The sequence below is a fragment of the Lolium perenne genome, chromosome 1 (genome assembly GCF_019359855.2).
Source record: "Lolium perenne isolate Kyuss_39 chromosome 1, Kyuss_2.0, whole genome shotgun sequence".
Lineage (NCBI taxonomy): Eukaryota > Viridiplantae > Streptophyta > Magnoliopsida > Poales > Poaceae > Lolium > Lolium perenne.
In genome coordinates this window covers 207,357,923-207,429,438 of record NC_067244.2, presented here as the reverse complement: position 1 = coordinate 207,429,438, position 71,516 = coordinate 207,357,923, and the positions used below count along the sequence as shown (strand labels likewise).

The 71,516-nt window shown below is 43.2% G+C and overlaps 4 protein-coding genes and 1 non-coding gene across 7 annotated transcripts; 2 read left to right on the top strand and 3 right to left on the bottom strand.

The window, feature by feature from the left end:
- Positions 1–3,432: 3,432 nt before the first annotated feature.
- On the top strand, positions 3,433–3,506 carry TRNAV-AAC (transfer RNA valine (anticodon AAC)). Its single transcript has one exon. It is a non-coding gene; the product is annotated as a tRNA-Val (tRNA).
- A 33,295-nt stretch (positions 3,507–36,801) lies between these two features.
- On the top strand, positions 36,802–37,474 carry LOC127321790 (histone H2B.11). The gene has a single exon (XM_051350762.2). It carries the CDS (start codon positions 36,912–36,914, stop codon positions 37,350–37,352), a length of 441 nt encoding a protein of 146 aa, XP_051206722.2. The 5' UTR covers positions 36,802–36,911; the 3' UTR covers positions 37,353–37,474.
- A 7-nt stretch (positions 37,475–37,481) lies between these two features.
- On the bottom strand, positions 37,482–40,982 carry LOC127321774 (probable monofunctional riboflavin biosynthesis protein RIBA 3, chloroplastic). 2 transcript variants are annotated; one of them, XM_051350747.2, is made up of 7 exons: positions 40,828–40,982; positions 40,410–40,713; positions 39,740–39,961; positions 39,293–39,618; positions 38,996–39,125; positions 37,918–38,214; positions 37,482–37,821 (listed from the first exon to the last, which is right to left on the bottom strand). In XM_051350747.2, the coding sequence occupies exons 1-7, from the start codon at positions 40,881–40,883 to the stop codon at positions 37,576–37,578; spliced, it is 1,581 nt and encodes a 526-aa protein (XP_051206707.1). In that variant the 5' UTR covers positions 40,884–40,982; the 3' UTR covers positions 37,482–37,575. The 2 variants fall into 2 exon arrangements, with proteins under 2 accessions (XP_051206707.1, XP_051206713.1); XM_051350753.2 differs by lacking the exon at positions 40,828–40,982 and having other exon boundaries at positions 39,740–39,945; positions 40,410–40,548.
- Positions 40,983–44,210: 3,228 nt separating this feature from the next.
- Positions 44,211–47,232, bottom strand: LOC127321767 (uncharacterized). Its single transcript, XM_051350740.2, has 6 exons — positions 47,074–47,232; positions 46,907–46,961; positions 46,733–46,783; positions 45,401–45,492; positions 45,211–45,288; positions 44,211–44,794 (listed from the first exon to the last, which is right to left on the bottom strand). Exons 1-6 carry the CDS (start codon positions 47,127–47,129, stop codon positions 44,641–44,643), a joined length of 486 nt encoding a protein of 161 aa, XP_051206700.1. The 5' UTR covers positions 47,130–47,232; the 3' UTR covers positions 44,211–44,640.
- A 234-nt stretch (positions 47,233–47,466) lies between these two features.
- On the bottom strand, positions 47,467–50,267 carry LOC127321744 (uncharacterized). Of its 2 annotated transcripts, none has more exons than XM_051350727.2 (9): positions 50,018–50,267; positions 49,816–49,901; positions 49,657–49,704; positions 49,471–49,559; positions 49,264–49,317; positions 48,649–48,716; positions 48,249–48,298; positions 48,046–48,108; positions 47,467–47,904 (listed from the first exon to the last, which is right to left on the bottom strand). In XM_051350727.2, exons 1-9 carry the CDS (start codon positions 50,074–50,076, stop codon positions 47,726–47,728), a joined length of 696 nt encoding a protein of 231 aa, XP_051206687.1. In that variant the 5' UTR covers positions 50,077–50,267; the 3' UTR covers positions 47,467–47,725. The 2 variants fall into 2 exon arrangements, with proteins under 2 accessions (XP_051206687.1, XP_051206689.1); XM_051350729.2 differs by having other exon boundaries at positions 48,046–48,143; positions 50,018–50,260.
- Positions 50,268–71,516: the final 21,249 nt, after the last annotated feature.

The window sequence follows — 71,516 nt, the reverse complement described above, 5'->3', positions numbered from 1 at the left end:
TGGCTCCGAGTGCGAGCGGCGGTATGTCGGGATGGCGGTCCCGGAAGGTGGTGTTGGTGGTCTCTGCGCCGGGCGTGGTGGGTTAGTTGGATGTCGGGGCGGCGGCCCCGAGAGCTTGACAGTGTTGAGGACATCGACCTTGTGTCGCGAGGGCGACAAGGTCGTTTTGACGCAGTTCTATGAGAGGTTCGTCTTCTTCAGTTATGTTGGAGTGTCCCGTGTTTGCTCTCCGGCTTGGTTGGAAGACAATTTTATCTTGGCGAGTGTGTCGTCCGCTTGTATCAGTGGTGGGTTTGAGTAGGCTTGTCCTTGTGACGTGGGGAGTGTGGGCTTGACCCCGTGGTGTCTTGTATAGTTTCCGCCCGGTTTTTTCCTAAAAACTGTGCACTTTCTGCTTAATTAATGGATAAGGTAAAGCTTTTGCCTCTGTTTAAAAAAAAAGCTCTCTCTCATCTGTGTGAAAATAGCTATTGCTGGCAATGCGTGTTGATGAAATCGGCTAGTGAGTTTCCATAACCCAAAATTTTAACGAAACGAACTAACTGGTAAGTTGTTTTCCATGACACACAAAAGATGCTACTATTTTTAGAGCATCTCCAACACGCACGTCATATAGGCCGCGCGCTATATAAACTGCTGACATACAACATCGTTGGAGACGGAAAACGCTCCTCTAGCGAGCGTTCTATACGGCGTGATGCTGTAAAAAAAATTGACGCGGGCCGTTTTGCCCTATCCTAGGCCCTATAGTTTGGGCTCCGGCTTTAGCGCGCGGCATCGTGCGACGCACGCGCGAAGAAAACCCGCTCTGAAACTTCCCCCCGCGCGTCGCTGCCCCACCGCCCAATCCGCGCCTCCGAGCGGTCGCCGGCGCAATTCCGGCGATGGACGCTACCTCCGGCACCCCTCCGACCCCTCCCTACTCCGTTCCACCTACCGCCGCCGCCTCCGTCGTGGCGCCGCCCCATGCACCAAACCCTAGCGGTGGCGCCGACGTCGGGAACACCGCGGCCCGTGCTCTCTTCGTCCCGCCACGCCCGATGCTGCACACAAGTGCCGCCGCCACGTAGGCCCCGGCAAGGCGCGGCCGCCACCCAAGAGGAAGGTGCCCGCGACCAAACTCCCGTCGCCCGCGGCGGGTGCCGACAAGCCGCCGCCGAAGAAAGGGAAGGTGACCGCAACTCAGCGCGTGCAGCCTTTGCCGCCACCTCCATCGATGAATCATCCGCTGTCCGCCGGCCCATCCCGGCGCGCATATGGTGTTCGAGGAAGTGCCGGAGAGGTAAAAATCATTTCTTTTTATCGATATCTCCGGTGAAACATGAACTTTATTGCAATGTAGAGTCGATGATGTGGCTTTCATGGAGGCAATGACTGTTGGATCTTCGTTTGTGAATGATGACATTGTTGAAGAGGAGGAGTATGAGGATGTCAATGAGGAAGGAGAAGGGTTGATTGAACCGGTCAGTCGGCAAACTACACCATAGCGGAGGACAAATTGCTTTGCAAGACATGGTTGACAATTGAAATGGATCCAACAACTGGCTCCGGTCAAACAAGAGAGACCTATTGGATGAGGATGAAGGAGTACTTCGATGCCAACAACACAAGTGGGAATGAGCGGAGCGTGCGTTCTCTTCGGTCTCGTTGGTCGGGCATCAACACCGATTGTCAAAAGTGGGCGGGCGTGCAAGCCAATGTTGATGTCATTAACCCAAGTGGCACAAATGATATCGATAGGGTAAGCAATTCTACTACTTTGTTGATCATCTCTATGGACGATTGTTGTTCTATATGGCTCATCTATTTTCTTTTGTTTGCTTTGTAGAACTCTATGGCTAAGGCTTGTGTTTAGAGATGTGGGAAAGAAGAACAAGAAAGGCAACAAGATTCTTGGCAAGCCATTCACGATGCATCATTGCTATGAAGTGCTAGGGAACGAAGAAAAGTGGAAGACCCGCGGGAAATTGGATGCGGCAACCATGGCCGTCAATGCGACCGGTGAAACAACAATCATCGATGATGATGATTCAAGTGACGAAGGCAAGAAGAGAAGCTCCACTCCTCACTTAGTTACCAATGCAAGGAGGAATGTGCTTGGTAGGAAGGCCGCCAAAGATATGAAGGGAAAGAAGGCCGGAGATGATGACATAGCCATTGCTATGGAAAGGATTGCAAATGCAAAGTTGCAAGCAAATGAAGATAGGAAGGTGGCAAGAAACTTGGAGAAAGAGGCTATGGAGGCTCGAAGAACCGCTTTGGAGCCTCCAACGAGGAGAGGAAGTTGGCTTTGGAGGAGAAGAAGCAAGCCAATGAGGAGCATCTATGCCTAGTGGAGGAAGAGAGGAAGCTCTTCTTGATGGACACTTCCAACTTGGATGAAAGGCAAAAGGAGTACATCAACCTTGCTCGCGACGAAGTGTTGGCCAAAAAGAAATTGTTGATAGCCAACATGAACACACCCACTACCGACATGTTTGAAGGAGGCATGCCCATGTTTGGAGGAGGCATGGAGGCATGCCCGCCATGGGAGGCATGACCGGCATGGGAGGACCAAGCTATGGAGGAGTCGTCGGAGGGACTATGGGAGCATCGGTGAGTAGTGTGTATGGAGCCATGGGAGCACCACCGGGAGGATTTGTGGCCTCTATGGATCCTACTCTTCCTCCTTCAAGCCAAGGTATTGATGAAGAAAAATCAAAAGATGGCGATGACTTGGAAAATGCGGAAGTGTGAGATTCTATCTTGCATTTGTGTGTTGCACTTTGTGTCCATTTGAACTATATGTTGTGTGTGTTATTGAACTACGTCATGTTGTGTGTGGTTTTTAAACTATGTGTTATGTGTGTTGCACTTTGGGTCCATTTAAATTATGGTAGATCATTTGTTTGATGATTTATGTGAGTATTTGATCTTCTTGAATGCATAATGGTGTATCAAAGTTGTTTTCCGCCGACGCGCGCGTTGTATTTTGGAGCGCCCGGCGGAGGATCTATTTTACGCCGCGCTGTAATTTAGCGTCTCCGGTGGAGGAAAACTTGACGCAGCACGGACGCAGCGACTTATACAACGCTGAAATATGGCGCGCCTGTTGAAGATGCTCATTTACTCGTGAGTCATACCCTGCAATTAAGAAGAGAAACCTGAGGCGTAGAGCTTGTTGCAGGAGTGGGTTCGGGAGATGCAAGTTACTCGTTTTGTTCAGCAATAGAGGACCTTGTCATGGTTCCAAACCAGCATGGAAGTTCGTGTGAGGATGTAGCCATGCAGGGTCTGCTCGCAATTGATTTCGAAATCCAGTAGTGTAACTGGAGAACTTCAACAGAAGGGTTATACGGCCCGATGATATCGTCTTCGCGTAGGCATCGTTTCCCTTGGTGGGAAGGAAAGTTTCTTAATTTGTAAAAGTATATGGAACAGTTAAACATAAGTGGTTTCGTGGTGTAGTTGGTTATCACGTCAGTCTAACACACTGAAGGTCTCCGGTTCGAACCCGGGCGAAGCCAAACTTTATTATTTTGCCTCCAGAGTCAGCTTTTTATGCTTACGTGCATCTGTTTTTGTAAACGGACATCAGTCTTACTCACTGTATTAAAAATATCTTGATGCCTCTCGTAGGGCTTAAACCAAATGAATTTTGCATTTCATGCGACAATATCATGTTTTTCTTTGCACTAACACAAGGATACTACCAAGATTAAGATTGCATTTCACGGACGTACATGAAAATATATACACTAGGGGCTCCATGGTGCATCAAATAGTTACCGTAACTGTATCTTTCACAGGAAAAGAAGATGTAGCCTGGATTGACCATGCAGCAAAATATCTGTCGTGAGGGGGCTTACGGTTACATTTTGGAGACTACATCTTTTTTTAGAGCTTTACTGAACACGGAATAATGTTTTTCTTAGATGAACACGGAATAATGTTGTTACAATCATTGATCATAGCTGACACACAGGTAATCATGTAAAATACCACTAGACTCATGCTTACCCAACCGAGCTAGCACATCAGCTACGCCATTACTTTCTCAATCTACTTTGTGGACTCTAACGTTAAGATATTGTGTCAACAGCTCCTCAATTTCATTGTATATGCTCTAAAACACCGACCAGTCTGGTCTATTTGAGTTTATAGCCTTCACTATCCGATGGTACCTCGAGAGTGCTAGAGGTTTATGACATGTCGAAGACCGTCCGGGCAAGCTAAAAGCTCGACTTCTTCAACACTTGAACATGATGGAATGAATTTCCATTCGGTCAGCACCACTTTGCATGTGGCATCGCGGATAATCACATGTACCATCTTTTTTCAGAGTGGGCGTCCCATTTGCATCAACATTGACCATGAGCCATCCCAACTCATGTGGGTGCCATGGCAGAGTCACCTTTGCAACAACAACGTTAGCCACCATGCAATGATCGATCAGCGCCCTACCCTTCGTATCCCCTCGAGGAGTCAAAATTATTGGGTAGCCTCCTCATATGGGATGTGAGAAGATGGCCTATTGAAACCTTTCAAGAATCCCAAACAGATGCAAGAGCCACTACCCATTAGGTTATAAGCGAGGGTTATTTTGGACACTGCACATGAGGGAAGAAAGAGGATAAACATCATATCCAACCACCACTAGGTGGACTGATGAAAATCCAGGTTAGACTCAATTGGAGAAGAAATCCAAGAGAGAAGGAGAGAGAAGACATTGAAGGAAGAAACTAAATCAAGCGTCGGGCCTTGTCCAGATGATTGTGAAGACTAGATCAACAACCTTGTCTCCTTCAAGCTGTATGTTGTTCCACCATCTTTGGTGAGATTGCTTGAATCTCAACTCTTGTACCTCAAATCTTGTTGCTGGTGGATCCAGTATCTGAGTGTATCTTGATGTATGATATTCTCTATTGCTCTCTATAGAAGAGCATTTTTTTATCCCTGCTTAATAATAGTGGAATAATTTTTTGGTGGCTTTCGGCCCGTGTGATATTCCTTTTCAATAAAAAATAACGTGGAAAAATTCCGAGATTGATTGACCTCTAGAAGGTCTTTGAAAGTCCAAAATATGAAAACAGGGTTTTCTGTTTTCTATAGTTAAATACCAAAATAAGTAGATTTCGTGAGTAATCCTGTAAATCATTAAAATTAGTGGTGGTAACTCCTGAACTATTGAAAATAAGTTGGATATTAACATAATAAACTTGAAAAATATATAGACATGTTTTTGGCATATCAAAAATTCATCTATCGGTGAGTCAAGGCAATACCTCAACCAACAACACAAACGTGACTAGTAAGTGCAGATGACCTTGAATGCGGTGACCAACCGCACCACTACATGTTATAGTTCGCGAGTCGTTGACATAACCACTCATGAAACATCGTTTAGTAAAATATTATATCCCTCAGAGTGGTACAACATAAATATCGTGGGTCCAACACTCTTTTATTTCATGATACATTACAAAGAGTACAAAAATCGAAGATCTTTTTGGTCAAAAATGATTTGCAAATAAGTCCAAATTCAAATTTCCTATCACTAAGATATAATATACTTTGAGAAATGTAGTACCATATAGGCTCCTCGACTAATCTAGCCTATCTAACTTTAGTTTCCATCAACTAGTCTTCCGCTCCATCGATCCTATAGTCCTCCCATGCAGTTGTTTCCTTCATCTTCAAGTCATACGGAAGGCTCCTATATGTATTCTTATAATATGAGCAAGGGATTAAGAAGGTATAGCGTACTCAATAAGTTTTAATAGGTGGGTATTTGATGCACTATCTACAGTTGTGGATCGGTGTTCCTAGGCGTATGCAAGTTTTCAAAAATAGCTTCTTAGAAAATGTAAGTTTTAGTTTAAAAAAACTATGTCCGTCATCCTTTACGGGTTGTGATGATTTCATGGATTCCCTTTTCGGTTGCAATTGTAGTTCTTTCCCATAAAAGGATTATCATGACACGTTTTATACAAGATGCTCTACTTTTTTCCACAAACGTCCTTGGTCTCGTTGCCTATTTCACACTTCCAAGGTATGAGGCCCACACCAAGTTTACCGAGTCATGCCGAGTCCCTCTCCGCAACCCCATATTCCACCCTTGTAATGAGTATCAGTCACTAGACACATGAAAGTACATAGAGCCCACGTGTGTGGTTCTGTTAATTGATGACAACCTATGTTGACTAATGTTTGTATTGATTTATACTTGTAAGATTTATCCATAATCCATGCTTTTTCGATAAAGGAAATATATTAATATCGATAGATATTAATTACATCCAGCCTCTATATACGTTGACTTCAGGGTCAAAAGAAAAAGAAGGTGAAGAAGATCAAGTTTTAACCAAGCACTAGTAGGGAAAGCCTCATCATTGGCGCACAAAAAATGATTCTGTGGCGCACGGGCGGTTGATACGTCTCCGACGTATCGATAATTTCTTATGTTCCATGCCACATTATTGATGATATCTACATGTTTTATGCACACTTTATGTCATATTCGTGCATTTTCTGGAACTAACCTATTAACAAGATGCCGAAGTGCCGATTCTTTGTTTCATTGTTTTTGGTTTCAGAAATCCTAGTAAGGAAATATTCTCGGAATTGGATGAAATCAACGCCCAGGGTCCTATTTTGCCACGAAGCTTCCAGAAGACCGAAGAGGAGACGAAGTGGGGCCACGAGGTGGCCAAACCACAGGGCGGCGCGGCCCAAGCCCTGGCCGCGCCGACCTATGGTGTGGGCCCCTCGTGACGCCCCTTGACCTGCCCTTCCGCCTACAAATAGCCTTCGTCACGAAACCCCCAGTACCGAGAGCCACGATACGGAAAACCTTCCAGAGACGCCGCCGCCGCCAATCCCATCTCGGGGGATTCAGGAGATCGCCTCCGGCACCCTGCCGGAGAGGGGAATCATCTCCCGGAGGACTCTACGCCGCCATGGTCGCCTCCGGAGTGATGTGTGAGTAGTCTACCCCTGGACTATGGGTCCATAGCAGTAGCTAGATGGTTGTCTTCTCCCCATTGTGCTTAATTGTCGGGTCTTGTGAGCTGCCGAACATGATCAAGATCATCTATCTGTAATTCTATATGTTGTGTTTGTTGGGATCCGATGAATAGAGAATACCATGTTATGTTGATTATCAATTTATATCTATGTGTTGTTTATGATCTTGCATGCTCTCCGTTATTAGTAGATGCTCTGGCCAAGTTGATGCTAGTAACTCCAAGAGGGAGTATTTATGCTCGATAGTGGGTTCATGTCTCCGTGAATCTGGGGGAGTGAGAGAAACCTCTAAGATTATGGATGTGCTGTTGCCACTAGGGATAAAACATTGGTGCTATGTTCGAGGATGTAGTTACTGATTACATTACGCGCAATACTTAATGCAATTGTCTGTTGTTAGCAACTTAATACTGGAGGGGGTTCGGATGATAACCTGAAGGTGGACTTTTTAGGCATAGATGCATGTTGGATATCGGTCTATGTACTTTGTCATAATGCCCAATTAAATCTCACTATACTCATCATAATATGTATGTGCATGGTCATGCCCTCTTTATTTGTCAATTGCCCAACTGTAATTTGTTCACCCAACATGCTGTTTATCTTATGGGAGAGACACCTCTAGTGAACTGTGGACCCCGGTCCAATTCTCTATACTGAAATACAATCTACTGCAATATTGTTCTACTGTTTTCTGCAAACAATCATCATCCACACTATACATCTAATCCTTTGTTACAGCAAGCCGGTGAGATTGACAACCTCGCTGTTTCGTTGGGGCAAAGTACTTGGTTTGTGTTGTGCAGGTTCCACGTTGGCGCCGGAATTCCTGGTGTTGCGCCGCACTACATCTCGCCGCCATCAACCTTCAACGTGCTTCTTGGCTCCTACTGGTTCGATAAACCTTGGTTTCATACTGAGGTAAAACTTGCCGCTGTACGCATCACACCTTCCTCTTGGGGTTCCCAACGGACGCGTGCTGTACGCGTATCAAGCACTTTTTCTGGCGTCGTTGCCGGGGAGATCAAGACACGCTGCAAGGGGAGTCTCCACATCCCAATCTCTTTACTTTGTTTTTGTCTTGCTTGGTTTTATTTACTAGTTTGCTGCACTAAATCAAAATACAAAAAAATTAGTTGCTAGTTTTACTTTATTTGCTGTCTTGTTTGCTATATCAAAAACACAAAAAAATTAGTTACTTGCATTTACTTTATCTAGTTTGCTTTATTTACTGTTGCTAAAATGGGTACTCCTGAAAATACTAAGTTGTGTGACTTCACAACCACAAATAATAATGATTTCTTATGCACACCTATTGCTCCACCTGCTACTACAGCAAATGCCATCCAAGTTAGAATTAATGAGAATATAAGATTGATGGCCGAATTGCGTGCTAGGTGGGAAAGAGAAGAAAATGAAAAAGAAGATAATATAGCTAAAGTTTGGACTATTACCACCACTAGTAATGCTAATGCTACACATGTTGCTGCACCTCCTACTATTACTAATAAAAGAATTGGTGTTAGCAATGTTTACACTTCTAATGCAAAGTGCAAGAAACTGCCCGAAATTGCTAAAACTGCTGAAACTGCCTGTGATAAAACTGCTGAAATTTTTTCCAACATTGGGGATGATGATCCCATTGCTTTAGATTATAATGGTTTGAATTTTGATGATTGCAACATCTCTGAAGTTATAAAGTTCTTGCAAAAACTTGCTAAAAGTCCTAATGCTAGTGCTATAAATTTGGCTTTCACGAAACATATTACAAATGCTCTCATAAAAGCGAGAGAAGAGAAACTAGAACGCGAAGCCTCTATTCCTAGAAAGCTAGAGGATGGTTGGGAACCCATCATTAAGATGAAGGTCAAAGATTTTGATTGTAATGCTTTATGTGATCTTGGTGCAAGTATTTCTGTTATGCCTAAGAAAATTTATAATATGCTTAACTTGCCACCGCTGAAAAATTGTTATTTGGATGTTAATCTTGCTGATCATTCTACAAAGAAACCTTTGGGGAAAGTTGATAATGTTCGCATTACCGTTAACAATAACCTTGTCCCCGTTGATTTTGTTGTCTTGGATATTGAATGCAATGCATCTTGTCCCATTATATTGGGAAGACCTTTTCTTCGAACCGTTGGTGCTATCATTGATATGAAGGAAGGTAATATTAAATATCAATTTCCTCTCAAGAAAGGTATGGAACACTTCCCTAGAAAGAGAATGAAGTTACCTTTTGATTCTATTATTAGAACAAATTATGATGTTGACACTTCATCTCTTGATAATACTTGATACACACTTTCTGCGCCTAGCTGAAAGGCGTTAAAGAAAAGCGCTTATGGGAGACAACCCATGTTTTTACTACAATACTATGTTTTTATTTTGTGTCTTGGAAGTTTTTTACTACTGTAGCAACCTCTCCTTATCTTAGTTTAGTGTTTTGTTGTGCCAAGTAAAGTCGTTGATAGTAAAGTTCATACTAGATTTGGATTACTGCGCAGAAACAGATTTCTTTGCTGTCACGAATCTGGGCTGTTTTCTCTGTAGGTAACTCAGAAAATTATGCCAATTTACATGAGTGATCCTCAGATATGTACGCAACTTTCATTCAATTTGAGCATTTTCATTTGAGCAAGTCTGGTGCCTCAATAAAATTCGTCAATACAAACTGTTCTGTTTTGATAGATTCTGCCTTTTATTTCGGATTGCCTGTTTTGTTATGTTCGATGGATATTTTGATTCCATTGACTTTCAGTAGCTTTGTGCAATTTCCAGAAGTGTTAAGAATGATTATGTCACCTCTGAACATGTATATTTTGATTGTGCACTAACCCTCTAATAAGTTGTTCTAAGTTTGGTGTGGAGGAAGTTTTCAAGGATCAAGAGAGGGAGAAGATACAACATGATCAAGGAGAGTGAAAGCTCTAAGCTTGGGGATGCCCCGGTGGTTCACCCCTGCATATATCAAGAAGACTCAAGCGTCTAAGCTTGGGGATGTGTGGTGACCCGGCATACCACTGCATGGTGTAGTATGCAAGTCTGATATAACACCAATGAAACACCGTTCCACTAGTATTATATCGCTCAGAGTGGTACAACAGAAACATATGCGGGTCCAAGGTATGTCTATAGAATTACAACATCGACTCTGTTACATAAGATCATCACAGCCTCCTACTTTACAATGAGGTAAAACTGCAAATAAACTCCAGAAGAACGACTCGTAGTCTAATCTTAGCACGAACTCTATTTTTAGAGTATTTAACTAGCTACAGAGGCTAAGAATATATTCTAGCTAATTAGGAGCTAGGTTTAGGAAGCTAGTTCCCTTCTATGGCTAAACTAGGTTTTCTCCTTGATGGATGTGGTATGTGACTCCTCTGACAGGGTCCTGTCTCTTGAAGTAGTTGTTGACTCCTCGGCCTTCGAGTTGCACTGTAGATCCTCCTTCGATGCCTCCATATCTAAGCAGGAGATTTAAGAGTGGGATGAGTACGAGCGTACTCAACAAGTTCATTATAGGAAAGAGGTGTTTAATGCACTAGCTACGACATTAGACCAGAAAGTCTAATACCAATGCAGGTTTTGATAACCATTTCTTCAAAAGGTTGCTTTTATTCAGAAGAACTATGTCCGTCAGCCTTCACCGGTTTACTAGAACTTCATGGAGCTCCTTTCCGGCCGCGTTCGCAGTTCCATATCCCGGAACAGGGAGTGACAGGTCACGGTTCATTACACTCTGCAGAGGTGTGTTGCTTTACCTATAAGAGATCTTAACCTTGGTGCCAACCGGGTGATCTTCCCGTCCACACTTCCTATGGTGTGAGGCCCGGTATAAGGTCTAGCCAATCATGTTCCTCCGCTACCTCGAACACCCACCCTTTGTTGCATGCCCCGACCCTGGGTCCTCGCCGGTCCCATTATTCCCATATATTTCAGGGTGGACCCCGACCACGACGACAGTCTGGGATCGAACCAAACTCCTTCGCCGGTAGCTGCAACCCATCATAGACCGCAATACCGTGGGGACTTAAGGCTTCCCCAGCCAACCGCTTGCACTTCGAGCGACAAGTGTCTACGGACTATGCCGTGGGGACTTAAGGCTTCCCCAGCCAACCGCTTGCCCTGACAGATACAAGTGTCTACGATAAAGCGCATCCGTTGATGAACGAGAGGTGGAAACACTTTTGACTACTCCGTCCCACTCCGGATCTTATGGTTAACACGGGTATTACGGCACAAGAATCACTGGCGATATTTGTTGTTTAATCCTAGACGGATATAAGCCCGTGCAATGGAACCTCCACCATATCAACACAATCCATGGTTCCATTGCCCACCACATAGTCATATTCATAGTGATGAAAATAGTGGTTTTGGTTTTTATGCAATAGTGATAACCATAGTACTTTGCAAGTAATTTGATAAAGATACTCAAATGACATGAGCAAGTGATGAACTTGCCTTTCTTGGCTGCAAGATTATGCAGACAAGGTCTTCGATGCGTAATAACTCCAAATTCTGAAATAGCATCATCGTCCGGTAAGGACGATGTTTAAAAGATTGGCAAAGATGCAATAATGCATAAGAATGAGATGCAATCGCTCTAAGCGTGACCTAACCCCGATGATTTAGGATTAGTGAGTGGTAATGATTGGTTTAGGGTGTGTTGCATTTTTAGAGTGATTCACAAACAAGGTTCTTATTCAGGGTTGTGTTGTTTTAGAATTATAAGCAGATGGCAAAATGAATAGTAACCATCATACACAACCAGGAATAGTAGCTGTATAATAAATAAAGAGCAGTTGTCAATTTTAAGTCCTATAATACATGGTTGATGATTACTTATTATATAATTCAAAAGAATAACTTTTGAAGAACATGTTCTTTGATGAAGAACAAGTATGATAATTAGGTTTGTGGGGTTCTATGGTTTTCTATGGTTCTAATTGGTTTCTGGAGTAAGTAGTAGATGGATCACAATCTAGTTGGATTCATCATCACCTAGGGCTTGTAAGGTTGAGTTAAGCCTAGGTATCCTAAGCAATTATTCATACAAGATTGCTATCAAGGTTAATTTATCTGACTGGTGATTGCTAGCTAGGGTTTATAGGTTCTTATAAGCAGGGTTGATGATGATTCTTTATTTACTTCAAAAGAATAACTTTTGAAGAACATACTTCTTAAATAATAAGAAGTATATCAATTAGTTTGATGTTGTTTAGGTTTGCTCTTTAATTCCCTAAGTAAAGAATGGTTGGTTCCTAAATAGGATGGTTTATAAGTATCTCACACTAGTAGGGTTTAGTGGAACAGGGTTATGTAAAATAGTAGGTATGGTTGCTACTAGGGTTCATCATAATGGTGTGATGCTAAATAGGAATGAATAAGGTTGATCATTTTGAGGATAGGACTAAGGTTTAGACTTAGGTGTTCCTATCTGATCATCTAGGTTTGATAAGATGAACACATGGGATATCCATCTTATTAGTGCTAGGCCTCCTACATTTTATGTGACCAAGACTAGTGTTTAGTTGCTCCTATGGTTCTATGTATGAAAATAGAACACTATGGTCACATGTGAAGATCTAGGGTTTTGGTTTTAGAAGTAAACTGGGTTTCAATTGAATTATTGGACTTAGGGTTTCTAATTGGATTAGGGTTTCAGGATTTCACATGAAATGATGAATTCCTGTTTTTCTACCATATGGAACTAGGTTTTTCTAGTTACCCTATAATTCTAGGATTAATAACTTCAATAAGGAAATTGAAGTTATTAATAACTTAGAAATAAAATAATGTTGGGTTTGGCATTTTATTATTTTTAATGAATTAATAATTAGGGTAATTACTAATCAGGGTTTTAAATCCTTCTAATAAGGATTTAACAAATTAACAAATAAAGAAAATAGCTTTAATGTTTTCTTTATTTTCTTACTGGTTTTTTATTTATTTTATAAGGTTTTCCTAATTATTGAATTTTAATTCAATTAGGAATAAAAGAAAAGACTTAATTAGTAAGTATAAAACAATTAAATTTTTATTAAAAAATAAAAATTTCATATTATATTTTTATTGGATAGAGTTTACTATTCTAAGAATTTTGATGTCTTATTTATATTTTTTCGAGTTATAATGGATTTTATAAAAATTTGCAAAGCTGCAGTAATTAATGAATTGAAATTTAAATCACAGGAATACTAAATGTACCCGGCCAGTTACCCACGCAGCCACTGACTGGTGGACCCAGGGTCCACGTCGATTTTGACCGAAGTCAAAATCGAGTTCATCACCAGAGGCTACTGGGCGGCGGGAAATTCGTCAATCGACGATGATTTTGGTCGTGCGCGGGCAGGAGACTAAACGTATGCGACTCTGGTGTCATGGGGAACTGTTTGAGGGCGGCGCCGCTATGTTTGGGTCGCCGGAGCTCGATCGGCGGTGAGGTCTGCGGCGGTTCGAGCAGGGACACGGTGAGGCGACGCTACGGTGGGCTAGGGAGCATGGAGAGCATGCCAGGAGATCGAGGAGCTCACCAGAGACACGCCAAGCTTGACGGCGAAGCCGGAGAGGGTCTGTGCCGCCGGATTGAGCCGTCACCGGCGTCGGAGAAGACGGCCAGGCATGGTCGCTGGCGGGAGATTCAGCTCGATTCCTCGCGCACGGAGACCATGTCGAGGACGGCGGTTCCGATGGTGGTCTCTGTGAGGCACGGGGTTGTCTCCATCGTCGGCGATGACCGGAGGCAGTGCGGGTTAGGGTTTCGGCGTGGAGAATTTGGGACAGAGGAGGAAGAAACGAGCAGCTTTGGTTCGTCCAGGGTTTTATACCGCACGGTGGAGCACGCCACGCCACACCATCGAGCAAGGGCAGGCCGCCAGCGAGAGGGAGAAAGGGAGCACGCCAACTCGCTGTCGTCCATGCGTGGAGGAGGAGATGAGGACGAAGCCCCTCCTTCGTTTATATTTTTTTGAACAGGTATGGTGGGCTGCCACTTGGGCCGGTGCTTGGGCTGTGACTTGGGCTGCGGTGATGGGCCGCTACGGCCAGGTAGTCTGGTAAGCCTCTCCTCTCTTTTCCTTTCTATTTTTATTTTCTGTTTTCCTTTTATATTTTGCATTCTGTTTTTAATTCGAATTTAAATCATTTTATACCCTGCAGACATTTTTACAATTTGAATATCATTAGGACAAAGAAAAGGATCACTGCATTACTGAGTTGTTTTTGAATAATCCTTTAATATATGTGAGCTTTATTACAATGTTCATTTATGTATGGTTTTAAATATTCATTTGGATTTCCTTTTTCTTATAGAATCAAATTTGTTTTTAATCATTAGAGTTAATAATTTCTACCCCAGATATTTTAGAGGTTTTTGTTAGGACTTGACTTCTTATTTTAGAAGTGGATGTCTTACCTATGATTTTATATGAGCACCAAATTTTTTTAGGGTTTTATAATTTCGACTATAACCCCTTTTTAGGTTAACACTATCATTACCTTTGAAAGTATCTAAGATAGACCTTGTTTCCCTCATGGTTTGGTCTTGGTTACAAGAATGGGTGGTTGATCACCTCTCATGGTTTTCAGTTGTAGGATTTAGCACTAGATTAATACTAGGTTCAATAATTGATGCCTAAGATTTTATTACTATGCCATACTAGGGTTCTAATGATATTCACCTAATGGCAATTGGTTTGAATTTCAATTATGGCCTAGGTTCATATTATGATCACCATAGTGATACATAAACTAGGGTTGAGATTTAATTCTAGGTTGTGAGATGAGATGACACCATATTGCATGTGCTAGGGTTAATCTCCCCTAACCATGATGAGGTGGTTGTTTACTTATCATTTTATGTTCTCCTCTAGTTACTATGATATTGAGAGTTAGTTTTATCTTCTACCAATTGGCTTCTATTATTAACCTCAATTTATCATTTCAGTAACTACATTGGTTATAGCTCTTTTTATAGTTAACTTTGGTCATATGGATATATGGTTTCTCACCATATAAAGTATAGAGTTTATCTCTAAGGTTTTCTTAGGTTGTTTAATTTCCGAAGTATAGATATGGTAGGATTCTACTTATGATCACCAAGTGGTTCACAAGTAAAGGTTGGGATATAAGTCTAGGGTTGTTTACTAGTTACCTCCCTATAATTTCATGTGGTGTATGATATCTACTTATCCTATTAGGGTTTAACTTATCCTCACATCTCTCAAGAGCATGATCATGGATTAGGCATGATCAACTTGTTCTTAATATCTTTACCTCAAGTTCTTAGGGTTTCTGATCATTACTCAATTTATAATGTTCAAGGTTGGGCTTCCTAAAGTATTTCTAATGGAATGGTTTTTTACTTCCATGATCAAGCATTGTCTTGATCAGTTAAGGTATAGCTCTTCTAATTTACCTTCTTGAATGGGTTTACTATGGTTGCCTCTAAAGTTTGTATCCCAGAAGAATGCCTGAGATATTATGTTAGGGTTCTACTTGATCAATGATGATATAATCATCTGGTATATGGATAGTTCTCTCCCTTATATTCAAGTGTTGCCCCAACTACTGGTGTGTAACACCATAGCTTGGGCTCTCTTATAAAGGGATGGTTATTCTAGGGTTTATGGTGTACTCACAATATCTCAATAGGTATTAAGTCTAAATCCCACTTGGCTATCTTAATTATCTCACCACTCCAAGATGAAATGGTTTACCTAATACTTTAGTTCAAAGTTTATCCTTGATTCTTAAATAGACAGAGCTAGAATTAGTATGAATGATCTCTCTCATTTGGGAAGGACTTTAATACTAACCTAAGGTTAGGCTCCATAGAGAATGATGTGGTCACCAAATATCTATGGTTAACATAAATGGATTCTCTCTCTAGGGAATATCTTGAATAAGATCCTAGGGTTCCTCTTAAAGGTGATGGTTTGAATCCATGGATGTATATCCAAGGTTTAGCTCAAGGTTTGTTATTGCTTCTCTAATAATTATAACAGAACTCTCACCCCTCTAGTTTTGATGTAATACTAATTTGGAATAGAGAAGGATTATATTCTTTAGTTGGATCTCCTTATCTGGTTTCCAAGGATGAGGTAAAATGAATACCATGAGGTTCATGGTAGGATCATGGATTGGTTTAAGACATGGAAAAGATAAGTCAAGAATGTTTTCTTCATTTTATTGTTACTTAACTTCCAATTAAATGGATGTTCATATGTTGTGACAAGGAACACCATATTATGATCTTTTATGAGATCAAGCAATTGATCATTGATTAAGGTGTTGTTGTGTTTATTTTAATCTCATTTGATCTAACCCCTTAGATCAAATCATCTCTACCCAAAACAAGGTTTTACCAAAGTCACATTGAGGTTTATAGCGCTTGACTTGATGAGCTACTTCAATTCCACCAAGGTCAAGTGAAACTTCAGTTACTGTGACAGTTTTACTTTAAAGCGCGAAAATTCCCCAGATTTTCTATGCATGAATGCAATGCACACATCTGTTTCCTCTATTTTGTAACCCCATTACCTGGGATATTACAGTCTCTACCCCTTAAACTAAACTTCGTCCTCGAAGTTTGATCTCTCTCACGTTTCCGAAGTGTGGTTCTGACTTATGCAGACTTAAACTTTTCTCGAACTCCATATTGATTTCACTAGATATAATTGAATATATCCCTTGTCCAGATTCTTCCTGGAATCCATTAGGGTTTGTCTCTGAACCATGGTTCTTTCCTTCAATTCCATGATTTCTTTTTAATATTATAATCTTGTTTCATTTCCCATTGAAGATTCAATGATTGAAACTTTTTCTTGTCCTAACAGTCTTAATTGGGGACTAATTGGATAACATTCTCCTATTTGATAAAATAGGTCTTTGTTTTCCCTTACTACCAAAACTGCAATAATGGCACTAAGTAAAGTACTAAACATGGAAATGATCATGATGGTTTATTTCTCTAAGAATGGATTAGACTCATTTAGTCCATCCAATCATGGTTTATAGTTGATACCTATAACTATTTTGGGTTATTTAGGTTCCATGAAAGGAATCATTTTATTAGTCTTTGATATTGGTATGTTCAATCTTCTTCGGTCTTTGGCCTTTTTGAACTGTATTTGGTCTATAGTATTCCTTCGTCCAACTTCCTTATACTTGACTTAATTGAGCTTTCGTACTTCTGAGTAAATATTACTCACTCTCTCAAGTTATAGTCCACTTCTTACTTCCTCGAGGTATGAACCTCGGCTTCTGGTCTGACATTCCTTCTGAAAGTAATGTTCAACAATCTTATGAAAATAAGATCGAACTTCCTTTCAGTTCAGACCTTCTTCATCTATCTTACTTAAAATATTGAGTCATTGTACATCCAACTCAATCTTCACTCTACCCCTTAGAGTTTACTTATGTTCTTCAACTCTTTTTATTCCAACCATTGGATTAATGTTAGAATATTGGTCTAGGTGTAGCTTATGGTTTGTACTCTTCTAGGTTTTGTGAAGAATATCTGTGGTGCATCCACTCAATTGTGGACATCCTATGTGAATCCTTTGACTAAATGATTATAGGTCATTGTTATTTGGTTAACAAAATTTTATTTGTTCACATCTTCTTGATACAAATAATCCAATGGTGGACTACTTGATACCAATTGTAGCTATTTGTTATCTAAAAATGGATTCTATTATAGGTTTTGATCAACTGGACGAGACATCTTCTACTTTATCTCGCAGTATTGATTCTATACCAATTGGGGTCTTCTGATATCAACTATGGTCTTCTTATATCTGTTATGGCTTCATATATCATCTTCCTTCTTCGAGGGTTTATTGTTGCAAGAAAAACCACTAGCTGACATTATGATTATAGTATCCCAAGTGATTTCCCATGCATTCCCTCTTCTATTTTAATTATGGATCTGCTTGAGCTTCACCATAATCTCCAGATTTCTCACCTTCATGCTTCTCCTGTACTAAAGTACTCCTTTGTTGAGGTAAAGCATGAGTTTTGATTGGTACTTCCTTCTGAATATTGTGGTTTCTTCCCACAACTTTACTTCCTTTTCCTGATGAACCTTCATCTTGTTTTCAGAATCTGTATAATTCGTCACTTCCTCACACATATACCATTACCCTCTAGATCTATAGCATCAAGTAAGAACTTGATATTGCAACATGCATTTGCATATCAAAGTCAAACTTCATGTATGGATCTAGTCAAACAATGAAAATCCAATAAAATCCAAGAAGATTCAGCTTTGTGCTTATAATACACATCATCATAAGCCTGAATATAATAGTTGAGTAAGACATCTCTAAACATCAGACTCTGATGTGTAGTATATAACACCAAATAAGATAGGTTTATTTCGTGATACTTAGCACGAGTATATGGGATTCTACTATTTGTCTCACCCTTTACCTTATTTGCACAATTGCAATGAGATAAACTTGAAACAAAGTGGTCTAGGGTAATTAAGGTTAACCTAATTTTCTCCGGAAGTACTACTTAACTTCCATTTTGTTGAGGACTATCTCACATGATATGTCTAGGTTCTAGCATGGCTACTCTAAACACATAACTTTTGGAGTATAGCTCCTATACTTCCAAGTGATTCTATAAAACTATGGTCCTGATGTGCTTGGCACACTTCCCATATTTTTAGAACACAGTTCTTGCATTATTGTCTGACTTCTTATTGTTCTCCTCCTAAATGTTTATGATGTTCTATTCCATCACATAATGATTCTCAGGTAAATCATATATGATTAGCAACTCTACTATGTGAGTAGACATATATTATTTCTATCACTCTTCCTTATTTCTCATGATTGACTCATCATGGTCTATACTACCTCATATAACTTATATTTTTCACTTACTATCAACTATTTCACAAGTTTGGATAGATTTTACTTACCCCTTACTTGTCTTTGTATACACCATCTAGTAGGATATCTTTCTTATATACTATCTTCATCTTGATATTACTCCTATTACATGTCTGAATATTTCTTACTTAATCATAACTTGTGTTGGTACACATCTTCCAATAGGATATCTTCCTTATGGTTGTATCCTCTCTTTGGACTACCATGTATTGTATACCAACTGTGATCCACTCATCTTTATTGTTTTAAGGACTTAATAGTGTACTACATGTTTGGGATTAGCTAACTAACTTTACTTAGGAAAGATAAATAAGAAAGGTTGACTCAAGTGTGTCAGGATTATTCTCAAGTGAATATCCATCTCAAGTCATAAGAACTATTTGGTTTAACTAAGACAACTTCCTATAGACACTACCAATCCTATAGGTCTCCTTTAAAGGGTTTTAATCCTAAGGTCAAAGCATTTGCTCTGATACCAACTGTGGTGACCCGGCATACCACTGCATGGTGTAGTATGCAAGTCTGATATAACACCAATGAAACACCGTTCCACTAGTATTATATCGCTCAGAGTGGTACAACAGAAACATATGCGGGTCCAAGGTATGTCTATAGAATTACAACATCGACTCTGTTACATAAGATCATCACAGCCTCCTACTTTACAATGAGGTAAAACTGCAAATAAACTCCAGAAGAACGACTCGTAGTCTAATCTTAGCACGAACTCTATTTTTAGAGTATTTAACTAGCTACAGAGGCTAAGAATATATTCTAGCTAATTAGGAGCTAGGTTTAGGAAGCTAGTTCCCTTCTATGGCTAAACTAGGTTTTCTCCTTGATGGATGTGGTATGTGACTCCTCTGACAGGGTCCTGTCTCTTGAAGTAGTTGTTGACTCCTCGGCCTTCGAGTTGCACTGTAGATCCTCCTTCGATGCCTCCATATCTAAGCAGGAGATTTAAGAGTGGGATGAGTACGAGCGTACTCAACAAGTTCATTATAGGAAAGAGGTGTTTAATGCACTAGCTACGACATTAGACCAGAAAGTCTAATACCAATGCAGGTTTTCATAACCATTTCTTCAAAAGGTTGCTTTTATTCAGAAGAACTATGTCCGTCAGCCTTCACCGGTTTACTAGAACTTCATGGAGCTCCTTTCCGGCCGCGTTCGCAGTTCCATATCCCGGAACAGGGAGTGACAGGTCATGGTTCATTACACTCTGCAGAGGTGTGTTGCTTTACCCATAAGAGATCTTAACCTTGGTGCCAACCGGGTGATCTTCCCGTCCACACTTCCTATGGTGTGAGGCCCGGTATAAGGTCTAGCCAATCATGTTCCTCCGCTACCTCGAACACCCACCCTTTGTTGCATGCCCCGACCCTGGGTCCTCGCCGGTCCCATTATTCCCATATATTTCAGGGTGGACCCCGACCACGACGACAGTCTGGGATCGAACCAAACTCCTTCGACGGTAGCTGCAACCCATCATAGACCGCAATACCGTGGGGACTTAAGGCTTCCCCAGCCAACTGCTTGCACTTCGAGCGACAAGTGTCTACGGACTATGCCGTGGGGACTTAAGGCTTCCCCAGCCAACCGCTTGCCCTGACAGATACAAGTGTCTACGATAAAGCGCATCCGTTGATGAACGAGAGGTGGAAACACTTTTGACTACTCCGTCCCACTCCGGATCTTATGGTTAACACGGGTATTACGGCACAAGAATCACTGGCGATATTTGTTGTTTAATCCTAGATGGATATAAGCCCGTGCAATGGAACCTCCACCATATCAACACAATCCATGGTTCCATTGCCCACCACATAGTCATATTCATAGTTATGAAAATAGTGGTTTTGGTTTTTATGCAATAGTGATAACCATAGTACTTTGCAAGTAATTTGATAAAGATACTCAAATGACATGAGCAAGTGATGAACTTGCCTTTCTTGGCTGCAAGATTATGCAGACAAGGTCTTCGATGCGTAATAACTCCAAATTCTGAAATAGCATCATCGTCCGGTAAGGACGATGTTTAAAAGATTGGCAAAGATGCAATAATGCATAAGAATGAGATGCAATCGCTCTAAGCGTGACCTAACCCCGATGATTTAGGATTAGTGAGTGGTAATGATTGGTTTAGGGTGTGTTGCATTTTTAGAGTGATTCACAAACAAGGTTCTTATTCAGGGTTGTGTTGTTTTAGAATTATAAGCAGATGGCAAAATGAATAGTAACCATCATACACAACCAGGAATAGTAGCTGTATAATAAATAAAGAGCAGTTGTCAATTTTAAGTCCTATAATACATGGTTGATGATTACTTATTATATAATTCAAAAGAATAACTTTTGAAGAACATGTTCTTTGATGAAGAACAAGTATGATAATTAGGTTTGTGGGGTTCTATGGTTTTCTATGGTTCTAATTGGTTTCTGGAGTAAGTAGTAGATGGATCACAATCTAGTTGGATTCATCATCACCTAGGGCTTGTAAGGTTGAGTTAAGCCTAGGTATCCTAAGCAATTATTCATACAAGATTGCTATCAAGGTTAATTTATCTGACTGGTGATTGCTAGCTAGGGTTTATAGGTTCTTATAAGCAGGGTTGATGGTGATTCTTTATTTACTTCAAAAGAATAACTTTTGAAGAACATACTTCTTAAATAATAAGAAGTATATCAATTAGGTTGAGGTTGTTTAGGTTTGCTCTTTAATTCCCTAAGTAAAGAATGGTTGGTTCCTAAATAGGATGGTTTATAAGTATCTCACACTAGTAGGGTTTAGTGGAACAGGGTTATGTAAAATAGTAGGTATGGTTGCTATTAGGGTTCATCATAATGGTGTGATGCTAAATAGGAATGAATAAGGTTGATCATTTTGAGGATAGGACTAAGGTTTAGACTTAGGTGTTCCTATCTGATCATCTAGGTTTGATAAGATGAACACATGGGATATCCATCTTATTAGTGCTAGGCCTCCTACATTTTATGTGACCAAGACTAGTGTTTAGTTGCTCCTATGGTTCTATGTATGAAAATAGAACACTATGGTCACATGTGAAGATCTAGGGTTTTGGTTTTAGAAGTAAATTGGGTTTCAATTGAATTATTGGACTTAGGGTTTCTAATTGGATTAGGGTTTTAGGATTTCACATGAAATGATGAATTCCTGTTTTTCTACCATATGGAACTAGGTTTTTCTAGTTACCCTATAATTCTAGGATTAATAACTTCAATAAGGAAATTGAAGTTATTAATAACTTAGAAATAAAATAATGTTGGGTTTGGCATTTTATTATTTTTAATGAATTAATAATTAGGGTAATTACTAATCAGGGTTTTAAATCCTTCTAATAAGGATTTAACAAATTAACAAATAAAGAAAATAGCTTTAATGTTTTCTTTATTTTCTTACTGGTTTTTTATTTATTTTATAAGGTTTTCCTAATTATTGAATTTTAATTCAATTAGGAATAAAAGAAAAGACTTAATTAGTAAGTATAAAACAATTAAATTTTTATTAAAAAATAAAAATTTCATATTATATTTTTATTGGATAGAGTTTAATATTCTAAGAATTTTGATGTCTTATTTATATTTTTCCGAGTTATAATGGATTTTATAAAAATTTGCAAAGCTGCAGTAATTAATGAATTGAAATTTAAATCAGAGGAATACTAAATGTACCCGGCCAGTTACCCACGCAGCCACTGACTGGTGGACCCAGGGTCCACGTCGATTTTGACCGAAGTCAAAATCGAGTTCATCACCAGAGGCTACTGGGCGACGGGAAATTCGTCAATCGACGATGATTTTGGTCGTGCGCGGGCAGGAGACTAAACGTATGCGACTCTGGTGTCATGGGGAACTGTTTGAGGGCGGCGCCGCTATGTTTGGGTCGCCGAAGCTCGATCGGCGGTGAGGTCTGCGGCGGTTCGAGCAGGGACACGGTGAGGCGACGCTACGGTGGGCTAGGGAGCATGGAGAGCACGCCAAGAGATCGAGGAGCTCACCAGAGACACGCCAAGCTTGACGGCGAAGCCGGAGAGGGTCTGTGCCGCCGGATTGAGCCGTCACCGGCGTCGGAGAAGACGGCCAGGCGTGGTCGCTGGCGGGAGATTCAGCTCGATTCCTCGCGCATGGAGACCATGTCGAGGACGGCGGTTCCGATGGTGGTCTCTGTGAGGCACGGGGTTGTCTCCATCGTCGGCGATGACCGGAGGCAGTGCGGGTTAGGGTTTCAGCGTGGAGAATTTGGGACAGAGGAGGAAGAAACGAGCAGCTTTGGTTCGTCCAGGGTTTTATACCGCACGTGGAGCACGCCACGCCACACCATCGAGCAAGGGCAGGCCGCCAGCGAGAGGGAGAAAGGGAGCACGCCAACTCGTTGTCGTCCATGCGTGGAGGAGGAGATGAGGACGAAGCCCCTCCTTCGTTTATATTTTTTTGAACAGGTATGGTGGGCTGCGACTTGGGCCGGTGCTTGGGTTGTGACTTGGGCTGCGGTGATGGGCCGCTACGGCCAGGTAGTCTGGTAAGCCTCTTCTCTCTTTTCCTTTCTATTTTTATTTTCTGTTTTCCTTTTATATTTTGCATTCTATTTTTAATTCGAATTTAAATCATTTTATACCCTGCAGACATTTTTACAATTTGAATATCATTAGGACAAAGAAAAGGATCACTGCATTACTGAGTTGTTTTTGAATAATCCTTTAATATATGTGAGCTTTATTACAATGTTCATTTATGTATGGTTTTAAATATTCATTTGGATTTCCTTTTTCTTATAGAATCAAATTTGTTTTTAATCATTAGAGTTAATAATTTCTACCCCAGATATTTTAGAGGTTTTTGTTAGGACTTGACTTCTTATTTTAGAAGTGGATGTCTTACCTATGATTTTATATGAGCACCAAATTTTTTTAGGGTTTTATAATTTCGACTATAACCCCTTTTTAGGTTAACACTATCATTACCTTTGAAAGTATCTAAGATAGACCTTGTTTCCCTCATGGTTTGGTCTTGGTTACAAGAATGGGTGGTTGATCACCTCTCATGGTTTTCAGTTGTAGGATTTAGTACTAGATTAATACTAGGTTCAATAATTGATGCCTAAGATTTTATTACTATGCCATACTAGGGTTCTAATGATATTCACCTAATGGCAATTGGTTTGAATTTCAATTATGGCCTAGGTTCATATTATGATCACCATAGTGATACATAAACTAGGGTTGAGATTTAATTCTAGGTTGTGAGATGAGATGACACCATATTGCATGTGCTAGGGTTAATCTCCCCTAACCATGATGAGGTGGTTGTTTACTTATCATTTTATGTTCTCCTCTAGTTACTATGATATTGATAGTTAGTTTTATCTTCTACCAATTGGCTTCTATTATTAACCTCAATTTATCATTTCAGTAACTACATTGGTTATAGCTCTTTTTATAGTTAACTTTGGTCATATGGATATATGGTTTCTCACCATATAAAGTATAGAGTTTATCTCTAAGGTTTTCTTAGGTTGTTTAATTTCCGAAGTATAGATATGGTAGGATTCTACTTATGATCACCAAGTGGTTCACAAGTAAAGGTTGGGATATAAGTCTAGGGTTGTTTACTAGTTACCTCCCTATAATTTCATGTGGTGTATGATATCTACTTATCCTATTAGGGTTTAACTTATCCTCACATCTCTCAAGAGCATGATCATGGATTAGGCATGATCAACTTGTTCTTAATATCTTTACCTCAAGTTCTTAGGGTTTATGATCATTACTCAATTTATAATGTTCAAGGTTGGGCTTCCTAAAGTATTTCTAATGGAATGGTTTTTTACTTCCATGATCAAGCATTGTCTTGATCAGTTAAGGTATAGCTCTTCTAATTTACCTTCTTGAATGGGTTTACTATGGTTGCCTCTAAAGTTTGTATCCCAGAAGAATGCCTGAGATATTATGTTAGGGTTCTACTTGATCAATGATGATATAACCATCTGGTATATGGATAGTTCTCTCCCTTATATTCAAGTGTTGCCCCAACTACTGGTGTGTAACACCATAGCTTGGGCTCTCTTATAAAGGGATGGTTATTCTAGGGTTTATGGTGTACTCACAATATCTCAATAGGTATTAAGTCTAAATCTCCACTTGGCTATCTTAATTATCTCACCCCTCCAAGATGAAATGGTTTACCTAATACTTTAGTTCAAAGTTTATCCTTGATTCTTAAATAGACAGAGCTAGAATTAGTATGAATGATCTCTCTCATTTGGGAAGGAATTTAATACTAACCTAAGGTTAGGCTCCATAGAGAATGATGTGGTCACCAAATATCTATGGTTAACATAAATGGATTCTCTCTCTAGGGAATATCTTGAATAAGATCCTAGGGTTCCTCTTAAAGGTGATGGTTTGAATCCATGGATGTATATCCAAGGTTTAGCTCAAGGTTTGTTATTGCTTCTCTAATAATTATAACAGAACTCTCACCCCTCTAGTTTTGATGTAATACTAATTTGGAATAGAGAAGGATTATATTCTTTAGTTGGATCTCCTTATCTGGTTTCCAAGGATGAGGTAAAATGAATACCATGAGGTTCATGGTAGGATCATGGATTGGTTTAAGACATGGAAAAGATAAGTCAAGAATGTTTTCTTCATTTTATTGTTACTTAACTTCCAATTAAATGGATGTTCATATGTTGTGACAAGGAACACCATATTATGATCTTTTATGAGATCAAGCAATTGATCATTGATTAAGGTGTTGTTGTGTTTATTTTAATCTCATTTGATCTAACCCCTTAGATCAAATCATCTCTACCCAAAACAAGGTTTTACCAAAGTCACATTGAGGTTTATAGCGCTTGACTTGATGAGCTACTTCAATTCCACCAAGGTCAAGTGAAACTTCAGTTACTGTGACAGTTTTACTTTAAAGCGCGAAAATTCCCCAGATTTTCTATGCATGAATGCAATGCACACATCTATTTCCTCTATTTTGTAACCCCATTACCTGGGATATTACAGGATGCCCAAGGCATCCCCTTCTTCACCGACAACATTATCAGGTTCCTCCCCTGAAACTATATTTTTATTCCATCACATCTTATGTGCTTTTCTTGGAGCGTCGGTTTGTTTTTGTTTTTGTTTTGTTTGAACAAAATGGATCCTACCATTCTTTGTGTGGGAGAGAGACACGCTCCGCTGTAGCATATGGACAAATATGTCCTTAGGCTTTACTCATAATGTTCATGGCGAAGTTTCTTCTTCGTTAAATTGTTATATGGTTGGAATTGGAAAATGATAAATGTAGTAATTGCTATAATGTCTTGGATAATGTGATACTTGGCAATTGTTGTGCTCATGTTTAAGCTCTTGCATCATATACTTTGCACCCATTAATGAAGAAATACATAGAGCATGCTAAAATTTGGTTTGCATATTTGGTCTCTCTAAGGTCTAGATAATTTCTAGTATTGAGTTTGAACAACAAGGAAGACGGTGTAGAGTCTTATAATGTTTTCAATATGTCTTTTATGTGAGTTTTGCTGCACCGGTTCATCCTTGTGTTTGTTTCAAATGGCCTTGCTAGCCTAAACTTTGTATCGAGAAGGAATACTTCTCATGCATCCCAAATACTTGAGCCAACCACTATGCCATTTGTGTCCACCATACCTACCTACTACATGGTATTTCTCCGCCATTCCAAAGTAAATTGCTTGAGTGCTACCTTTAAATTTCCATTCTCTACCTTTACAATATATAGCTCATGGGACAAATAGCTTAAAAACTATTGTGGTATTGAATATGTACTTATGCACTTTATCTCTTATTAAGTTGCTCGTTGTGCGATAACCATGTTCACTGGGGACGCCATCAACTACTCTATGTTGAATTTCATGTGAGTTGCTATGCATGTTCGTCTTGTCTGAAGTAAGGGCGATCTACCACCTTATGGTTAGAGCGTGCATATTGTTAGAGAAGAACATTGGGCCGCTAACTAAAGCCATGATCCATGGTGGAAGTTTCAGTTTTGGACATATATCCTCAATCTCAAATGAGAAAAATTAATTGTTGCTACATGCTTATGCATAAAAGAGGAGTCCATTATCTGTTGTCTATGTTGTCCCGGTATGGATGTCTAAGTTGAGAATAATCAATAGCGAGAAATCCGATGCGAGCTTTCTCCTTAGACCTTTGTACAGGCGGCATAGAGGTACCCCTTTGTGACACTTGGTTAAAACATGTGCATTGCGATGATCCCGGTAGTCCAAGCTAATTAGGACAAGGTGCGGGCACTATTAGTATACTATGCATGAGGCTTGCAACTTGTAAGATATAATTTACATGATACATATGCTTTATTACTACCGTTGACAAAATTGTTTCTTGTTTTCAAAATCAAAGCTCTAGCACAAATATAGCAATCGATGCTTTCCTCTTTGAAGGACCATTCTTTTACTTTTATTGTTGAGTCAGTTCACCTATTTCTCTCCACCTCAAGAAGCAAACACTTGTGTGAACTGTGCATTGATTCCTACATATTTGCATATTGCACTTGTTATATTACTGTATGTTGACAATATCCATGAGATATACATGTTACAAGTTGAAAGCAACCGCTGAAACTTCATCTTCCTTTGTATGGCTTCAATGCTTCTACTATGAATTATTGCTTTTTGAGTTAACTCTTATGCAAGACTTATTGATGCTTGACTTTAAGTACTATTCATGAAAAGTCTTTGCTATATGATTCACTTGTTTACTCATGTCATTTACATTGTTTTGATCGCTGCATTCACTACATATGCTTTACAAATAGTATGATCAAGGTTATGATGGCATGTCACTCCAGAAATTATCTTTGTTTATCGTTTACCTGCTCGGGACGAGCAGGAACTAAGCTTGGGGATGCTGATACGTCTCCGACGTATCGATAATTTCTTATGTTCCATGCCACATTATTGATGATATCTACATGTTTTATGCACACTTTATGTCATATTCGTGCGATTTGGAACTAACCTATTAACAAGATGCCGAAGTGCCGATTCTTTGTTTCTGCTGTTTTTTGGTTTCAGAAATCCTAGTAAGGAAATATTCTCGGAATTGGACGAAATCAACGCCCAGGGTCCTATTTTGCCACGAAGCTTCCAGAAGACCGAAGAGGAGACGAAGTGGGGCCACGAGGTGGCCAAACCACAGGGCGGCGCGGCCCAAGCCCTGGCCGCGCCGACCTATGGTGTGGGCCCCTCGTGACGCCCCTTGACCTGCCCTTCCGCCTACAAATAGCCTTCGTCGCGAAACCCCCAGTACCGAGAGCCACGATACGGAAAACCTTCCAGACGCCGCCGCCGCCAATCCCATCTCGGGGATTCGGGAGATCGCCTCCGGCACCCTGCCGAGAGGGGAATCATCTCCCGGAGGACTCTACGCCGCCATGGTCGCCTCCGGAGTGATGTGTGAGTAGTCTACCCCTGGACTATGGGTCCATAGCAGTAGCTAGATGGTTGTCTTCTCCCCATTGTGCTTAATTGTCGGGTCTTGTGAGCTGCCGAACATGATCAAGATCATCTATCTGTAATTCTATATGTTGTGTTTGTTGGTATCCGATGAATAGAGAATACCATGTTATGTTGATTATCAATTTATATCTATGTGTTGTTTATGATCTTGCATGCTCTCCGTTATTAGTAGATGCTCTGGCCAAGTTGATGCTAGTAACTCCAAGAGGGAGTATTTATGCTCGATAGTGGGTTCATGTCTCCGTGAATCTGGAGGAGTGAGAGAAACCTCTAAGATTATGGATGTGCTGTTGCCACTAGGGATAAAACATTGGTGCTATGTTCGAGGATGTAGTTACTGATTACATTACGCGCAATACTTAATGCAATTGTCTGTTGTTAGCAACTTAATACTGGAGGGGGTTCGGATGATAACCTGAAGGTGGACCTTTTAGGCATAGATGCATGCTGGATAGCGGTCTATGTACTTTGTCGTAATGCCCAATTAAATCTCACTATACTCATCATAATATGTATGTGCATGGTCATGCCCTCTTTATTTGTCAATTGCCCAACTGTAATTTGTTCACCCAACATGCTGTTTATCTTATGGGAGAGACACCTCTAGTGAACTGTGGACCCCGGTCCAATTCTCTATACTGAAATACAATCTACTGCAATATTGTTCTACTGTTTTCTGCAAACAATCATCATCCACACTATACATCTAATCCTTTGTTACAGCAAGCCGGTGAGATTGACAACCTCGCTGTTTCGTCGGGGCAAAGTACTTGGTTTGTGTTGTGCAGGTTCCACGTTGGCGCCGGAATCCCTGGTGTTGCGCCGCACTACATCTCGCCGCCATCAACCTTCAACGTGCTTCTTGGCTCCTACTGGTTCGATAAACCTTGGTTTCATACTGAGGGAAAACTTGCCGCTGTACGCATCACACCTTCCTCTTGGGGTTCCCAACGGACGCGTGCTGTACGCGTATCAGCGGTGCGCCACAGAAATTTCGCCACAAAAATAAGGTTTCTGTGGCGCACATGTACATGCGCCACAGAGTTAAGGTTACTGTGGCGCACGAGGTCTTAGGTGCGCCACAGAATTGATTTTCAGTGCGCCACAGAATTTGCTCGTATTATACACGACTTTGTGATGCCTGCTATACACATACAGGTTATATGCAACAATATACAGGTTATATACAGCAACATACAGAAATATGTAGATATAATATAAATAGCATGTATATTGCACAGATATAATATAGACATCATCATCACATTACTTAGAGCCCGATCGAGATACATATATAGTGGCAAGTGTCAAATGTTTTACATACAACTCTTAATTCATACAAATTTTACAATTTCGAGATACAAAGTGGTCTTCATCCGGTTCCTCCTTTGCTCCCTCCTCTCTACCCACCAGGCTCGCTTGCATCGCGGTCTTCATCCGGTTCCAACTATGATTAAAATGGAAGAAAGTGAGACCAAGTGAGACCAACAAGTTTGATGCACAAGAGAAATAGAATAAATGCTCATACATTGTTGGTCAACACAAATATTAACATTCAGAAATGGCATAAGTGAGACCAAGTCCGATGCACAAGAGATTGATATTTGTGCTATCTTACCAGGATCACTTACGTCACCCCCAAGTGTACGGTGACCAAACATTTTAATCATCGTGTTATCTCGAAGAAAGACCAAAATAAACGAATAAGTCCAAATCAAATACGAGCCAACTAGTATCAACTAAATAGCATGTCTCATACTTTGTTGGTCGAAACAAATATTAACATTCCGGGACGGAGTTAGTGAGCCAGGTAGGATGCACAAGAGATTGATATTTGTGCAATCACACGAGGCTCACTAACACCGCCCCTGAGTGTACGGTGACCAAGCATTTTAATCATCGGCATTTTCAAAATACCAAAGCAAATGGAATGATAAGGGCCTCATACATTGTTGATCAAAATAAATATTAACATTTAGGGAAGGGGTCAGTGAGGCCAGGTAGGATGCACAAGAAATTGATATTTTTGTCATCGCACCAGGCTCACTGGCCCCTCCCCCAAGTGTGTAGTGACCACAAAATTTAATCATCGACACTAAAATGGAAGAAAGAACAATGCAATTAAGAAGTGCCAACTCAAATAAGAGACAAGTAGCTAGTATGAACTAAATGAAATGCCTCATACTTTGTTGGTCGAAACAAATATTAACATTCAGGGATGGCGTCAACGAGGCCAGGTAGGATGCACAAGAGATTGATATTTGTGCCATCACACCAGGCTCGCTGGCGCCACCCCAGAGTGTACGAGTGACCAAACATTCTAATCATCGGCACTATAAAATGGAAGAAAGAGACAAGTGGTATCTCAACTAGATAGCATATGCCTCATACTTTGTTGGTCGAAACAAATATTAACATTCAGGGATGGAGTAAGTGAGGCCAGGTAGGATGCACAAGAGATTGATATTGTGCCATCACACCAGGCTCACTTGCTCCACCCCCGAGTGTACGAGTGACCAAACATTCTAACCATCGGCACTAAAATGGAAGAAAGAGCCAACTGGTATCAACTAGATATCATATGCCTCATATTTTGTTGGTCGAAACAAATTTTCACATTCTGGGACAGAGTAAGCGAGGCCGGTAGGATGCACAAGAGATTGATATTTGCGCCATCACACCAGGCTCGCTTGCGCCGCCCCGGAGTGTATAGGTGACCAAACATTCTAATCATCGGCACTAAAATGGAAGAAAGAGCCAAGTGGTATCAACTAGCTAGATAGCATATGCCTCATATTTTTTTGGTCGAAACAAATATTAACATTCAGGGATGGCGTAAGCGAAGCCAAGTAGGATGCACAACAAATTGATATTTGTGCCATCACACCAGGTTCACTCACGCCACCCCAGAGAGTAGTGATCGACCAAACATTCTAATCATCGGCAAGTACAAAAACACCACCAAACCAGCAACCATCATAAGCATGCTCAAACACACAAACAAGCAAGCAATTCACAAAACCAACCAAATGTCCAACTTTGAGATGCAACCAGCAATACAAACAAGCAAGCAATCCATCATAAGCATGCTCAAACACACATATATAGCATGGAGCAGATGCTCCAAAGGGATTATTCATCACTTGGTATAGACCAAGTGATGCTGGCAAAAGAGAGGCCAAGCAAGAACCAGTAAATCCAGTAAGTGATAGATATACCTAAACAAGCAAGAACACATAGCATATCCCAGCGAACCAGATGAGACAAGTCCTTGGTAGCCAACTGAATCACCTATCACCACCTAGCCTTTTAAAACCATCAGAAACAGTCCATTTTCTTCAAAGGATACCACAGTGGCATTCATTTACATGATCCCCTACTGTGGATATCTCTATTTTCATCAAAACCAACCAAATTTCCAACTTTGAGATGCAACCAGCAACACAAACAAGCAAGCAATCCATCATAAGCATGCTCAAACACACATATATAGCATGAGGCAGATGCTCCAAAGGGATTATATATTCATCACTTGGTATAGACCAAGGGATTATATATTAATCACCTACTGATTAACATGCCACTTTCCAAACCCACACTAGCTACCAACACATTTGGAGAGCAAACAAGCAGTAGACATATCACTCAATCCAATAATATAGAGGCAACCAGCTTAGCACATGCATATTTAATCATTACCATAAACAGTTCATATAAAGGCAGTATCATTACACAGTTAAGCATCACATCATTACTGCTTAAGCTAATGAGCAAGAGCATTTGTTCTTGCTAAAGCAATAGTTCCAGCAAGAACCACATGCACAACACCCACATCAGCTCACATAAACGAGCAGCACAATAACAGCACAAAGTAATTTCGTCGAGCAACAGCAGCACTGAAAGGACACAGATGTTGCCTAGAGGGGGGGGGGGGTGAATAGGCTATTTAAAACTTTTACGAGATGGGCTTAACAAATGCGGAATAAAACTAGTGTTTACTTTGTCAAGCCCAAAGCCTATATACTATGGTTCATCTATGTGCACCAACAACTTATGTTAAGCAATACAAGCAACTATGTGATAGCAAGATATATAACTTCAAGCATGATGACTATCACAAGGTAAAGTGCATAAGTAAAGAGCTCGGGTATAGAGATAACCGAGGCACGCGGGAGACGAAGATTTATCTCGAAGTTCACACTCTTGCGAGTGCTAATCTCCGTTGGAGAGGTGCGGTGTCTTAGTGTTCCCGAACGCCACAAGAGGCTCACCTTGAGGTGTGGTTGCTCGATGCACACCAACGCCACAAAGGCCTCACCCCAAGATGCGGTACTCACACCACACACCGAACGCCACAAAGGCACCTCACCTTATTCTCCGGTGACCCTCGCCACAAAGGCCTAGGTCACGGCTCCACTAAGGGATTTCCTTCGAGGCGGAAATCGGGCCTTACACAAATCTTGGGGCACGCATCCACAACTTAATTGGAGGCTCCCAAGAAATTGTCACAAAGGCCTAGAATCCGTCTAGGGTTCCAAGAACCCAAGAGTAACAACCTTCTTGCTTTCACTTCCACGAATCATCGTGGAGAACTCAAACCTATGCACCAAATGCAATGGCAAGAACACCACAAAGATGCTCAAGTCCTTCTCTCTCAAATTCCAACAAAGCTACAAAAGCTATTGGGGGGATAAGAGAGGAAGAACAAAGAGGAGAACATAAAATTCTCCAAGATCTAAATCCCAAAGATTCACTCACAGAGAGATGATATGGTTTGGTCAAAGTGTGGATCTAGATCTCCTCTCTCCTTTCCCTCAAAAGGGGGCAAGAATCATGGAGCGATAGAGAGATAGGGCAAGCTTCTCAAGATCAACAATGGAGGAGAGAGAGAGAGTGTGAGGAGCAGCCGCCCAAGGAGGAAGAAGGGGGGATTTATACCCCTCAAGAAAATCGAGCCGTTGGGGCAAATTTGGGGGCGGATAATCCGGTCCAAGTAGGGGCCGGATAATAAGCCCCTCCCCCCCCCCCCCCCCCCGCGGAAAATCCGGCTTCTGGAAAATCCGAGCAAAAGTCCGGCCTCGATCCAGGGGACTACTGAGTTGCTCGTCAGAAAGTACTTAGCCAAATTTCAGGGGCTGGATATTTTGCAAATATTCGGCCCGGAAAATCCGGCCTGGTGATATAGACATGCTACCTTGTAAAATCCAAAACTTAAGATTGGTAGCTCCAAATAGAGTGAAACCAATTTTGTTAGAAAGAGGACGACAAGAGCTTACCCAATTTTGTTGGAAAGAGGATGACAAGAGCTTACCCAATTTTGTTGGAAAATATGGAAACTAGTGAGGGTGATTTTCTATTATTTTTAGAGGTGCAACACCTCAACATGAGAAACCGAGAAAATCACTAAACTCGAAAACGCAACAAGTGATCTATGCGAAATCCGTTTTCGATGAACTAGAGCTTGTCATGAGAATAAACACAAGCTCTAAAACATCATATGGATAAGATCCAAATAACAACCAAGAAAGATGATGCAAAGATGCAAAGGTTTGAGCTCTCCGAAGGATACGATCGAGTTACTCACTCGAGAGCCCTCTTGATAGTACGGTAACTAAACTATAAACCGGTCTCCAACTACACCATGAGACCGGTGAGAAAGAAACCCTATCAAGAGCAAACCTTAACCTTGCACATTCCACTTGAGCTTGATGATGACAGTCTTGACCGCAACAAGATGGAACGCCTTTCTTGATTGTGCTTGCTTGATGAAGTCATGCGAAATGCTCCTCCATACTCCACTGTGGGAGAGCTTCTTCTTCGGTGCGTCTTCACATATCCATGATCACCATATGGATGGCAAGCTTCAAGCATATGATCTCTTCGAGTTGGCTCATCTTGAACTTGCACTTCATTTCTTCATTCTTCATAATGTTGATGTCTTGAAGTAACTTGAGGGATCACTTCATCTTCATATTCAAGACATACTTGACACTTGATATCCTTCATCAATTTCTTCTTATTGCAACCTTGAAGCCAACATATGGTTCAAGCATTACCTATGAACAACTCCTACAAATATAACTCAATGCAAACATTAGTCCATATGGATTGTCATTAATTACAAAAACTACACATGGAGACTCCATGCACTTTCAAGCACAACAAAGTAATTTCGTAGAGCAACATCAGCACAACAAAGTAATTTCGTCGAGCAACAGCAGCACAACATAGTAGCACAACCTAGCAACACAACCTCTCTGTGGTGCATTTCGTCGAGCACTTTGTGCTCGCGCGAGAGAGGAAGAGGGAGGGGACGGGAGGGGAGAAAGCTCACCGACGATGACGGCAGGGGTGGAGGAGCTCACCGACGACGACGACAGGGGTGGAGGACGCGACAGCTCCTCCACCTTGACGCGACGCCGGCCCCTCCTCCTTGATGCGGCGGCCCCTCCTCGCCGCAGCGGCTTGTGCTGCTGGTGGCGGGGATGGGTGGAGCATGGCGGCATGCGGCCCTCGCGGAGGAAGGCGACGGCGACGGCAGCGCTCACCATGAAAGGCGGCAGCGCGCGACGGTAGGGATCGGAGAGGGGAGAGGGGTACGAGCGGTAGGGAGAGGTGTACGGGTGAGGGAGGGGGTACGGCATGATATAATAGGCGCTATTTCTGTGGCGCACCAGAACCAGTGCGCCACATAATAAATTATTTCTGTGGCGCACCAGAACCTATGCGCCACAGAAATAGTGAAATCTATGATTGGGGGTGGTAGGGTGTGGGCCCCACCTTGTTTCTGTGACGCATGGATTCTTGGTGCGCCACAAAAATAAGCTATTTTTGTGGCGCACCATGCCAGGTGCGTCACAAAACAACTTTCTGTGGCGCATCTTAGGCTAGTGCGCCACAAAAATAAGATCTCACCTATAAGGCTTTTCCTACTAGTGAAGGCGTTATTCAAGGAGTGATACAAATATTGCTCACGAGAGAAGTTGAGTCTATGAAAAGTATGTTTTGAAGAAGATTGAGTGAGCTCTCATGTGTACCTTCAAAACATTAACATGACGGAAAAAAAGCTCCCCTACGGTAAATGTGTCAAAAAAAGTAGTGCAAGTTAAGATGAACTATCTAGAAGAGATCATATGTTTGAAGCTTGCCATCCATATGTTGATCACTCGGATATTGTTTTGTTTTTTCAAAATGGGGATCAACCCCTTTCTTTGCATCAAAAAGATGCATACTGCCTTTATTTATTTATTTATTAAAAAGTAGCCAAATCAAAATGTTAACATAGAATTATATGATGGATTTTATCTGAATAATAATACGATTTTCACTCGAAATATAAAGCTAATATAGCATACTTATTAGATAGCGAGTTCTCGAGTTTCATCCGTTAAACAATAGCTCACTTATATGGTCACTCTATCAAACTAGAGTCCAAACATTAGGATATTAGGCTATTAAAGTATATGTCAGTATTATCCTATCGCTTGTGTTTGCGTTATTGCATCCATATGAACCTGTTTTATTTACGTGGTTATGACCTGAATTCGCTCCATTTGCGTTCCAAACTTGTGGTATCGTCTATCCGTATTCGAGTCCACAACTGGCCATTATCCGATCCGGCCCCAAATCCATTAAGAAAATATGGTATATGATATGGTAAACTTTCAGATTCTTTTACATCCCTAATTAGAAATATGGCTGCATATCCCCTTAAAAAAACATTCGTACGGAATCAAGTCCTACAAGTCAAATAATCCACATATAGTTTGAAAATAGATGAATCTTGTTCAAAATAAATAAATAGATGAATATCGTTTAGAATTCCTGTGAAATTGTTTAAAATCAATGTTCGTCTAGTGCATGTACAAATCCGTTTTTACGCAGAGAGTAGTAAATGATGCTCTGAAGGGAGTTCGTAGGCTTTTGGCGGACCCAAATCCGAGAACGGGCAAAAATCCATCGCCGTTTCCATTTCGGCGCCCAAATTTCGCGCTCAGCACCTAAACTGATCAGGTATCCGCGCGCCCGACTTCCCTCAGGCATCTCCGCGAGCCCCAATCCCTACCGTCCAGTTCCTCTCAACGCTCCAGATCTCTCCACTCCACCGATCCGCGTCCGCCCCGTTCCAACCAATCACATCCCACCGCGCCTCTCTATAAAAACGACGCCCCCAAACCCAATTCCCCATCAACAATGCTACACTTACGGATTGTTTTTACGTGATCCTACTTACGGGCATACGTGGAGGAACGTGGGGGGGCTTCAGTTCCTAATCTCACGGGATGAAAAAGATCTGCTCCAACTGAATGATTCCACCTCATCCCGTAAAGAAATCCCGTAACCAAAACTGCGTAAGTCTAGCATTATTTGATTCCCCATCGCACCTCGTCGCAATCCAGCAAGAACACTCTCATCCTCCTCCTCTCGCCGGAGCCACCTTCCTCGATCCGTCCGTGATGGCGCCCAAGGCCGAGAAGAAGCCCGCGGAGAAGAAGCCGGTGGAGGAGAAGGCGGAGAAGGCGCCCGCCAAGGGGGAGAAGAAGCCCAAGGCGGAGAAGCGGCTGCCGGCGGCCAAGGAGGGCGGCGGCGACAAGAAGGGCAAGAAGAAGGCGAAGAAGAGCGTGGAGACGTACAAAATCTACATCTTCAAGGTGCTCAAGCAGGTGCACCCGGACATCGGCATCTCCTCCAAGGCCATGTCCATCATGAACTCCTTCATCAACGATATATTTGAGAAGCTCGCCGGCGAGTCCGCCAAGCTGGCAAGGTACAACAAGAAGCCCACCATCACCTCCCGGGAGATCCAGACCTCCGTGCGCCTCGTCCTGCCCGGCGAGCTCGCCAAGCACGCCGTCTCCGAGGGCACCAAGGCCGTCACCAAGTTCACATCGTCCTAGACTCTTCCTTGTCTTTGACTGTCTCTGGTTCGATTGAGTAGTTGTAATTGTTTCTGGCTGTGATGAACAATGAATGAATGGGATCGTTCTGATTGAATGCAATTTTGTCATCTTCTCTGCAATGTCCCGTCTTAATTTTGATTATTGTATTGCTCAGAGCCTCAGAGTATAAAGAAAGAAACGTCAAAGATATGTGCAATGTGTTGTAGTAACAAGTATAAAATTAGCTTGTAGTGTTGTCTTCCGTCGGATTGAGGAATTCTTTGAGCAGGCCGCCGGGGAGGTCGGAGCCGTAGATGTGCCCCATCTTGGTCCTCTTTGTCTCGAGGTATTTCTGGTTCTCCTTGGTGATCGGCGAGATCACCGGGACACGGCTCACCACGGCCAGCCCGTACCCCTTGAGCCCCACGAACTTGGCCGGGTTGTTCGTCATCAGCCGCATCGTGCGTACGCCGATATCCCGAAGAATCTGAAAAACACATGCAGCGATATCACTATCAGAACACCCTCATTTTCTTCTAAGAATTCAATCTAGAGATGCTGCGTGATCGTCGTGTGTACCGACCTGGGCGCCGATGCCGTACTCGCGGGAGTCAATGGCGAGGCCGAGCTCGACGTTGGCCTCCACGGTGTCGCTGCCTTGGTCCTGCAGGTTGTAGGCGCGGAGCTTCTGGCCGAGCCCGATGCCCCGGCCTTCGTGGCCGCGCAGATACACCAGGACGCCGCGGCCGGCCTTCTCGATCAGCTGCATCGCCAGGTCAAGCTGCTCGCCGCAGTCGCAGCGGGCGGAGCCGAGGATGTCTCCCGTCAGGCACTCCGAGTGCACCCTCACCAACACGTCTTCCCCGTCGCCGATATCGCCCTGTACATTTGCCATTTCAGATTAGCTCATCAGCGAGAGGCTTGCTCCAGTACAACCCCCTCCCCAAACTCAACAAAACCGAACCGGTATTATTTAGGCCCATATCCAAGCCCAAATCCAGAACTCAGTATTCCCACGTATAGGCATACAGTCGTCGCAAGACAGTCCGGCGGGCACCGCAAGACAGTCCGGCGCCGCAAGACAGTCCGACGCGAACACCACAAGACAGTCCGGCGCCGCAAGACAGTCCAACGCAAGCACCGCAAGATAGTCCGGTTAGTCTCGTTCCCAACGCGACGGACAGTCCGGCCGAATTGCACCAGACTGTCCGGGACGAACTATCCGGCAGTTTGTCGCGCCGTCACGTCGCCGTCTAGCATGCACGCCGCCCCAACCATACCGGTACGGACCTAAGAGACATTGCTGAGACTCGTGTCGTCCAGCTTCGCCTCACAGTGCCTCGTGGCTGCCTATCACCACCTTGTTGCTCCTCCCGCCCGGCGGCCACGACCGCCACCGCTGACGAATCGCCACCAATAATCCACGTATATACATAATTATATACATACGTATGCGGCATACAATTTAGTTGGATCATACGGGTTTTGTACAGGGCTACGTATACCCGTTTAGTATTAAACGAAGGGGTATCAAGCGATCTCAGCCGTCCTTGTATTTAAGTTTGCTTTGAGTTTAGGGGAGGGGGTTGTACCGGAGCAAACGCCCATCAGCGAATCAAAACTGTTGGATCATCAGAAAAACCAACTACATAGCTAGGTACCTTGGCAACAGCTATGTGCTCAGTTCCATCCAGCTTGGATTGGTAGCAGTAGGCGCGGAAAAGGCCCCATTTAGTAGGCAAACGAGATACTGCTATCAGTTCCACCAGTTTCTCCCTCTTCCTCCTGTACCTGAATTACACCAACAGAATGAAATGAGATTGATATCTGCAACATGGAATTTATATTTCACTTCAGGTATCTGACTAATCTTGGAGAGTGATTTCAAGCAGTACAATTTACAGCAGGAACAAAACAAGCTGTAAGTTCACAAAGGCTTCACCTTAAGGTATACTAACCGGATGAGATCAGCGATCGAGACAATCGGGATATCATGCTCCAAAGCCATCTGTTTCAGCATTGGTGTTCCTGCCATCGAACCGTCCTTCGGGTCGATGATGGTCGACAGAACGGACACAGGGCGCAAGCCGGCCAATGTGACAAGATCCACCGACGCCTCTGTGTTCCCTGCTCTTTTCAGCACGCCGCCGTTCCGGTACTTGAGGGGGAAGATGTGGCCTGGCCTTCTGAGGTCAGTGGGCTTAGAGTCAGGGGATGCTAGAGCAAGGATGGTTTTTGCCCTGTCTGCAGCTGACACGCCATTTGATATGCCCACTCTGGCATCCTGCATAGATAGGAGAAGCAATGCTTCTAGTTACTGCCACAACCAAAGATTATAGATCTAACTAATCAACCTGTGATCATCTAGTGCCTGCAACGAAGGCTGTTAAACATCAGATTCTTACCACTGTCACTGTGGAAGCAGCAGCTGAAATGTCACCGATTTCAGTGACGGGAGACATCATAGGAATCATCAATCTTTCTAGATCCTCTTCCTTCATTCCCACTGAGATGATACCGGAACCATTTCTGATCATGAATGCAATTGATTCTGGGCTGACTAGATCTGCTGCCATGACAAGTTCCCCTTCGTTGTCACCCTTTTCGTCATCTACAGCAATAACAAACTGGAGAAGAATGAATAGTTAACTCTGTAGTCAAAGCCGACTATATTTGAAATACTGATAATGCATTCGTGTACTGAAAGTCTCGCCCCGAATTTTTAAGTGAAAAATAAACTTGTTTACATGAAAACGAGAGAAACTGATACATCACAGAATGAAACTGTTAATCCTATCATTTTAGAGTGTGCTTTACATGAATGTCTACAAATATTCATAATACAACTACGGTTTTTTGGAAGAAAAGTGGGCAAGTATGATTCACCTAAGAAATCTTAAAAATGGAGTGAATAATGGAGACTGGGAGGTACTATGCATATCTTTGAAGTATTGTGCATGCTATATCCAACATGACCAAGATCAGGTAGGGCCCGTGTCCAAGAGTTGCATGCATGAGTGAAACTATTTTTTGTTCAGAAAATAAGGTATTTATTTTACTCTTATTTTCTCTTACCTTTCCCTTGCGCAATGAATTTAGAGCATCCTCGATCGAGGAGAAACCCTCCGTAGGTTTGTCTGGGTCACCCTCGGCATCGCTGACAAAAAAATCTCCTGTTTCCTGAGTGATTTCAGCCCCAACAGTTCGAAAGGAAGCGGCAGACCCGTTTAGTTCTTCCAAAATTGGGCCATTCTTGTTCTCCTTCAGAGGATCATTCAGACTCCCTTCATCACCAATTGCATAGCACCTTAATCTTAAGCATCCTTTTCTGATAACTGCAAATCCTACACTGTTGAGACTAACAGAGCCTTGTTGAAACCTGAAAAATATAGTTCAGGCCAGACGACGGATCAGGGAGAAAATTAATGAAATTCTGTGGCCTCGAAAGAAATTCCAGTGACATTCTGCAAAAGATTAAGGGGAAGAATCATACCTTGTGTTAACAATAGCATGCGATGACAAATGTGAGCTCAGAAGAACACAATCCATTTGGTGACCCCGGCTAGCCGATCTTCGAAAATCGGCTCCGGAATATGTTTATATACCTATATCTCTTGCAGCATCACAACAAATCTCAGCCTATCACTTGGACTTATCTGGACATGTGGATAACAGAAGTAAAACCACGCAAGGTGTAGCCAAACTGGCCACATATTTCTGAGCTGCTAGATAGCAGCAGCCACATCGACACATCACACAGTTCAGGTGATGCCAATATAATCCTTCATTCTTTTGTTGTGGGTGTAGCTAACAATTGGGTAGATGTTGTACCTGAAAATGACAGGCAAACTGTATCCCCTAGCCTCAATTTTTTTTTTTTTTTTTTTTTTTTTTTTTGATGCTTTTTGCACCACTACGATGCTTAGCTAAAAAAGCGAGCCTGGACGCTTTCCCCCTACCGTCACTGTAGCAGGGGCGATTTTCTGGATCCCGCCGGCCAATCCACTAAGCCACCGTCGATTCGCCGGATCCCCGCCTCCGTCGGCCGCTCCGGCGGCGGGAGGTTGGGGATCCCGTCTTGCAGTGTGTATAGAGTAGGGTTTGGTAGGTCTCCTGCCGGCGGCGTCGAGGAGTGGGCGGCGCGGTCGGGGCGGAGTTTTGTGGTGGCGGTCGGCCTCTCCGGCAGTGCGGCTCGGTGGAGCCTCTCTGCAGATCGACTACTTTGGCCATGTGTGCAGGTCCTTGGAGCTGTGCTGCATGGCGTTCCCTCGCCGGTGTCCATGGTGCGGTGGAGCCGGACGTCCGAAGAGCTTGAAGGTCTTGGTGATGTTGAGCAAAGCGACGATGTCGGCGGTGCTGGGCGGAGGTTCCTCGGAGCTGAGTTTGTCGACTTCCCGGCCGCAAGAGGGTCTTCTCCCGTTCCAGGGTCAGTGAGGAGAAGCAGCGGCGGCGCGCCGTCATACGTCCTCGTCGTCGTCGATGCAGTCGGGGTCCTGTTGGCCTTATCTGTAATTTTTCAGTTTGTTAGGGACCTTTCTGTAAGAACTTTGGCTTAATATCATCAGTCCTTTATCGCAAAAAAAAAATTTTTTTGATGCTTTCTCCCCAATACATATTACATCTCAGGTAAATGTATTTTTTTTTACGGATTTGCTAATTCTCAGGCGCCTGAGAATTAGTTAAATCTCAGTCGACTAAATGGATGTTCGATTTGAGCGCTAAGATTCGCGCTATGTTCTGTCGTTCTCATGCCGTGTACACAGAAGACGTGGCTTGTAAGTGTGCTGGGCTGTGTGTTTTGTCCGGCCCATTTGATTTATACATGTACCTACCAATTTTGACTTTGTTCTATGCATGTGGGCTATTCATCTTTTCTTGCTGAGCTATTCTACGTGTGTGTGCTTTGTTATTGTGCATGTGATGTCCTGTTTTCATCTTTAAACGGGCAACCACGATGCTTGTTTTGCCGGGTGGTTCTTTGTTGTTTTCTTGTGTCATTTAATTTCTGAATTTTATGATTATTTTTTGTAATACTTTATTTTTGTTTTTATTCTATTTTATTATTTTCCCCTTTATATATTTTCTTTTTTCTCATTTTATATTAACTCTATTTTTTCTGAGTTGCACGTTGGTTGCAACTGTGATTTTTCCAGTTGCACATCGGTTGCAACTGTGATATTTCTATTTACACACAGGTTGCAACCGTGATTTCTCTAGTTGTATATGAGTTATAAGTGAGATTTTTTTTAGCAACAGATGAGTTGCAACTGATATTTTTCTAGTTGTAAATGCGTTGTAATTGATATTTTCCTAGTTACAAATGTGTTGCAACTGAGTATTTCCACTTGAACCTAGGTTGCTACTGACAATTTTTACTTGCACGTGGGTTGCAACTGCAATAGTTACATGTGGGTTGTAACTGCGATTCTTTCCAGTTGCATGTGAGTTGGAACTCTGATCTTTTCAGTTGCACGTGGGGTGCAACTAAGATTTGTTCATTTACATGTGTGTTGCAACTACAATGTTTACAGTTACACGTGGGTTGAAACTGTAATTTTTCCAGTTACACATGGGTTGAAACTAAGAATTTTCGCTGTTACATATGAATTGTAACCACGAATTTCTTAGTAGCAAATGTGTTACGACTGATTTTCCAAGTTACTTGTCTCTCAGTCTCTAGTACGTCTCGCCGCCGCGGATCCGGCCGTTTCCTCCCCTCCGCCGGCTGCTTCGGCAGCGGGAGGGTGGGGGAACGCCGGATCTCGGTGTGTAAATAGTGTAGGGCTTGCTAGGTCTTCAGCCGGCGGCGTTGGGAGGGCGGTGGCGCTGCCGGTGGTGTGTTTTGCAGGTGGAGATCTTCCCCTTCGACGACGGCGCTCCGGTGGAGCTCCGAAGTGGATCTGCTGCCTCCGTCGCGCTCGCAGCTCTGGGCAGCTGCCGTGGGCGACTTCCCCACGCCGGAGGTCGAGGACGACGGCTTCGGCTTTTCAAGATCCAGATTCAGCTCGAGTTGAAGCAAGCGTGCGATGTGGCTGGAGGAGTAGGATGGAGGCTCTTCGGAGTTCGAGTTCCGACGACTTCCCGTCTGCCTGGAGACATCTGCCGATCCAAGGACTATGTGGCGATGCGGCGGCGGTGCGCCGTCGGTGCGTTCTACTTTTCGTCGGTGGCTTCGCTTTACAGAAGAAGGGCTTGGTTGTAATCTTATGTTTTGTGGAGGTCCTTTCTGTAAATGTCTTGCTTTAATGGTATGGCTGTTTCTTCGCAAAAAAAAAGCGTAGAAAGAATTTTTTTTTTTTTTGAGGGGGGCGTAGAAAGAAATTGGTTCGTGTGTCCAGCCTCCAGCATAATACATGACAAAAATGGCCCATCAACCTGAAGCCCAACAAAACAAAACGTATCAGGCCAGTAGTTCAGGTAATCGATCGGGATCCATTCAAAAGAAAAGAACTAATCGATCGGGATTTAGCTAGAAGCGAGAAATCAGGTCGACTGAGAATTATTAATTCTCAGTCGCCTGTGACCTAGGCGCGCCCTTTTTTTTATTCGAAGCAATGTTATCGCTAAGGTTTCCATTATCAAAATGAACGACAGGGGGTTCAGGCGTCCAACAAAACATTACTCACGCCTATGTACTTCTTAAGCTGCAAAATTGACCACTTCCCATGTTCTGAGGTACAATATGATCACAGCAATTGCATGCGACATATAATAAGTTGGTAAACGAGGCTAATCGGACTCAGACATCAGTGGCGAAGATATTCAGGAGGGTGGATGAAGGGAGAAGGAAACTGAACTGATCAGAGGCAGACTAGCTTCCTGGAACAGTAGCGCCAGATCCCGTGAGAATGCAGGATTAGTTCCAGTCTCTAATCATTCAAATTCCACACCGCAGAGTAAATTGCCAGTATGATCACATTGCAACAGGAAGATGTTCACACTGAGTTTTAGGATACCTAAGGGCAACCAACACCTCCGCCGCACATTGCCAACATGGCCACACTATAGCTATGTTATCTGACATTGACAAACTCAACCTGTAAGCATAAACTCTTAACACATCTGCTGCAACATTGCAACAATATAGCTATGTTCCCTGACATAACAAACTCAACCTGTAAGCATAAACTCGTAACACATTTGCTACAACTTTGTGCTAGTCACAATGGTCTTCGACAACAAAAATACACATCCCATGGAAACACAAGTTTTTGGTCTCTTGCAGAATGGAGCTCCTAATTAGCGTGTGTAAAGATGAAAAAGCTTCTCATAAACACAAAATAAAGATAGACAGTGTTTTTGGTTATCATAGCCCTTCGGTTCCAGAGTTGTGGCTGACTTTAGGACCTGCCCACTGTTGGCTGGCACGGGACCTGGTCCATGGATCAAGAGGGGCACGCTGGGGTGGCTGTGGCGTCGCAGGTTTGGCCTCTCGAAGTTCATTCTCCCGGTCGACAAATCTGTGTAAGAGATAGGTAACAGATGAACCCTAAAAAAAACAAAACATACGTAACAGATGTTGATTTCAACCTCATCACAGCATACAGTTTGTTTATCTGTGGCAATTGGAAGCTATTCCTGATTACTATGTCTTTGCAAACTAATGTTTTTTCTAGGTAATTTCAGACCTCAATGGAATCTTACTATACATAAACAGAAAACTCGAACAAAAATAACTAGCACCACATAGTGAAAGACGGGCGGATTTGATAACAGTAAATTCTAAGAAACAGGAATAGTTAACCAAAGATGAAGGATACTATAGCATACTACTTGATGAAGAATGAAAATACAGGCAACACGAAGAGTGAACGCAAATTTTTTGCAAATCAAGTAATGATTTTGTGCAGGTAAGGTATGTGAAGCACAAACATACTCGATGTAAGCCATTGGTGCAGCATCTCCTATTCGTATCCTGGTTCGCAATAGTCTTGTATATCCACCAGCTCGATCCCTATATAGAAGTGGAACATAATGAGGATACATAAGATATAGCTTGAAGAGTTCCCTTTAGCATGCTAACAAGATTTAAAACTGAAACCAACCCGTAACAGTGTAAAACTTACTTGTAGCGGTACGCAAGCTCTGTGAATAACTTGTGAACTGCGTCATCACCCCGAACAAATGCTGAGGCACGTCTTGCTGAATCTAGTGTACCCTATAAAATAATATAATGTCCATGTGTCAATACAGCAACTATTACAGCAGAAGGAACCTTTAATAGAAAGAACTAAAGAAATCATCTAGAATATATCTGGGCAAGGACATATACGTATAGGGGCACTCCTGGAATGCGGAATGATACAATTTTCCAGTACACACAAAAAAAAAACCCTGTATCTGAAAAATGTTCGAAGGGCAGGCCAGGCGCAGTGGTAGAGTATCTCCACTTGTGTCCTGGAGGTCAGTTTGAATCAGCCTCTTTGCATAGAAAGCAAGGGAAAGGTTGCCTACAAATTCCCTTCCCCAGACCCCACAGTGTGTGGGAGGTTTCAGGGTACGCCCATTTTTACGTGTCTGAAAACTATTCGGTATTAACTTCATCATTGCAGGAACTCATTTCATAAGATCACTGATGAAAAGGGTACCCTTGAACTGCATGCCAAGTTTCCATGAAATTTTACTGGTACTTGCTTAATCAAAATAATGCTGAACATTTACTCAAGTAGTCAAAACTTCACCAATCTAGTAAGTTTCCATCAGGAGCTACAACAAGAAACTCATACAATACAATTACACCTCACTATTAGGTGAAGGTTTTCTATGCAGAAGCCAATGTGTCTCATGCCTTGTGATTCGCATAGCGAGTACCAGAATCAACCGTGGATTGACTCCTACACAGCCTGCGGAGTAATATATCAATCCCATAGAGGGCACCGTATCCACCTAATTAAGATGGCTGGTTTCATTGCATCACTCAAGCAGACTTAACCTAAACCTAAAGTAAGTGCCACTAAACAGTCCAGGACGTCGTCGGAATTACTGCAGGGTATTCTATGCTGAACATGTACTCGGGTAGTCAAAACTTCCCCAATGTAATAAGTTTCTATGAGATACTACAACAGGAAACAACAAACTCATATAAGATAATTGCACCTCACTACTAGGTAAAAGTTTTCTAGGCATAAGCCAATGTGTCCAGATCTGCCATTCTTTTTGGGATTAGCATAGTGAGTATCAGAACCAACCATGAACGGACTCCAACAGAGCTTGTGGCGTATGGTATCAACCCTGAAGAAATCCTATCCACCTACTCAAGATGGCTGGTTTCATTACACAACTCATTTAGATTTAACCTAGATAGGCGCCACTGAACAGTCCAGTATGTCGTCAGAATTCAGTACTGGCACTAGGGGAGTAGTGATTAGTGAATACTAGCAAACGGCTGAAGGACGTACATCTTTGCCGAGCTGCACCATCTGATCCGCCTTCCGCCGCACCTCCTTGGCCTGCAACGACAAGAAGCAAACACATCAAACAAAAGGACAATTTCCCTGGAGCAGAAAACCTGCACTCCTCCCACCGCAATCTGTTCGACGAAATGCCGGGGTGAAAGAGAGACATGAACCTACTTTCGCGACGGTGGTCTCGATCCGCTCGTGCTTCACCAGCTGCGAAACCATCGTCCTGCCGAGAGAGGTCGGTAAGGGGTGGGGGAGAGAGAGAGGCAGCCATGGCCCGCACGGTCAGGTATAGAGAAGGAGACCGGCTGGGGCGAGAGAGAAAGAGAGATGGATACCTGAGCATGGAGACGCGGTGGGCGGCGTGGCGGCCGAGTTTGCGGAAGTTCCCCATGACGGCGGCGGCGGCGGCGGCGGCGGCGGGAGAGGAGTGGCCGGCGGTCAGCGAGCAGGCACTTGCCAGGCTCCGTTTTTTCCAGAGAAAAGCGGTTGTACAATAATAGACCAGGCCTTATTAGAAATATGGGCCTGCTTGCGGCCTAATCTGGGCCCTAAAAAGGACAATTGCAGCCTACTCCATCCTCTCAATGGAAAAAAGGAGCTTACTCAGGTACACCTCGCAAATGTACAAATTGAATTACTCCAAAAATATTTTCAATTGAATTGAACAGGCACCTAACGAACACCAGATTGATTAATACTGTAACTCTAGAAATATAAACTCCCAGAAATATATTCAAGCAGTATGCTTTTACCAACTATAGTGAAAGAATAGGAAGTTATTTTCTTAGGTACACAAGTGGTCAAGTAATTTGCCCAACTCTTTCCAAATCCACATCTTATAGATAATGAGTTGTGCAGCATCTACATTCCAATCCTGCAAACTAAATCTGATAGAAATCAATAGTTGTCTGCTAATACAACACAATAAGTTGCTGTTCCAAGGTAAACAACCCCCAGTAATCTGCCAGTAGTACATTAAGTTGATGTTCAACTCAACTGCAAGATCCCCAAACAATCTGCTCGCGTCCTGAATTTCAGCTGAGCTGAACTGATTTTTCTCAAGCCCGTTTCTTCGTCCTGTCCACCTTTCCCAGCTTGGACTTCCGCTGCTTGAACACATGCAGGTACAGCTTCAGCCACAGAAGCGGATAGCACAGCAGACCACCCTGTCACCACATGGTAACTGATAAATTAACTTTCTTTTAGAACTGTGCCGGCAGGTTAAGTGATCAAGTGCACATTCTGATCAAACAGAAGCAGAAGGGATGCAGGGTGTTTTCAGTCCCACTAATTCCACGTCGACATACCACGAGAAAGGAATGGTAGCTCATGGAGAACTTTGCAAAGAAGCCTGAGTAGAGCTCCCGCTCCTGCACGAATGGAAGAGCTTGGTAGATAGTCCACACTGCATGCAAAGATATAAAGGAGAGTGGAGTACAACCGTGATTACAATATTAAGGAAGAGTGTTTTTATAGGCATTATGTCGTGTGAAAGAGTTTTCGAGCTTACTTTCTCCTGGTCCTACCCCAATCGGATACAACGGGATAAAAGCAGTGTACCTACAGGTAGTAGTTTGGTCGCAACGGATAAGTAAAGCGGTTTAATCTGAGAATTGAGGTGCAATGGTTTGAAAAACTTCAGTGTTGCAGTTAAATTTGTGAATCGGTTATAATTCACACATGACACAACCATTCTAGGGTAGGTTTTCCATATTTAAATTACAAGCATAAAAATGGAATTTCAGTTCTCTCAGAAAAATGATAGAGGTCTCCTGCCAATCAGTTGAGTTTACCATGTGAAAGATCTTTGTTAAGATGTCCGTGAATCACAATTGCATATAAGATACAGCAGAACACAAAAATAAAACGGAAATACGGTTGTGGAGCTTGAGACTGTTAGGGCATGGAACCTGAGATAAGTCAGCCACGCTGGACAAACTTTTAATGTAGTAAGAGCATAATGGGAGTATCTGATAACCTGTATAATGAAAACAACATGTTAAGCATGGTCCAGAAAACTTCAAACAGAAGATGGAATTTATTAATTAAGTAATTATATACATTAAGAATCTGACACAAGGACATTATTCTACTACTAATGTTTCTTACACGATACTACATGCTATATTATTTTTGGTCTTCTGTACGTGTTTGACAACAGGTAATCAGCAGCCCATATTTTTGCTTCAACTGAATACATAAGGTTAATGTGCTGGGAACAACAATATCAATCGACAATTCTTTATGCTGAAGACATCATGAATACTGACATCATTGTATTGGTACAAAATCAATTCCACAAACTTGGTATTAACTCAAATTAGCCTAGCAGTGAAATAAGATGAAGTCCATTTGTACACTTCAGTATGCTATCAAAGCTAACTCCTTAGATGAGGACAAAGCATCTTAACATAGTCATACAATGCTTATTTGCAAAAGAGATAGCACAAAATCTATGCTGTGGTTGCTGGTGAGAATAAGGCAGCATTGAAAAAGAGAGGGAAAGTGAGGTCATTTTGCCACACCTCAGATATACTCCAAGCCATAAACGTTATGAACACAGACGGACTGCCCTGAACCTGCACTTGGCACAACAGACTAAACCTATCAGCCAAAATCCACAGAGCTGAAATATAAGAGCGATGAAATTCTTCATAGTTTTCGCTTTGGCTACGAAGTCGCACTGCAATTTTATAATAGCCGGCGGTTCTAGCAGTTGTCAAGCATCTCACCTCAGGGACTTGCTGGAGAAGGGCGAGAACGAAGTGGGTCCTCCCTCCCCATTGCAGGAAAGCAAGAAACGGCGAGGTGGGCACCAATCCTGGACAACCAAAATAGCCAACGACGCGGAATCAACAAGGGGGAAAGCCAGGAGGAGACGAAATTAAGTCTAGCTAGCTAGCAGTTCATCCTCCCACCGACGGCGGCATGGACAGTCTCAAGAACAGCGCAAGTCTGCAGGAAGCCTGCAGAGACGGCAAGAAAATGTCCAAGAAAAAAAAAGTGTCAGTCCACACGTAATTCGGAATTCAGATGTGGGGAATAAAATCCGGGTAGGGGGAGGCGGGAGTTCGCACATATGAGGTCACCGGCGAGGGCGTACGCGGGGTGGACGGAGACAGGAGGTGCGAGGCAGGCCAGGAGGCGGAACAAGGCGAGTGACCTGGAGAGCGGCGAGGGAGGGGATCGATCGAAAGGAGAATCAGTACATCGGAATAAAGAGAATCAAGTGACTGGTGGATGTTAACTGCTGCTGCTGGAGATGCGAGTTTGGTTTACCATCCGAGGGATTGGAGGGAGTTGTAGGCGAGGAGGTAGAGCTGCGAAGGGCGAGCCATGGCTGCCGCCGCGCTTCGTTCTCGCCGCCTGCCGGGGAAATCCCCAACGGGAGGAGACGCTTCCTGTTGGAACAGAGAGGGTTTGCCGAAGACTAGAAATGGTATCGACGGAGGAGTTTCTGTGGCTGAGGTTCTGTCCTGTGCCTTCGTCGCTCGTTGGGTACTGAAGTGGACAGGAGGATTGAAGAAGAAGAAGCTGAAAGAATGGAATTGAGAGTTCAGGCAAATTTCTTCAGGTAGTCACACAGTTTGTGAGTAGCTAAGAGCAGGTCTAACATACCCTGTAAAAGGGGCAAACCCGTATAATAACCGCCGATTTGAGGGTTTCGGCTCTACTCGACCGTCTAGCATGCCCCGTAAAAATGACCCCCGTATCGTTTTTTGCTGTTTTCGATTACGGGGCGGGTCGTCGCCCCCTACTTGTGCGGGGTGGGAGCGGGGATAGTGGGCGAAACCAGTATCCCAACTCCGAAAGCGCGCGCGGACATTTCAATTCCCCCCACCCGTTTTCCCCCGCGCGCCGCCGCTGGAATCCGTCAGATCCGCGCCCCTCCGCCGTCCGCCGAGCCGCGCCGAGCTGCGTCGACGCCCGCCGCACCTCCGCCGCACCTCCGCCGCACCCCCGCCGAAGTTCCGCGTCCCTCCGCGCGCGCCGCCGCCTTCCCGCCGTGGTCTTCTCCGCCGTTTTTCGCCGGTGAGTATTCCGCCGCGTTCTTCTTCGTTGCCGCCGGTAAAATGGTCGGATTTGGGGCTGATGTATGGTACACCGTGGTAGATGGCTTCGGAGGATGTGCACATGGCGGATTTGGACGCGACGTCGACCGATTGGTCCTCGTCGGATTCCGACGATTCGGACATCGACGAGTTGCTCAACGACGACGAGACGGAGATGATGCTGCTCCTGTTTGGCTTGAAGCAAACGGAGGACCGCATGAAGCTGCTGGATCAGCGGAAAGGATCCGTGATGGGGCGTATGTGCATTCCGCGGAACCGCGCGCTCGGCCACGAACAGTTGATGCAAGATTATTTCGCCGAGGTACCGACCTATCCTCCCCGCCTCTTCCGTAGACGGTACCGAATGCGTAGGTCTTTGTTCGAGAGAATCGTCAAAGATTGCGAGGCAAATTGCGATTATTTCAAGCAAAGAAGAAATGCTGCCCAAGTCATGGGATTTAGCCCATATCAAAAAAAATTCTGCCGCCATGAGGGTTATTGCATACGGTATACCAGCAGATTATACCGATGAGTACCTTCGCATTGGTGTGCAAACAACCACGGATTGCGTGCGTATGTTTGCCAAGATGGTGATCAAGTTGTATGGAGAGACGTATCTCCGAGCTCCAAATGAGGATGATACAAAAAGGCTCATGGAGATCAATGAAAAGAGGGGGTGGCCGGGGATGCTTGGTAGTTTGGATTGCATGCATTGGACATGAAAAAATTGTCCAAAAGCATGGCATGGAATGTATTGTGGCAAAAGCCGTGATGCTACCATTGTTCTTGAAGCTGTGGCCTCTCAAGACTTATGGATTTGGCATGCTTTTTTTTGGATTGCCGGGGACACTCAACGACATCAACATCTTGAATAGATTCCCTTTGTTTGCAGGACTAGTTAAGGGTGAAGCTCCACCTTGTAACTACAAAGTTATGAACAATGAGTACACCATGGGGTACTATCTCACAGATGGTATTTACCCTAACTATGCAACCCTTGTCAAGTCCATAAAAGAGAAAAAGGACAGGGCTTTGACAAGAAAGGAAGCTTGCTTCACCAAAAATCAAGAGGCTGAAAGAACATCTCTCACATTATGTTTTGTGTGTTTGATGTCAATATATATGATACACTAATGTTTGTTTAAGTGGTACAGGGATTACATAGATATTTATTCATGTGTGTTGGATTTGATCGTGTGTCAAAAAGGTTTCAGAAAAAGTTTGGCCAGGCCGGATAATCCGGGCCGGATATTGTCGAAATATCCGGCCCCCCTGTTTTTGGCTAAGTGTTTCAGGAATTTTGGCTCTGGAAGGGGGCCGGACATTTGGCCGGATAATGTCCCGGTATTGTACCAGGGCCGGATTATCCGGGCCGGATATTTTGGAAATATCCGGCCCCCCCGTTTTTCGCTAAGGACTGGAAGAAAATCAACTCTGGAAGGAGGCCGGACATTTGGCCGGACATTGTCACTCTTTTGCCCCGAAGACCGGATTATCCGGGGGGGGCGGATTATCCGGCCCTTACTTAGGCCGGATTATCCGGCCCCCCGGAAACTGCAACGGCTCCATTTTGAGTGGGGGTATAAATACCCCCCTTCTTCCTCCTTGCCTCTTTGCTCAATCATTGCACAAGAATTCTGCCAAGCCACCTCCATTAGAGCCAACTCAAAGAAAGTCAAGATTTGCAAGATCTCCTTCCTCCCCCAACCAAATCTCTTGATCTTTGGAGATTCGAAGGAGAAGACACCGATCTACATCCTCACCGAAGCGTTCTTCATTTCCCCCTCTCTTGTTTGAGGGATCTCATGCTAGTGTTCCTATTTGGTTCCCTAGTTGATTCGTGTTGATGTATTGTTGTTGATTGTTGTGTTGTAACAGATTTGGGAGCCTCCAATTTGGTTGTGGATGTGTGCCCCAAGAACCTTGTAAAGGCCCGGTTTCCGCCTCGAGGAAATCCCTTAGTGGAAGTGGGCTAGGCCTTCGTGGCGTTGCTCACCGGAGATCTGAGTGAAGCCTTCGTGGCTGTTGGTTTGGCTTTCGTAGCAACCACACTCCTCCAAACGTAGACGTACCTTCTTGCAAAGGAAGGGAACTACGGGAATCATCTCCGTGTCATCGCGTGCTCCACTCTCGGTTACCTCTATCCTATTCTCTCTCTATTGCTTAGTTATCTTGCTTAGTTGGTAGCCTTGTCATATAGGTAAATTCACTTAGTTGCATATCTAGAGAATTTACCATTTGTGTCAAGCCTAAATTGAAAAAGAACTAAAAATTGGTTAGCACCTATTCACCCCCCTCTAGGTGCGGCATACGATCCTTTCAATTGGTATCGAGCCTCGGCTCTTATTTCGGCTTAACCGCCTAAGAGTATGCCGGACGAGGAGTCCTCGGAAGGGGCCGCCAAGATGGTCTCCGTGGAAGACTTCAATTCGTTGAAGTCCTCCGTGGAAGCCCAAATGGAAAGCATGAAAAAGATGATTGCCGAGCTTTTGGCTCCGGCCCTTCCCAAGGCTCCTAGTGTAGAGGTAAAAGACACGGGTGTGTTACATGAGGGAGAGGCTTCGGACTTACCCTCATCTACCAAACCCGTGGAAGGTGATAACTTAAACTCTAATAAGTCTCCCATTGCATCTCCTAGGGGAACCAATGGAAGTGAGAGCTACAATCGAGTACCTCCACCTTTCCAATCACCCGACATACCGGTTCCCATGCCTCATTTGAATATTAGGGCGACCCACCTAAGTTTTCTATTGAAAATTTCGATACTTGGCGATTTGAGTTCCGCTCTCATGTTTGTAGTGCCTCCAATGAATTATGGAGAATCATCATGGAGGGCTTCAAGCCATACAACCCCGACAAGTTGACTAGAAGAGAAGCGGTTGATAGTCAACTCAACGTCACCGCCTTGCACATGATTCAAACTAGTGTGGGGACAAAGGAATTGCATCGTGTCCGAACTACACCACCGCCAAGGAAGCTTGGGATGGTTTGACCTCGAGTTGCATTGGAAGTGAGAGCACAAGAAGGAACAAGTATAATGCTCTCAAGAATAAAGCCGAAGGGTTCATGAGGCTCCGGATGAAGATCATGAAGATATGTATGGAAGACTTCTCACCGTTGCCGATGCCTTCCGGCTTGTTGGTGCCACCCACATCAATGATTCTTGGATCAAGGAGAAGTACATTGAATGCATGATGCCATTTGTACCCATTGATGTCAAGACCCTTGTGGGAAGGGAATGCTATTCCTCTCTCACCTCTCAACAAGTTGTGCACGAGTTGCAAGCTCTCAAGGTGCTTGAGGAAACCTCTCATGACTCTCGCAATCGTGCTATTGGAATGGCAAAAGGTTCCAACCTTGCCTTGGTGGTCAACTCCGTTGAAGAAGTGGTTCCTCAAGAATCTTATAGAGCATCTTGGAGTATGACCTATCCGGAAGATTTGCAATGCCACTACCATGACCACATGGCCTTCCATGCAAAGTCGTTTTGGATTGATCCCTCCAAGGCCAAGGAAGACAACATCAAGAGGAACAACAAAAGTGGGTTCACTAGCTTTGGCCCAAAGACAAGATCATGCTACAATTGTGATGACAAGCGCCACTTCATTGCCGAATGCCCCTATGAAAATAGAGAGCTTCATAATGGGAGGCTCATTCCCAAGGACAAGAGCAAAGATTCAAAGGGCAAATATTCAAAGCCCCTCAACAAGAAGTTCTACAACAACAAGACCAAGAAGGGCAAGAGGCCCTCAAGAGTTGTGCTAGTAACAAGGGAAGAATATTCTACCGATGAAGTTGAAAGTTCTAGTGGTGATGAAGATGAAGAAAGCTCAAAGGAATTGGCCGCCATCGCCACCACCAACACCCCTCTTCATCTCTCTTTGAATCTCCCAATGAGAACCCTCATATCAAGAATGCACATTGCTTCATGGCAAGGTCCTCCTTGGACACACCTATTGTGCTATCAACTCAAGAAGAGTATACCTCCGGAGATGATGATGTTGATGATGAAGAAGATGCAACCTCTAATGGATTGGTCGCTCTTGCCTCCCTCTCCACTAACTCTTCATCACCAAGTGAATCCCCCAATGAGGTCATTCATGTGGAGGAAGAAAGTTGCCTTATGGCTAAATCCTCCGAGGTATCATCCCCTAACCCCTCTATGCCTAACTTATCTAGTGATCTAGGGGTTGATGATGATAGTCTAAAAGTGAAACAAGAAATGCTAGAGTTTGATGATTTCATTCTTAACCTACAAGGTAACACTAAGAAGCATGTTTCTAGCCTCATGGTTCGTATAGCTCAACAAGGTGATTTGCTTGAGAAAAAGGGTCAAATAGAGAGAGAAGACTCTCTTGAAATCCATGCTCTTAAAAATGCTCTTGAGGAAAGTCAAGAAACTATAGCCTCTCTTGAGGAGAGGCTAGAAACTCTTGAAGAGCCTCAAGATAAAATTAACAAGCTCACAAAAGCTAGAGATCTTGCTAGGGCTAAGTCTAAAGTGCTTAAAAAGGAAAAGGCTCAATTTGAGGTTGATCATGAGAAACTTGTGAAAGGTCTAGATGAACTAGACAAAGCTCACAAAGCTTTGAAGAGTGAATACACTCTCTTATCCAAGTCTTATGAGCAACTTCAAATTAGGCTTGCCTCATATGATGTGCCTAGCTCCTCTACTCCTTCATGTGATCATGCAAATGTTATTGAGGAAAATGCTAGGTTGAAAGATGAACTTGCTAGGACCTCCTCTCCCCAAAGTAAACTTTCGTTGGATGATCTTTTGAGTAAGCAAAGATCAAACAATGGGAAGGAGGGACTTGGTTTTAATTCCAAGGCTAAAAAGGCAAGCAAGAAAAGACCAAGCCCGCACATGAGAAAGCTAATGGTGAACCCCGAAAGGGCAACACCATTAATGATGATGGTGCGGGAATAGATAATCCTCACTATGTTCTCTTTAAAGATTATTATGGTGATGTTTATGCTAAGTATGTTGGTCCATATGATGGTTATGTTGCTTGGTCTATTTGGGTCCCAAAGACCCTTGTTGCTAACAAAAGAGGACCCATTGAAAAATGGGTACCTAAATCCAAGAATTGATCTCATGTAGGACTATGCCGCCGGAGGTTCAAAATGGGTACTTGATAGTGGATGTACAAGTCATATGACCGGCGGCAAGAACCTCGTCAAGGAGTTGAGGCCTAACATAAATGATATCACCGTCTCCTTTGGCGATAATTCTACATCCGAGGTATTGGGTTTTGGCAAGGTTGTGGTTGCACACAACATTACTCTTGTGGATGTCATGCTTGTCAAAACCCTTGGTTACAATTTGCTTTCCGTTTCCGCCCTTGGCAAGATGGGTTTCGCCGTCTTTATTGATAATGATATTGTGGTCCTCTTGTGGAGCAAGACTCTAAAAGTCGCATTCGTTGGGTATCGCGAACACAACTTGTATGTGGTGGACTTTTCGGGGACCACCACGTCAAGTGCGATGTGCCTATTCGGAAAGGCGGACGTGGGTTGGTTGTGGCATCGCCGCCTAGCCCATGTCAACATGAGAACTTTGCAAAGTCTTCACAAGGGGAACCATATTGTGGGACTAATGGAAAATGTGTCTTTTGCCAAAGATCGTGTTTGTAGGGCTTGTGTTGAAGGCAAAATGCATGACTCTCCGCATCCAAGCAAGACCATCATCTCTTCCAAGAGGATCTTGGAGCTCCTTCATGTGGACCTCTTTGGTCCCGTTACTCATGCAAGTCTTGGTGCGAAGAAACATTGCTTGGTGATTGTCGATGACTACTCAAGATACACTTGGGTCTACTTTCTCAAGACGAAAGATGAGACTCAACAAATATTCATTGACTTTGCTACCGAGGTGCAACGCCAACACAACCTCCTCATTATGGCAATAAGAAGTGACAACGGCTCCGAGTTCAAGAACTACACACTCAATGATTTTCTTAGTGATGAGGGGATTCGTCATCAATATTCCGCTGCTTACACCCCTCAACAAAATGGTGTTGCGGAGAGGAAGAACCGGACTCTTATGGATATGGCAAGGTCTATGATGGCGGAGTATAAATCCCGCTATAACTTTTGGGCCGAAGCCATCTCCACCGCATGTCACTCCTCCAACCGGCTCTATCTCCGCAAGGGCTTGAACAAGACTCCATATGAAATACTCACCGGGAACAAGCCTAATATCTCATACTTCAAGGTGTTCGGGTGTAAGTGTTTCTACCAAATCAAAGGAGTTCGTTTGTCTAAATTTGCTCCTAAAGCTTTGGAGGGTATATTTGTTGGTTACGGTGCCGAATCTCACACTTATAGAATCTTTGATGTATCCTCCGGATTATCATTGAATCTTGTAGTGTGAAGTTCGAAGAAAATGATGGCTCCCAAGTGGGGCAAGTTGATGTTTATGCAGGTGATGAAATACCTCAAGATGCCATAGTAAGAATGGGTGTGGGATTTTCCGCCCCATTGAGGGACACGGTGTGGCGTCTCGGGAAGGACTATGCTCTACCTAGGTGGAGCCCTGATCTTCTCAACATCAACAAACCCCATCAAGTGAAGCAAATGATGCACCAACCCAAGAACAAGAACAAAACCCTCCCCTAGTGTGCAAGATCAAGGACAAGATCAAGAACAAGATCAAGGTCAAGATCAACCACGGGTTCATGATGGATCCGATGAGTATCCTTTCAACATTCAAGATCAAGCACATGAGGATGAGCAACCTCAAATAATTGAGGAAGCTCATGTTGAAGGTCAAGACGGGGACCCAAATGGTCAAGATGATCAAGTGACACCTCCAAGGCCAAGAAGAACCAAGGAGGAGATCGAGGCCCGTCGTTTAGCAAGAAGAGATAGGACCCTTGAAATTCGTGGACACACTCATGATAAGGTCCTCGGTGATGTTCGAGCAAAAGTCTCCACAAGAAGGCAATTGGCTAACTTTAGCAATCATCATGCCTATATCTCCGTAGTGGAACCCAAGAAAGTGTTTGAAGCTCTTGAAGATTCGGATTGGGTGGAAGCTATGCATGAGGAACTCAACAACTTCAAGCGCAACAAAGTGTGGACCTTAGTAGAGAAGCCAAAGGAGTGCCGCAATGTTATAGGCACTAAATGGATTTTCAAGAACAAGCAAGATGAGTTTGGAAATATTGTGAGGAACAAGGCAAGATTGGTGGCTCAAGGTTTCTCTCAAGTTGAAGGAATTGACTTTGGAGAGACCTATGCTCCCGTGGCTCGTCTTGAGTCCATCCGTATCCTTCTTGCTTATGCATCGCATCATAACTTTAAGCTTCAACAAATGGATGTGAAAAGTGCTTTTCTTAATGGTCCTTTGCATGAAGAGGTGTATGTTAAGCAACCCCCGGGGTTCGAGGATCTCAACTTTCCTAACCATGTCTACAAGCTTGATAAAGCACTTTATGGTCTCAAGCAAGCTCCTAGAGCTTGGTATGAGCACCTTAAGGAATTGTTGGTAGACCGTGGGTTTGATGTTGGGCTAATCGACCCCACTCTTTTTACTAAGAGGGTCAATGGGGAGCTTTTCGTTTGCCAATTATATGTTGATGATATTATCTTTGGCTCTACTAACAAAGCTTTCAATGATGAATTCTCAAAGCTTATGACCAATAGGTTCGAGATGTCTATGATGGGAGAGATGAAGTTTTTCCTTGGTTTTGAGATCAAGCAATTGAGAGAAGGAACCTTCATCAACCAAGCAAAATATCTTCAAGACATGCTCAAGAGGTTCAAGATGACCGAGTTGAAGGGTGTGGCCACTCCTATGGTTACCAAATGTCATCTTGCACTTGATCCCAATGGTAAAGAAGTGGATCAAAAGGTATATCGCTCCATGATTGGATCCTTGCTTTACCTTTGCGCATCTAGACCGGACATAGTGTTGAGTGTTGGTGTGTGTGCAAGGTATCAAGCTTCTCCTAAGGAGAGCCACATGATGGCTCTCAAAAGAATCTTTCGATATTTGGTTGATACCCCAAGATATGGTATTTGGTACCCCAAAGGCTCAAGTTTTATTCTCAATGGATATACCGATGCGGATTGGGCGGGTGACAAGGATGATAGGAAATCAACTTCCGGGCTTGCCAATTCCTTGGTAGATCCTTGGTGTGTTGGTCTTCTAAGAAGCAAAATTGCATATCTCTCTCCACCGCCGAAGCCGAATATGTTGCCGCCGCAAGTGGATGCACTCAATTGTTATGGATGAGGCAAACTTTAAAGGAATACGGTGTCATTTGTGACAAAGTGCCTCTATTATGTGACAATGAAAGTGCTATCAAGATTGCCTATAATCCGGTGCAACATTCAAGAACGAAGCATATTGAGATCCTAATCATTTCATTAGGGATCATGTTGCCCGGGGTGATATTGAGCTTATCTATGTTCCTACCAAGGATCAACTTGCCGATATATTCACAAAGCCTCTTGATGAAGCAAGGTTCACTTATTTGAGGAATGAGCTAAATATCATTGATTCAAGGAGTATAGCTTGACCATCTTGCAAACACACCTTCGTCTCAAAACTTTATTTGGTTTAGATGTGGGCATGGAAATAGGGGGAGTGCGGTTTAAATTATTGAGCTATCCCTCCCCCCATAATGCCAACATTAAAGATTTCATTCTCGTTATATCATATTTTGATATGTGAGCTTAAATGATGAGTATTGGTTTGGACCCAAGATATATCTTCGCGGTGCCATACCATAACACTCATATATGGTGGCCTAGGCCACCACACTCTTCTTTGTGAGGAGTTGGAGTTGTTTGGTTTTTCATTGGATTTTATTGACATCTCCATGTTCTTATGGGAAATCACTCTAGTTTGGCCTTATTTGCTCATATCTTGCAAACTTGAGTGACCATGTACCATTAACAGTTTGTATCTTCTAAAACCTAAGCCTACTCTCCCCTATAAGCCATTTCCATCTTGCTCATTTGTCATGTTTGGTAAAAACTTGGAGTTTGAGGGTTTTTCGGTCGGATGATCTAGGGTGCTCCATCTTATTGGCAAATTTGTACCTTATATGTGATGTGATACTTTATTACATCATATATGGGACTTGCAAATAACCAACGAAAGATGAGCCGGATTCCCGGTGATTCTGGAATTTTCCAGAACCCCGGATAATCCGGCCCCAGGACACCCCGGAATATCCGGCCCGGCCGGATTATCCGCCCAAACCTAGCCCCGGAGTCTCCGGCCACGGCAGATACTGAATGGGATGACTCGTGGGCACAGGGGGCAAAACGGGTCAAACCATCCCCCCCGCGCCTCTCTCCTCTTTCTCCTCTCAAGGCCGCCGGATCTCCTCCTCCTCGCCGGAGACGCTCCATCCGCCCCTCTCGGAGTTCTTGGGTGGATTGGGTGCATCTCCTCCCTAGCTACCTTCTCCTCCAAGCGGTTTCCACAATGGATGTGGGTATGATTCACAATCTCTAACCCTAGATGTTGTGTTTTATATGTGCTATTTTCTTGGTGGAATTGGTGTCTAGTTGTTCCAAACCATGAGTAGTGTACTCCTTTTGCATGCTATGAGGCCGATCTAGTGTTAGACATGTTTTTGATTGGAAATCTGCACATCTCGCATGGCCGGATTATCCGCCCCCCGAGCAGGCCGGATTATCCGGCCGGGCCGGATTATCCGCCCCCAGGCACCGGATTATCCGGCACTGAGCTTCATCGCCGCTGCAGTTTGCTTCAATCTATCATGTCTAGACTTGTACCAACTTATACCATGCTTCTCGAGTAATTAACTATAACTTACAGGACATAAGAGCATAACCATCTCATTCCAACCCGTCTTTCCTTCACTCAGGTGGTGCTTCTCGGGGTGGACGGAGACGCCGCGGAGGCATGATCGATCTAGTGACGAGTTTGCACCCAATGCTCCTCGCAAGTCGGTCACTTCAAGAAGGAAGAACAAGGAAGTGAGGGAGAACTACAAGGCCATGGATCCAGTTTCTTATTCCGCTATCCGCTTGAAGAAGCTGGTATGAAGATGTGCCAAGGGATGAAGAGATAGAGGGCAGGAGATATTGGTGCATGGAGCAAATGTACATCTACAAGGACATCTATGAGCCAATGAAGAATCTGAGACCCATGCAAGCCATTGATGTGGACATTCTAGCTGAAAACGATCACTTTGAAGATGCTATCTCGGGTTGTTGGAAGAATGGGCTTGAAAGATATCATGAAGATTCAATGTGACTATAGCCCGAGTTGGTGAAGCAATTCTTTGCCACTTTGGCAATCAAGACCGATGAGGAACGCACTATGGAATGGATGTCCGGCTCCACACACTGCAGTGCCACTGCGCCGCTTTGCCGTATTCTTGGAGTCCCTATTGATGAGGGTCGTCGTCTTCATGGACCACAACAGCAGATAAGAATGCACTTGCAAATCTCTATACCTCAGAGGGAAGGATTGGTTATACAAAGGGGCTGCTTCTCATATACAGTCAGTTGCTTCGGTTCTTTCGGGCAACCATTTGCCCAAGTGGTGGTAACAATGATGCTATCCGGGGAGTTCTTGTAGATCTTATGCACCTCAGCTATAAGTGTGCTCGTGATGGTGATGAAGTGAGGGACTACACTCTTGATATCATGGACTTTATCTTCCATGAGATCCGTGATGCCATGGTCTCCCGGACCACCATACCTTATGCACCCTACATCCAGCTTCTCATCAACAACTCTGTGTCTGTGAGTGAAGATTTGGGTGGGTATCCGTTGGTGAAGCACCATGTCAAGAAGGCCTACAAGCTCAAGCCAGTCTCTTCTGCTGTTCCTGCACCTGACTCTTTCATGGGTGATGCTCGTTCTAGTGGTGTTGCTCCTGGTCGTCATCCCGATGTCCCGGCTATGAGGAAGCAAGTGACCCGGCTTAGTTGGTTTCAGCGTCACATCCTTTGCATGAACATTGAGATCCATAAGGAGAACTATGCAGCTAGCCGTGAGCGTTCTGAGATTAAGCATACTCAGGCGGTTATTCTTCACAAGCTCAGTGGTGAACAAGGTCCCCCGCCTCAGCCTCCAGCTCACCCGGGTTACACTAGGTGGCACTCTGCACAGGTTCCATGGAGTGATCTTGATGATTGCCTTCAAAGGTCCAACACCTCTCGTCGCTCTCCGGATGCTCCTGACACTGATGAAGAGGAAGAAGAAGAAGAAGAGGTGCAAGAGTCCGATGATGATTATGCCTCCGAGTGATTCCCATGGGACGTGTAGCATCGCGCTTGTCCCCTTTTTGGCGTCTCGATGCCAAAGGGGGAGAAGTGTTCTATTAGGATTCTCGGGGATTTGCATGGTTTGGGCACAAGCATATGCGTTTATCTTTCTTATATTGCTTGTGTTCCCGCTTATTTGAACTATTTGGTTTATTTGTGTGCCGTTCAAAACACCGTATTATATATCTACACATGGGTATGACTTCCTTCATCCTATCTCAACTTCTTATGTGTCAATGTCTTTTGTTAGAGCTCATGTTGGATATCTCTTGTGTTGAGGCACCATACTTCTATGTGTTGTGTATTTGTATTCAAATGCAAATTACTTATATGCACACATGTAGGGGGAGTGCCTCTATGTTTTGCCATCATGCTTGTCTCTATAGTGATTCTATTGCAAATCCATATATTGTCATCAAACACCAAAAAGGGGGAGATTGAAAGAACATCTCTCACATTATGTTTTGTGTGTTTGATGTCAATATATATGATACACTAATGTTTGTTTAAGTGGTACAGGGATTACATAGATATTTATTCATGTGTGTTGGATTTGATCGTGTGTCAAAAAGGTTTCAGAAAAAGTTTGGCCAGGCCGGATAATCCGGGCCGGATATTGTCGAAATATCCGGCCCCCCTGTTTTTGGCTAAGTGTTTCAGGAATTTTGGCTCTGGAAGGGGGCCGGACATTTGGCCGGATAATGTCCCGGTATTGTACCAGGGCCGGATTATCCGGGCCGGATATTTTGGAAATATCCGGCCCCCCCGTTTTCGCTAAGGACTGGAAGAAAATCAACTCTGGAAGGAGGCCGGACATTTGGCCGGACATTGTCACTCTTTTGCCCCGAAGACCGGATTATCCGGGGGGGGCGGATTATCCGGCCCTTACTTAGGCCGGATTATCCGGCCCCCCGGAAACTGCAACGGCTCCATTTTGAGTGGGGGTATAAATACCCCCCTTCTTCCTCCTTGCCTCTTTGCTCAATCATTGCACAAGAATTCTGCCAAGCCACCTCCATTAGAGCCAACTCAAAGAAAGTCAAGATTTGCAAGATCTCCTTCCTCCCCCAACCAAATCTCTTGATCTTTGGAGATTCGAAGGAGAAGACACCGATCTACATCCTCACCGAAGCGTTCTTCATTTCCCCCTCTCTTGTTTGAGGGATCTCATGCTAGTGTTCCTATTTGGTTCCCTAGTTGATTCGTGTTGATGTATTGTTGTTGATTGTTGTGTTGTAACAGATTTGGGAGCCTCCAATTTGGTTGTGGATGTGTGCCCCAAGAACCTTGTAAAGGCCCGGTTTCCGCCTCGAGGAAATCCCTTAGTGGAAGTGGGCTAGGCCTTCGTGGCGTTGCTCACCGGAGATCTGAGTGAAGCCTTCGTGGCTGTTGGTTTGGCTTTCGTAGCAACCACACTCCTCCAAACGTAGACGTACCTTCTTGCAAAGGAAGGGAACTACGGGAATCATCTCCGTGTCATCGCGTGCTCCACTCTCGGTTACCTCTATCCTATTCTCTCTCTATTGCTTAGTTATCTTGCTTAGTTGGTAGCCTTGTCATATAGGTAAATTCACTTAGTTGCATATCTAGAGAATTTACCATTTGTGTCAAGCCTAAATTGAAAAAGAACTAAAAATTGGTTAGCACCTATTCACCCCCCCCTCTAGGTGCGGCATACGATCCTTTCAGAGGCATGCCGCAAGGATATTGAGAGAGCTTTTGGTGTCTTGCAAGCAAGGTTTGCAATTGTCCGGGGTCCTACTAGGTTTTGGGACAAGGAAACTCTTGTTGATGTCATGACATGTTGTGTGATTCTTCACAACATGATCATTGAAGATGAAAGGGGTTTGAACTTGCCATGTTTTTATGACAATGTTGGCACCCGAGTGCAGCCCGAGAGGAACCCTGATCGGATTGAAGCTTTTCTTGCAGCTCATCGAGGCATTGAAAATGCCGAGACTCATCACCAGCTCACCCAAGATCTGATTGATCACCATTGGCAATTGCATGGCCAATGATTTATTACATTCATTTCCCATTGTTATATGTGTGAAACATTCATTTCCTATTGTTGTATGTGTGAAACATTTGTTATTTGTTTAATTCTTCCATTAGAACATGTGTTGACATTTCCGAAAAACATTATTGTAATAATTATGACGATTATTGTGTGATGTAAAACATTTATTTTATGTGAATGGTGTGTTGGTTCTAATATGCAATTTGTCAAAAAACCCTGTTTTGAGGGGTTGAAAACCCAGACGAGCTAGCAGACCCCGTATCCCCACCCCGTAAAACAGAAGACTAGGAGAGAAACCAGCAGCAGTCACGACAGAGGCGAAGCGCTCAAACCAGGCACGAGGGGCCTGTTTGAGACCATAGAGAGAACGTCGAAGACGACAAACCATCCCATCGGGAACAGAATACCCAGGAGGAGGCTGCATGTAAACCTCCTCACTCAACTCGCCATTAAGAAAAGCATTCTGAACATCAAGCTGGGAGACAGACCAGCGGCGAACAGAAGCAACAGCAAGAAGGGTACGCACAGTAGTCATATGAGCCACAGGGGCAAAAGCCTCATCATAGTCTCGCCCGAGTTTTCGGCCGGCGAAAAGTGAATACAGGGCCCTCTACTCGCGTTTTAAGGGGCGAAAAAATATAGGGCATGTTAGACATGCTCTAAGTTTTCAACCTTTGCAACATGCTTTAAGTACTTTCAACAACAGCAACATGAATCACATCGTATTCAGGTAGGCATCAGTTTTCCCCCACATAGTTGCACCTAAACAGACGCCTGAACATCTACAATGACCATAACATGTACACATCAGCCATTTTTTTCCCTTCTTCAAGCTCTGCTTTCTCATCTTCTTTAATCTTTAGCATCAACTACTTTCTCTTCCGCATTCAAATTGTAAATCAACTATATGTACCATGATGATAAAAATATGTGAGTACGTTAAAATGGCAAGGCATACACACACAGACACACTAAGAGCATCTCTAACAGAGCCCAAAAAAGTGCAAACCGAAAAAGTGGTTTTCAGTCTTCCGAAAACGATAGTTCGTTCGAATTTGGTAGTGACGCAGATTAGAAACCGTTAAAATGGAACTGAAAATCGGAATTTGAAATGGCGCGGGTAAATTAGGCGATGATCATAGTTCGACATCAAATTGATGCTCCGATTGAGCATCAAAACATACATTGTTCGTAAAATTAAAGCTACATTACTGGTACACCGACGGGCGCTAGTTAGCTAAAGCAAAATGCGGCCAATATAGTGACCTATGCGTGCGGCGATGCCGGTGGTGGCGCAGAGTTTCGGCGGCAGAGGGCGCCGACGCTGTCGTCGATGATCTTCACGCGTCGTCGGCGTCAAGCTCGACTATTTCGAGCTTGACGCGGCGGACGCGGGCCTCCCGGCAGGCCGCCTCGTATTCACGGACCTGGCGGACGGCTTCCGCCTCCTCCCGGCGGAAGCGCGCGCGAGCCTCCGCCGCGCTGATGGCCTTGGTCTGCGCGAGGACGGCGTCCTCCTCGTCGCTGCCGTGGACATAGTCCCCGGCGGAGAAGGTGGGCGACCGCGCGGGGATGAGGTCCTCGTCGTCGCTGCTGTCCGCGACGGGGAGCCGCGGTGCGCGGCTTGACTGGCCGAACGAGGAGCCCTCACCGGCGTTGCTGTACCTGGCGAGCTTCCCTGGGGTCGTGAGCCCCCAGTTCGTCCACCGGCGGGCGCTGCGCTTGCGCGCGCCCTCCGACCGGTTCCATTTGCGCCGCTCCACGTCGGTGCGGAAGACGGGTGGACGCGGCGGCGAGTCACTGCCGTCCAATCCGGCACCGCAGCCTGCGGAGCCGCCACGGGACGCCATCGCACACCGTCGGCCGGTGGATCGCTGCCTGGGGCTTGCTGGATTGCTCGCCGGAGATGGTGCTTGGCGGCGGCGGAGGGAGAGGAACGGCGGAGGGGAGTAGAGTTTGCGACCAGAACTCCCCTCTGCGAACCCTTTTAATAGGGGCCGTTCGGGGAGTTGTTCGGGCCCCTGAACTTATTTTACGGGCCGGTCCATCTTTTCGGTCACTGATTTGCGACACATTCGGCCCGAACACCTAAATCCGCCGGAAAAGTTCGGTTCCGGCGGGATTTACGGGCTCAACAAACACTTCTATCTCATATAAATGGATGCCATCCACTTTGCACACCATCAAAACTGTCCAGAAGAAACACCATAACCGGGCATACAAATTCTTACGGTTCAAATTATAATAATTTGCATTCTGTTTTATTCCTCACTCAGTTTCTTTGTAGTCCTCCCGCCTAGCCTGGCACAGGGCCGGCCCTATGTTTTTCGGGGCCTTTGGGCGAAGTTGACAAATGGGCCCCTTAAGACTAATATATGTATGCATATTTGCAATAGAAATAATAATAAAAGGGTAAAAATATAACACTCATTTTCTACTAGTCACATGTATAGTTAAAATAATACGATATGCAACTGACATAGTTGGATAGCAATCAACAGTTTAAAAAAAATGAAAAATCTCAAGCGCTGACAAATCATCTGACAAATCATCTAGCAAAGTTACTTGTAGCACTTTCAGTTCAGAAACAAAATCATCAGGATCAATAGGAGACGCCTCTTTATGAGTAAAAGTTTGTGCAAAAGTAGTGCAACGTTTTCGTTGATTACTATCATCTAAGGACTTTAGATTTTTAAAGCACCTCTCCACGATTCAATAAACTACTAATTATCTAGCCTTTTCTTTTTCTTTTTCGCAGCACCCGACAATTGTTTTGGCATTATAACACCTATAATAATGGAAAAAAATTATATCAAATTAGAACCCTAATCACAAGAATAAGTCAAGAATTAGACTAGATATTTAGACTTACACAGAGGCAGGCAGGGACGACACCGATCAACGAGTTGTTGTGTGTCGATGAAGCGATCAGAAAATCGGCAAAATGCAGAGATGAGGAACACAAGAAGACATAGAACTAGCGATCATCTATTCCCAGTCATGTTTATTCCTAATCCGTTATAGAAATCGATTGAGGCAGCTACGCACGGAGTTGGACTGATAGGTCACGCGCTCACTATTAACGAAAGGTCATGGGAGTTGGACCGATCGGGAGTATGCCGAGAATCAATTCTTTGTCGGTCTCATGCTTATTGGTGGCAGGGAAGTTGTGCCCTCGTGAGTTCCCGATGGAGATGGGAGTTGGACCGATCAGAGATTAGCTTTTTTTGAGCAGAGATCAGAGATTAGCTGCAAGCCTTAATTCGCTTTCTCCCTTCAGTTTCGTACCAAAAAATTATTCAGCACATGTTAAACGAAAGATCCGGTCCTAGCCCCCCCTCCAGCCTGGGCCCTAGGCGGCCGCCCATGGCTGCCATGGGTCAGGGCCGGCCCCCCTGGCATTGACTAGGTCTTGATTTAAAGCGCGTTAATTTCCATCACTGCTACCCCTCCCTTGGTCGCATCCAACCACAATCCTACAGAAAAGAGTATAATTATCATTACAAATTCCATGTTGGCAAAAATAAATAAGGCGTGTGCTCCTGTGCTTTCCGGAAGTTTTTTTGCACGACTTCTAAAGCAAAGTGCAAAGGCTGTGATTAGAAGAACTAATGCACCTGCTTTCGTTAAGAATGGGCCATCCGGTCACTGCACATCCAGGATTGCAGTTACTGCTCGTAATTAATATCCTGTGAGAGCGAGACATGAACTGCACCGTGTGCAACTACCCAGGACGCATGATCCACGCACTCGTTCTTATGGTCTTCGGAACAAAGCTTCACGGCCGTTGCCGGCGGCCGGATGCGGTGCTGGTGGAGATGAAGTTTCACGGCTGTTGCCGACCACCGCCTCGGACCAACATTGACATGGCTTCTCCCGCACGACGTATTCCTGTTTGTATGAAGACTGCGAATGAATGCTGATCAGCCATCTGCCCATCTTCTCTATGTCCGGCCGCCGCGGGCAACAGCCTTGACTTAATACGGCAGCCATGAGAACAGAACGAGTACGTGGGTCGTGGGGTAGTTGCGCACGCTGCAGTTTCGGTCCCGCTGTTAACTAATAGTAGTAATTAAGCGCAGTGACTAAATTGCCCTTTTCCTTAATGAAAGCAGGTTGATTAGCTCTTCTAATCACAGCCTTTGGTTTGCTTTAGAAGTTGTGCAAAAAAAATTCTGGAAAGCACAGAAGCACATTACGGACGAAGTGTTTTTCTCAAGTAAATCGTACAGCTGGTGAACATATTGTATACTAGAAGATGCAAGTAAAAATGTTCTCATGACTCATGAAGGGATTTCATCAAATAAAAAGTAGCTTGTTGCATCTATAATAAAAAAAGCTGACAACTTCAGTACAATTCGTATATGAGAGGCCATAACATCTGTGGTGAAATGGAACTTAAGATCTGTAGTAAGATTTGCTAAGCGCAAGCACTGCAGTTAACTTGGAGAAAATTCTGTACATCCAATTGCACCAAAATTGAATGAAAATAGTAGAATAATGTTCCTAATTGCTCTTGTGGCGCCAATATGTATATACAAGCATACTTCTATTATGGAAAATATAGTTATATTTTTTTGTCCATCCGCAATTCATATGTATGGGAATATGACCTCACACAGATAGAATAACCCGTGTCTTGGGAGGCACATACGACGTCAAACCTAATACTCGATTCCTGGTGGGCTTAGGGTACAACAAGCTCAACTAGCCACCCAAACTATTAGAATTAAAATGAAAACTAAACATTTACCTTGTATCCAAGGTACCACCTTATTTCTTGGGTGTAATACTTAATTACCGTGATAACTAAAATGGAGAAAATCAACGCTAATCCCGTATAATTTTTTCTCCTGCTTGTTGTACTAATCCTGCAGGATCCTCTATATCCCGAGGGACATCCAAAAAGAATTGAACAAGATTCCCAACAAGCTAATGATGTTAGGAGTAAATCTAAGAAAAAGAAGAAGAAACACAAAACCGTTGTAGAATTATCTGAACCTGCTAAAGATCCTAATAGTATATCTATTTTTGATGCTGAAATTGAAAGTGGTGATGATAAAAGTGATGCTTCTGACAAAGAAGAAAGTGAAAAGGAACCTAAAAAATATACTAAGAATAAAAAGTGTACTAAGGAAGATTTCATTGCTAATAAACATGGTAGTGAGAAAAAACATTTGGTGCAAAAACCAATGCCTTTTCCTGATAAGAAACACAAATCAAAAGAGGAAGAACACTATAACAAGTTCTGTGAATGGATGAAACATTTGTTTTTGAAAATTTCTTTGACTGATGCTATTAAATTGCCTCCTTATTCAAAATATATGAAAGATATTGTCTCTAATAAAAGAAAGATTCCAAATGAGAAAATCTTCACTATGCTTGCTAACTATTCTTTTAATGGAAAGGTTCCAAAGAAGCTTGGAGATCCAGGTATACCTACTATCCCATGCTCCATTAAGAATAATTATGTTAAGACTGCTTTATGTGACTTGGGAGCGGGAGTTAGCGTCATGCATTTCTCTCTTTATAAGAGACTTGATCTAGAAAAATTAATATCAACTGATATATCTTTACAAATGGCTGATAACTCAACTACTATTCCTGTTGGTATTGTGAGGATGTTCATGTTCAAGTTGCTCAAAATTATATGATATTAACTGACTTTGTTGTGCTAGAAATGCCTGAAGATGATAATATGCCTATTATTTTTGGGAGACCTTTTCTTAACACTGCAGGGGCTGTTATTGTTTGCAACCAAGGAAAAGTAACTTTTAGTGTCGATGACAAGGAGCACACGGTTTATTTTCCTAAGAAGATTGATAGGAAGTATGGTCTAAATACCATCAATAACACTGAGACTATTCAAATTGGAAAGTTTCATTTGCCTTTGCCAATACCGAAGAAAGTTTATCATATTCTGATGGTTGGGACTATTCCTCTCAAGATTGAGGTAACATGATCATCTAGTGAATTGCAAAGTTTTATTTCATATAATTTTTTTTAATAACAAGACTTGAACAACCTTGTTAGCAAAGTAATTTTGGATGAATGAAACTATGTCTTCACCTATGGTCCACTTATTAATATCATGTTAGAATGTTTTAAAATTACTGCAGAGTTAGTTTTGGGTTAGTTTTCATCATTTCATAAAAAAATTCCCATGAAAGAATCATTTATCAAATTCTGAAAGCTTGGGGGGGGGGGGGGAGGTATACCGACATCTCACTCATCGATACATCATATTCCGCCGGTACTTTGTATATCCATGTTTCGCTTTGTTTTGTTCTTGTTTAGTTTATTTCTCTAATTTCTCTTTTATTGAATCTTGGAAGTTGTTACTACTGCAATAGCCTCTCCTTATCATATTTATTTCGTTTTTATACGAAGGATAGCCTCTAATAGCAAGGAGGTAAGAATTGGAGAAGTTGCTACCCCGAAACAGATTTTGTGATATCACCATTAAAAATCGTATTCCCAGCAAGAACCGAATATTGCGCCGCCAATTTTTGATCATATGCCCCAGGTTGTTATCTAACTTTCGTTAGTTTAGCACTTTTCGATTGGAGCTACAGATTATATTTTTAAAAATCGATCTTTTCTTGCTGTTCTGAGTTGGCAGATTTCTGCCACTTTTTGCATTTGTGTGTCTATGTTAGTTTTCTTTCTTGTTGTTGTTCTTGATTTTGTTTCTACTTTTCAAAACACAAAAAGAACAAAAATATTTCTGTTTTTTCTCTTCATTTTCTTCTTTATTTGTTTCATTTTCTCGTTATGGTTTGCTATTCGAAAATCCAAAAAGATTTTACTTTGTTTGATGATAAGAAATTGAAAACCCAAAAATATTTGTTGTTCTTCTTTCGTTTTGTAAAGTTTGCTGTAGAGTTCAATAGCACTCCGTGACTTCATTGGAGCTTGGTTATCATTTTATATTATTCAAGAAACAAGTGAAGAGCAATAATGACGATCTATGATAATTCGAGATGTGGTGAGAGGCTGGTATGCAGTCTATTTGTTTTTATTTTTGTACATATACTCATTTATGTGGATATGCTTAGTTTGTTTGTGTGAGGTGTATGCTACTTAATGATGCTCAGTAGTTTATGCTCTCTCATGATTAGTTCCGATTCACTAATAGTAGGTAACATGTCATATAGATGTTTGCTTGCATTGCTTTATTCATATAACGGTATGCTTTATTTGAATCGATTTGGCACATGCTCAATCATGCATAAGACTAAAACAAAAGTCATTCAAGCCTAAATTATTTATCTTGCCTCGGAGTTATTGTATTACTTTTATGCTTCAATTAATTTTATCTGTCGCAAGCATGATTAGATTTGGAATCTTACTCCAATTCAATTCCATGCCAACTTTCTATGCATCCAAACACACTGTATTCAGCCACGTCTGTCCGTAAGTTTAGTCCGCAATCACTTGTCCGTAGG

Bases quoted from the DNA above. Each gene is read 5' to 3' on its own strand.
- LOC127321790 (XM_051350762.2), top strand. From the start codon at position 36,912: ATGGCGCCCAAGGCCGAGAAGAAGCCCGCGGAGAAGAAGCCGGTGGAG.
- LOC127321774 (XM_051350747.2), bottom strand. From the start codon at position 40,883: ATGGATTGTGTTCTTCTGAGCTCACATTTGTCATCGCATGCTATTGTT. The intron at 39,962-40,409 runs GTAAGAGAAAAT...ATTCTTCTCCAG, and splicing joins ATTCATTGCGCAAGGGAAAG to TTTGTTATTGCTGTAGATGA. The intron at 37,822-37,917 runs GTCGGTACACAC...TGTGTTTTTCAG, and splicing joins AGTACGGCATCGGCGCCCAG to ATTCTTCGGGATATCGGCGT.
- LOC127321767 (XM_051350740.2), bottom strand. From the start codon at position 47,129: ATGGGGAACTTCCGCAAACTCGGCCGCCACGCCGCCCACCGCGTCTCC. The intron at 45,493-46,732 runs GTACGTCCTTCA...ATTATTTTATAG, and splicing joins TGGTGCAGCTCGGCAAAGAT to GGTACACTAGATTCAGCAAG. The intron at 45,289-45,400 runs GTAAGTTTTACA...ACTTCTATATAG, and splicing joins GAGCTTGCGTACCGCTACAA to GGATCGAGCTGGTGGATATA.
- LOC127321744 (XM_051350727.2), bottom strand. From the start codon at position 50,076: ATGGCTCGCCCTTCGCAGCTCTACCTCCTCGCCTACAACTCCCTCCAA. The intron at 49,560-49,656 runs GTGGGAGGATGA...TTGGTTGTCCAG, and splicing joins GACTGTCCATGCCGCCGTCG to GATTGGTGCCCACCTCGCCG. The intron at 49,318-49,470 runs GTGAGATGCTTG...TGCCAAGTGCAG, and splicing joins TTCTCCAGCAAGTCCCTGAG to GTTCAGGGCAGTCCGTCTGT.